At 40.4% G+C, this 71,428-nt stretch overlaps 4 protein-coding genes across 4 annotated transcripts; 1 reads left to right on the top strand and 3 right to left on the bottom strand.

The window, feature by feature from the left end:
• Positions 1-19,194: 19,194 nt before the first annotated feature.
• On the bottom strand, positions 19,195-21,410 carry LOC128526469 (chymotrypsin-like protease CTRL-1). Its single transcript, XM_053498341.1, has 7 exons — positions 21,330-21,410; positions 21,128-21,148; positions 20,834-21,002; positions 20,480-20,748; positions 19,803-19,951; positions 19,535-19,710; positions 19,195-19,415 (listed from the first exon to the last, which is right to left on the bottom strand). Exons 1-7 carry the CDS (start codon positions 21,376-21,378, stop codon positions 19,409-19,411), a joined length of 840 nt encoding a protein of 279 aa, XP_053354316.1. The 5' UTR covers positions 21,379-21,410; the 3' UTR covers positions 19,195-19,408.
• Positions 21,411-36,446: 15,036 nt separating this feature from the next.
• Positions 36,447-38,415, top strand: LOC128526470 (serine protease 27-like). Its single transcript, XM_053498342.1, has 7 exons — positions 36,447-36,524; positions 36,718-36,738; positions 36,857-37,025; positions 37,128-37,396; positions 37,802-37,947; positions 38,038-38,207; positions 38,329-38,415. The coding sequence occupies exons 1-7, from the start codon at positions 36,476-36,478 to the stop codon at positions 38,333-38,335; spliced, it is 831 nt and encodes a 276-aa protein (XP_053354317.1). The 5' UTR covers positions 36,447-36,475; the 3' UTR covers positions 38,336-38,415.
• A 5,602-nt stretch (positions 38,416-44,017) lies between these two features.
• LOC128526911 (serine protease 27-like) lies at positions 44,018-49,373 on the bottom strand. The gene is made up of 6 exons (XM_053499133.1): positions 49,282-49,373; positions 49,082-49,102; positions 48,799-48,979; positions 48,453-48,721; positions 44,499-44,635; positions 44,018-44,369 (listed from the first exon to the last, which is right to left on the bottom strand). The coding sequence occupies exons 1-6, from the start codon at positions 49,328-49,330 to the stop codon at positions 44,184-44,186; spliced, it is 843 nt and encodes a 280-aa protein (XP_053355108.1). The 5' UTR covers positions 49,331-49,373; the 3' UTR covers positions 44,018-44,183.
• A 16,165-nt stretch (positions 49,374-65,538) lies between these two features.
• On the bottom strand, positions 65,539-67,746 carry LOC128526824 (serine protease 27-like). Its single transcript, XM_053498991.1, has 7 exons — positions 67,666-67,746; positions 67,464-67,484; positions 67,170-67,338; positions 66,816-67,084; positions 66,157-66,305; positions 65,889-66,064; positions 65,539-65,769 (listed from the first exon to the last, which is right to left on the bottom strand). The coding sequence occupies exons 1-7, from the start codon at positions 67,712-67,714 to the stop codon at positions 65,763-65,765; spliced, it is 840 nt and encodes a 279-aa protein (XP_053354966.1). The 5' UTR covers positions 67,715-67,746; the 3' UTR covers positions 65,539-65,762.
• Between the last annotated feature and the right edge of the window lie 3,682 nt (positions 67,747-71,428).

The raw sequence follows: 71,428 nt of genomic DNA, 5'->3' as shown, positions 1-71,428 counted from the left end.
CCACTATCAGCTCGTTTGTCTTGCTGACGTTCAGGAGGAGATTGTTCCTCTGGCACCAGTTCTCCAGATTTCCAATCTCCTCCAGGTAGGCCGTCTCGTCATTGTTTGTGATCAACCCGACGACGACAGTGTCGTCAGCAAACTTGATGTGGCCACGCAGTCATAGGTGTACAAAGAGTACAGCAGGGGGCTCAGAACACAACCCTGGGGGGCTCCAGTGCTGAGAGTAAGTGAGGCCGAGACATGCCTGCCCATCCTTACTGCCTGTGGTCTGGAAATTTGGAAATTTCTGACACATAGACACATAGATGAGCTGAGTCCAAGGTGTTCCAGCTTGGTGGTGAGTGTGGAGGGAATTATAGTATTAAATGCAGAGCTGTAGTCAATGAAGAGCATTTTAACATAATTCCCTTTCCTATTGTCCAGGTGAGTGAGTGATGTGTGTAGGAGATGGAAGATTGCATCGTCTCATTGGTCACTTTATTAATTAAACCTGTTCAACTGCTCATTAACACAATATATCTAATCAGATAATCATGTAGCAGTAACTCAATGCATTAAGACATGTAGACATTGTCAAGATGATCTGCTGAAATTTAAACCAAGCATCTGAGTGAGAAGCAAAAGAGATTTAAGTGACTTCGAACATAACATGGTTCTTAGTGCCTGACAGGCTGGTCTGAGTATTTCCAAAACTGATGATCTACCTGGTATTGTCACAAACAACCATCTATAAAGTTTATAGAGAGTTTATTTTAAAAAAATGCCTTGTTTATGCCAGAGGTTGGGGGAGAATGGCCAGACTTAATAACATTTCATTAAATAACAGATGACTGTTTGCAGATGACATTGTGCTCTGTAGCGAGAGCAGGGAACAGGTAGAGAAAAATTTGGAGAGGTGGAGGTATGCTCTGGAAAGCAGAGGAATGAAGGTTAGCTGCAGCAAGATGGAATACATGTGTGTAAATGAGAGGGACCCAGGAGGATCGGTGAGGCTACAGAGAGCAGAGGTAAAGAAGGTGCAGGATTTTAAGTACTTAAGGTCAACGGTCCAGAGCAACGGAGAGTGTTCAAAGGAGGTGAAGAGGCATGTACAGGCAGGTTGGAATGGGTGGAGAAAAGTGTCAGGTGTGTTGTGCGATAAAAGAGTATCAGCGAGAATGAAAGGAAAGGTGTACAGGACAGTGGTGAGACCAGCAATGCTCTACGGCTTAGAGACAGTGGCGCTGAAGAAAAGACAGGAGGCAGAGTTGGAGGTAGCAGAGCTGAAGATGTTGAGGTTCTCTTTGGGAGTGACAAGGATGGATAGGATCAAGAATAAGTTCATCAGAGGGACGACCCACGTTAGATGTTTTGGAGATAAAGTCAGAGAGGCCAGATTGAGGTGGTTTGAACATGTTCAGAGGAGAGATTGTGAATATATCGGTAGAAGGATGCTAAGAATGGAACTGCCAGGCAGGAGGTCTAGAGGAAGACCAAAGAGGAGATTTATGGATGCAGTGAGAGAGGACATGAAGTTAGTTGGTGTGAGAGAAGAGGATGCAGAGGATAGGGTTAGATGGAGGCAAATGATTCGCTGTGGCGAACCCTGAAAGGGAACAGCCAAAAGACAAAGAAGAAGAACATCTTGTTACAACCAAGGTATGCTGAAGAGCATCTCTGAACACCAACATGTCGCACTTTGAAGCAGATAGGCTACAGCAGCAGAAGACCACACCAGCAGTAATGCCTGTCAGCTACAGTAAGAACATAAAACGGAGCCTACAATTTACATTATGAGTCTCATTTTCTTTGTCAAAATTTGGCATAAACAGCATGAAAGCATAGATACATCCTGCCTTGTATCCACAGTTCAGGGTGGTGGTGGCGTAGTGGTGTGAGGAGATTTTCTTGGCACACATTGGGCCCCAAATATGAACTGAGCGTAGTATAAATGCCAAAGCCTACAAGAATGCTCATGTCAACCTTTTGTCAATTAGAATAAAACTAATCAATCATGCATGTCTTAGAGCAGTTAGCATTTTTCTCCATTGATCAAAGTGAATGTAATAAAAATAGGTTTATAGATTTCCAATAAAACAGGACCATGATAAGAGCCCAAAAATATGCTGATATTATTTGAATATTTTGCACTGAGTGGAGTTGGACAGGTAGTCCTGTTTGTGTAGTCCTGCTGATAAAAATTCTTAAAATTATTACAATCCTTTCCAGATCAACAATAACATCATAGTTATTTACCTGACTAATATGTTTATTCAAATACACCTAAAGGCAGGGGCAGACTGGCCATCGGGAGAACCGGGACATTTCCCGGTGGCCTGACGGTCGTTCTGGCCTGCCGGCTGCCGCTGTGCAGACGAGCAGCCTGGCATGTGATAGGCTGGTGTATAACTACGAATTTAATTGACGGATCTCTCAATCTACGAATCAGGCAATGGAAAGGGAGGGGAAGATTAGAAGATCGGGAGGGAAAATTACACTCCCACATCACATGACCCAACTAATATCTGGCTATATCCAGAGACAGGGTATATCTGACTAAATCGTTCAAAAAATGGAGCGTAAACGCAAAGGAGGAGCAGAGAGTCAGCGTAAAAAAAAAAAAAGCCCTGGCCGCAGACGCAGCAAGCTGCTGCAAAATCCCAGCCATGTTCGCCAGTAAGGGAACAGGTCGGTCAAGATTACATCTACTGTACATTATATTTATAATAATTTGGCAGACGAACACTTTCATCCAAATCACTTAGATCATCACAATCGATAAAACTAAACCAACAAACGAGCAACAATATGTAAGTGCTGCTGTGCTGTGTCAAGTCTCGTTTCGTCTGAAAAGGTGACGAAGGAAGCAGCAGCAGTAGCACTAGTGCTGTAAATGCTCCTGCTGTTGAGCTAGAGGTGGTGGACAGTTCAGCGTTTGAGTCAGAGCAGGGACCTTCAGGTAAAGTTAAAGATAAGCAAAACTGAACATGCAGGCAGCAGGCTATACTTTTTAAACAACATGTGCTTTTTATGATTTATAAGATCAGTAGTAGGACTGTGATTTTGGGGACATACAACTGATGGCTGCACAATTATAAGTACAGATTATTGAACACGCTTATTTCATATTGCAGAGCAACTACATGTGCAGAGTGAGAGAGAGAAGGATTCAGGGAAAGATTAAGGAGACAGTGAAAGCCTTTATATCTCTTTTGATTATTTTGCCTGTCCACAGTCTAAGGATTAAGATTTTTTTTTTTTAAGTATCACCCAATTCAAACGCCTACTGGTGTACTAGTAGTGCTAATTACTTACTGTTTACTCTTACTGGTCTGTTCCACATAATGCCATAATTGAGTAAACATTATCTGTTACTTACCCTGTCACAGGTTTTGTTAAGTTTATTTGTGTTTGTGTTTCTGATGCATTTGATATACTAGAGTTGAGCACTGAAAATACATAAAATGTAAATATTTCAACATGTGAATGTGTCTCTTATTATCTCTTTTAAAAAGCCAATTTTCTATTTGTCATTGGTTTGGTAGTATAAATGGTGTATTCCTAGTGAGTTGTTAACGGCTATTTTTTTATTCATTTATATTGCATCTGGTAGTCTACGTGTTACAATAATAGGGTTAGCCTACAAGTTTATCAGTCCAGTAGATTACATAAATAGGGTGCTGGTGACTGCAGCAGCAGAGGTGGCCTGGGAGTGGAGTCAAATTCCCGGCCTGAATTATTGTCCCAGTCCGCCACTGCCTAAAGGTAAGACAGGATATAATTCCCCCCCTTTGACAGTGTTATGTTTCAAACCTGTTCCTTTATCACTTACATACCATTTGTCATACTGGTTCTGTTAGTACGGGATTTCCAGTCTAAATACAATGTGGGAAATTATCTGCTCGAAATTCAGGTCATCAGCCCTTACACATTAAACACAGGATAGAAAAGAAAAAGGGTTTTAAAAAATCAGAAAAAATTCGGGTCTTTGGTTGTCTGGAATAGTTGCAGAGCTGTAACGCTGCTGTACTGTAGTTCGTGCAAGTGCAGCTTTATAATAGTGAGCGCACAGAAGAAAGTTTAAACACACACAAATTATTGTGAACGTGCAAAAGTGATTTTCAGTGCGCAAAAAACAGGTTTGAGAGCGTGCGCAGGAGAGAGGGAGAGAGATTCAGCTCGCACAAGAGAGTAGTGCACTAAATATAAGCAGAAATAAGGACATATGAATAAGTACATTTAAATTTACTCAAATATATACTAAAACTGCCATATATTAAAATTTGTATTCTAATGTATACTCTCTGTACATTTCTACAGAGATTATTTTTAAATCGAGCATATTTTCTTAAAATATACCAAAAATGAATTAAAAAACAAAGTTTAAATGAGTGTGCTTTGGAAATTAGACCAAATTTTTACCTAAAGTATATTTTCATATAATATATATTTTTGGAAAGTGTACTATAATACAACTATGTTGAAGTAAGTTTAAAGTTTAATTCCGAAATTTGTTAAAAGCATGACGTTAGTTTCCTTTATATATATTAACTGATGGTACAATATTTTGTTAGTATATTTGCAATGTACTATCAAAGATTTCAATAAATTTCTATTAAACTAAAGTGTTTTTTTTCCCACCGGGGTACATATCTTCTAAATGTTGGAAATACCATTTATAGCTCTGACTAGCTTTAACAGCTTTACAATTTGCTAAAGTTATTCCTAGAATAGTTTTTTATAACATTTAACTTTTTTTTCACATTGAAATGCGTGATTGATTGTAGCTAATATTTAACATTTTTCTTTAATTATTTTATACTCTTAATGATGATGAATGAATTTTATGGACTTCGGTTATGTTTGTTTCATTTATGCTCTTGTTTAACAATAGATTACAGCTTTAGCCGTGTTTGTTCCCCCAATAAATAGTTCATATTGACTACAGTCCTGATGGTAATTTGTTGGGGCATTAGTTATGGCTAATTGGTGTATTTTTGTACCATACGCTCTCTAGTGGCTGTTACAGATAATGCCACATTCCCAAAAAGTGGAATAAATTGAGAATATTTATGCCAGTATACTGTATATTACTCATTTCCTAAAAAAATAATCACAACTAAATACAAAATGCAATATTTTACTCCAAAGCGAAGCTACACAGGAATTCTAAACACATGTATAACCAAAGAAACTCACTATTATTATTATTATTATTAATTCTTTTTTTTATTTAGACAAACCAACAGTTTGATAATGATAAAAACAGCAGTCAACTTTGTAAACAGCATCCTGACCTAATAAAGGAAAGGAAGTTTTTCAAACTTCATACTGTCTATAGTCCCTGAGGACTAAGTGATGAGGTACACTACTGTACTCTCCCTGACATTATCCTGATTTTTTCTGAATGAAAGTGGGTGTGGTAGAGTGAGGGGGAAAAAGACTAGAATGTGTCTTGAATGTCAAGAACTAGAGTTGACAACCGCTTCTCTAAACAGACCACACCAATTCTTGTTGACTCGTGCACAAAGCAATGGATGTATGTTTACATTTTACCTGTAGAGTTAATGTTTCCCCAGCCTGTGACCCAGCTGATTGTGTTCCCTTTCAAAGGCTACACTCGATGCTGCGTGAAAATGCTATGGAAAACATCTTGTCATGTTGCCGGTTGTGAAGCATGTGTGTATCAAACATGCCAAATTTTGGCTTATATAACCTCGGTCGGGTGACGTCATCTGATGAGACGCACCTGCAGGTTATGAATAGGAGTGAACCGGAAACATTCCTCAGATCTTTTGTCTTCACTGACCTTGTTGTGTATGCGTGTGTGTTTAAACCAGCAAAATAAGAAAGTGTTTAACTCACCGATATGGCAGAGTTTTAATTGAGATATCCCTCTGTGTCTGATAAATACATATCGGAGGGCGATCTCTACACTTTACTGCTTCGAATAAAGTGCTCGCGCATTCCTTGAGAAGCACCGGGCCGCGGCGCATTTCTGGGGCTTAAAACGCATGTATCCAGCAGAGCTGTGAGAGACGGATTTAAAACTCCTATCTCTCACTTCCTCGTTGGATCGGGAAATCCCTCTGTCCGCTCACAAGCGCGCACTGCGCTTCTTGTGAATGGGCAAGGATAAACATTCTCTCTTGCTCCGCGTAGATTAAAATACCACCCAAGCACTTAAAAAAAAAAAAAAAAAAAAAAACATTAGACGGCAGGTTCTGTCGGGTGGCCAGGGGGCGGAGCCTCAACAACGCTCTCTCCCTTTTTCTTAGTAAGTAAGTTGGAGTAAGTTGTATCTATCCTGTGTTTTCCTGCTATCTATTTATTTGTTTAAATATAGTTGAGGTGGAAGCGCAGGGTTATATGATGACACCCAGATAGAAGAGACGCTTCCAGGCTATCTCTCTTCTGGGACATCATCCTCCCTGAAAAGCTAATACTTCCTTTCAAACTGTGTAGACTTTTATCTTCCCTGGAGGGAAAAGCTTTTCAGGCAGCAGGTCTGGTTGGTGCTCCATTGCACACCATGACGGTTTTGCAGGTCTACCAGGCTGACCTGCTGAGAGACTTGAGTACTGGCGGGGCTCTTCAAGATAGGGCGTTCTGGAATTACACCGGGCCACAGACTTATGGCTGAATCTCAGCGGCATCAAGCATAGGATCGCGCATTCCTCCTTGATGCCCCTATTTCGCCTTCCAGCCTGTTTGGCGATGTCGTTAACTCGTTCGCCACTAGGTTCATGAGGCGAAGTTATATGAACTAGCCTTCGGAAATTCCCTTCCCGCTGTGCTCGAGACTCGGGACTGTCGGCCACCCAGTCTCGACCGGGTCTGACGCTTGCAAGGCGTGAAACACACAAGGAGAGTGTTTTTGAGCCGGACACCCCCTCGTAAAGATTGGGGTGCGTCCCGCCGCGCTTCGCAATCTGCCTCAAAAGAGCTCAGACTGGCATATTGTCTTCTTCACAAAGAAGCCCTGAGATTCATGTGCCCAGGACCATGGGGGGGGCACCCCAGGAGGTGTTTTTGCTCTGCCACCACTGGTGTTTCGGGCAACACCAGTCTCCAATAAAGTGTTAGCGCTTTGGTTTTTCCTGCCATGTTTCAGGATGCCGAACATCTAACATCCCCCCCCTCCCCGTTTAACCAAGCCGCCGAGACTTTTGCCCCTTTCAGAGAAACTGGCAGCGTGGAAACTACTGCCAAGTATATCTCCTTGGGTACTTAGCACTGTAGAGAGAAACTACGGGATGCGGTTCTCACATCACCCTCCGTGTTTCAACGGCGTGGTCTCCACTTCCGTGAAACCGAAAAGTGTGCATCTGCTGACAGAAGTTGCTAGGGAATGGGGCCATGGAACATGTTCCCCTACCAGACAGTGAGTCAGGCTACTACAGTCGGTATTTCTTGGTTCCCAAGAGGAACGGGGGGGCTACGTCCAATTTTTAGATTTCGCGGGCTGTTCCGCTATCTAAAATAAATAAATACAGCTTCAAAATGTTGACTGTCAAAGTGATTGCTTTCAAATCCTACCAAGCGATTGATTTGGGACACTTACTTTATATAGAAATACTTTATATAGAAATATTGCCACAACACAGGAGGTTCCTAAGGTCGCTTTCGGGGGCGAAGCTTACCAGTATCGGGTCCTTCCATTTGGTCTAGCTCTCTTACCCGCACATATATGAAATGCATGGATGTAGTTCTGGCGCTTACGACTCCAGGGCATCCGTATTTGAATTACATAGACAACTGGCTGTCCCAGTCTCAGTAGCTAGCGCTTTCACGTCAGCATGTCATCCTAGCTCATCTTTGTTTCTTAGGATTGAGACCCAATGCCACGAAAAGCGTGCTCTTTCCTGTTCAGAGGACAACATATTGGGTGTCTTATGGGATTCTATCGTAAGCGGGCACAGCTGTCTCCCGCTCGTGTCGAATCCATTCTCAACACCCTCAAAAAAATCAAGCTAGATCAGAAAGTGACCATCACTTTCATAGATCTTAGCTCTTATGGCAGCTGTATCCACGGTGACACCTTTGGGCCTTCTGCACATGAGAGCATTTCAGTTGTGGCTAAGAACCAGGAGATTTCACTCTAGGGCCAATCCCCAATAAAGGTTACGCGCCAGGTGCTTCGTACCCTTCCTATGTGGTTCAGACCCCGGTTTCTGACTTTGGGTCCCACTCTAAGTTCGTCTTGTCATCGCAGATGCTAACGACAGACGCTTCCCTCATGGGCTGGGGTGCGGTCTTAGATGACCGTCCAGCCCAAGGGAGCTGGAGAGGCCATCTTCTCGTGCGGCACATCAATTGCCTCGAAATGATGGCTCTATTTCTGGCCCTAAAGCACTTCCTCCAGCAGTTGAGAGGCTACCATGTCCTAGTGCAGTCTCATATATTAATCGCCAGGGTGGACGGTGCTCGCGCCGCTAAATAGCTAGCGCACCAGGTTCCTGTCTCTCAGGGCGATTTACATTCCAGGGCATATGAATGTGGGAGCAGTTGTTCTGTCCAGTCAATCTCTGACACACGGGGAATGGAAACCCCACCCCAAAATAGTCAGTCAATCTGGGAGAGATTTCAGGTAGAAGAGGTGAACCTCTTTGCCTCGCAAGATCAGCAAATGTCCCCTTTACTACTCTCTGACTCTTCCAGCTACCCCAGGTCTGGACGCTGTGGCTCGTACATGGCCCTGGTTACGCCTTTATGCGCTTTTCCTGATAGCTTTGCTCCCGGGAGTCTTGGCGAGGGTCCATCAACAGTGTTTGGCCTCTTATTGATAGCGCCCTATGGCCGACCAGAATGTGGTTCTCTGATCTAGTATCCCTCTTCAACGGCTTACCATGGGTGATTCCAATGAGGTGGGATCTTCTGTCTCAGGCGCAGGGGACGATATTTCATCCCCGGCCCGAGTTTTGAAACCTTCACGTTTAGTCCCTGAACGGGACCAACTAAGTCAAGCTGGTCTTTTAGCCAGCATAATTAAGACTTTTCTAAGTGCTAGGGCTCCCTCCCCTGGAAGAGCTTATGCCCGCAAATGGAATGTATTTGAAAGTTGGTGCATGATGAAGCAGGTAGACCCAGTCCACTGCCGAAATGTTTCAGTGCTGGAGTCTCTGCAGGAAAAGTTGTCCTCGGGCTTGTGCCCTAGTACCCTCAGGACGTACATAACTGCTATTTCAGCCTGCCACGTCCTGATTGGTGGGGTTACTGTGACACGGTCCCTTTTGTGGGTTTTATCTATCGTGCTCGAAGAGCCAATTGACACCCTTTTTTTGAACCACTAGAGTCAGTGCCTCAGGTTTCTGACCTTTAAGATGTTTTTTCCAAGGGCTGTTACCTCTCTGAGAGGATTGGAGATCTGTCAGTCTCCCCATCCTGCCTAGACTTTGACCCTGGGCTAGTCAGGGCCATTTTGCATCCTCACTGAACTATCTTCCGAAAGTTCCATTCTCAACATGCACCCTATTGTTTTTGAAGCCTTCTGTCCTCCGCCTTTTACAGCTTCGGAGCAGGAGAGACTTACTGTGTCCAGTAGGTGCTCTTCAGATTTACGTCCACCGCATCAGCCAGTGGAATAAGTCAGAGCAGCTTTTACATGTTTTGGGGCCGCAACCAGGGCGGCGGCCGCCACTACACTGGATGAGAGATGCTATTGCCCTCTCCTATGTGGCGCGTGGGCTCACTTCGCCTCTAGGAACCAGGGCTCATTTAACCAGGGGGATCACCTCATCTACTATACTAGCAGGAGGTATTCCCCTGCAGCAAGTGTGTGACGCGGCGGCGCAGTCCTTTCCGCACACATTTGTTAGATTTTATAATTTGGATGTTCATGCCACTCCGGGCTTACAGGTCCTTGAGTCAGCTTCCCAGATATAGTTCTGAGACCTTCTCGGCCTTGTGCGCACATGCTACACAACCTTGGGGTCCAGACACTTGCAGTGCGGCGGCGTTGGTATTCTCGTTCCCATAGCGTTTTTACGCAGCATCGAGTGTAGCCTTTGAAAGGGAACGTCTCGGGTTACTTTGCTGTAACCCTGTTCCCTGAAAAGGCGGGAACGAGATGCTGCGTCCCAATGCTGCACTGCTTACGTGACCGGACGTCCGTTCAGACAAATCAATCTGAGGAATGTTTCCGGTTCACTCCTATTTATAACCTGCAGGTGCGTCTCATCAGATGACGTCACCCGACCGAGGTTATATAAGCCAAAATTTGGCGTGTTTGATACACACATGCTTCACAACCGGCAACATGACAAGATGTTTCCCATAGCGTTTTCACGCAGCATCGAGTGTAGCCTTTGAAAGGGAACTAAGGTATGACTTACCGCCAGTCAGATGGTTTGTAATGTCCTGGAGATGTTGTCTGAAAGGACCGATGCTCCAGCTCTGCTAGGGTGCAGGCCATTTGTGTGGTAGAGCCTAGGACGCTCCCAAAAAACATTCCAGTTATCAACAAAGGGTAATCTCTGTTGTTGACACCAAAATTGTAACCATTCATTAAAGGCAAATAATCTACTGAACCTCTCGATTCCTCGCTGAAATGTGCGAAGTGATCCAGATACGACAATCTTTGTCATGGGTGATGTGCTGCGGACCTTCTCAACCAGGCTCCTGAAGTCCTTCTTTAGGATCTCTGTCTGCCTCAGCCTGGTGTCGTTCGTACCAGCATAAAAAACCACAGCTTGAATGTTCTTCTTCAGGGCCGCAGGCACCTGTGCAGCAACATGCACCAGGTAAACAGCGAGTGTACACCTTACCTTTAGCCGTGGTAGCACGCACGTGCCGGACGATAGAGTCTCCGATGACCAGCGGGTCGTGTGCCGTCTCGCGGAGAGGAGCAAAGCGGTTTCGGGTCGAGATCTCGAAGACGGGTAGTGGTGGAGGAGGAGAGGTCCTTGCCCGGGAGTTGGCGCGCGTCTTCTGCTGCTGCAGTATCCAGGCCTCTTGGTATCCCGGCGCCGCGGTGAAGGAGACCTGGGCGTGCTGCGTCCTCGGTGTGTTGGACCTGGGCAGAGAAACACGCGGGGTAGAAGTTGTAGGAGAATTATCATGCCGAAAATTTACCTGGGACAGGTGAGCGTCAGTCCGCAACGATTCCAGCATGGCTTTCCGCTGCTGTAGCCGGGCCAGCTTCACCTGTAGGTTGCGGATAAGCTTCTCCATGGCCTCCAGCTCCGAGACACAACCGACATGGTGTATAGAAACGGAGATAACCGGTGTGAAAGAGCGTAAACAAACTTTTGGTAGCCGGGCTCTAATAAATAGAAGCAATAATTAATGACCACTGTTACGTATGATCCCACAGATCTGGACCCCTTGACACCCAACCACCTGCTGTTGATGAAAAGACAGCCAAACCTGCCTCCTGGACTTTTCAAAAAATAGGACATTTATGCACGTCACAAGTGGAAGCAAATTCAGTACCTTGCTGACTTATTCTGGAAGCGATGGGTGCGTGAATATTTGCCCTTGCTTCAGGAGCGTCAAAAATGGTTTCAAGTGAGAAAAAACCTTCCAATTGGAGACGTAGTTCTAATAATTGATGAGTTTTCTCCAAGATATTCATGGGTCGTTGGACGAATCACGAAAGTCTTTCCTGATAAAAAAGGACTTGTGAGATGTGTGCTGATCAAAACTAAGACCAATACACTGGAAAGACCCATTGACAAGTTGTGCCTCATATGTGAATCTGACTGTTAATTATATCATAATTATTTATGACTTTTTCTTTGGTACGCAAAGATATGAACACTCTACATTGATTAATGTGAATGGTAAAACTACATGGCTCTATCGTTAAAAAAAAGTAATCGTCAGTCTCCCTGCCTGTCAATTAGGGGCTGGAAATGTAAGAGCCATATTTCATTCTTAGGATTCTGTTGTTGTGTTTATTTAAAGTTTATTACAGTAGTTGATCAATTGGAATGGTTATTACCGTCGCGCTCACCGCCGCGTAAAAACGTCAGCGGCCAAAATAAATCAGTTGCATTTCAAAGTCATTCGTAAAATGGCCGCCAGGTGGCGCAAAGTGACATTTTCGCTCGTTGCCGTAAATACAACAGTGACCGTTATACAGCGTATCTCTGTATCGGTTTATTGTTATTTAAGTTCTGGATTATTTCAGGTACTTTAAACACATTGTTGGGTTGCTCATGTTGGCTCATATGAGATGTAGTTTACAAATGAACACCTGGTTGGGTTATTTTGACCCAACAACTGGTTTATTCATTATTCTTTCCTTTCTCCAAATATCAGCCTGCAGAATGTTTGAAATATTACTGTTTATTGTGTCACAAGTGTAGTTTTAAGAGTTGTTTAGGCAGGAATGCGTGTGTATACAGCTCAAAACCTCCATTAGTTATTAAAGATAGCGGCTATTTAGAAAACATGCCCAGTGATTTCGGAGCTTCAGGAAATCTCCCGGCGCTCTGCGCATAACACCGGGCCAACTCATGTTGGAAAGAATTTATAAACGGTTTCTAAACGTGGGCTATTGTTTTTTACTTATAATATTTGTTATTTTAATTTAAATGAGGTTTGGGCTCAGGACTCGGCATCGTGATTCTCCTCTTTAATTTACTCCATAGTTTTAATCAGCGCTCAGCCACATGCATGAAGTTTTCCAGAGCGCACCGGCAGAAGTAGACTAATGATTATGAACACGTCGGGAAAACAGCAAGCAGACTGACTCTGACCATTTAAAAAAAACGTTTGAGTTCATTTTCTGACGCGCTCAAGTTCACCAAAAACAATACAGAGCAGCGCAGCTTACAACACTTACAAAATCACAACACTTACAAAATCACAACGTTTTTTCGTTATTGTGAGTGCGCTTAAATAAAAGTTGAGTCTTATAAAGGCATGTAGTCTTATATAGTTTTATTATATAGTTTTTGCACATTAATCTGACACAGTTTTTTCAGCCTGTCACGGCGTGCGCCCAAATCAATATCGCTCCTCGCGCACTAGTTAGGCGGCCTCCCCTTCAGACATGCGAAGCAGCGGGACCGCAGAATTACACATGACTGGTGAGCTATCGTTGCTATCGTTGCCCGGGCTTGCACCCCGCGCTATAAAATACTCAGGGTTTGTTGGGCTACAGTGGATTTTACTACGCTCTGTGTATGCAGCGCGCGTGCAACAACGCGGAAGTGCGGCATGCAAGCAGGGCAAATGGAACGCGCCCCAGAGACTTCAAAGGAGCGAGAGGTGGGAGGGGGGCGGTACTGCCATCCGCGGAGAGCAGAGTCAGCGCGAGCAGACGGATGGCCATTGCACTCACACCGCGTAGTAAAATCCACTGTAACCCAACAAACCCCAATCATCACCAGCCGTGCCTTATTCCGTCATGTCATGTGGGCATTATAAGCTTTGTATTGAAAACTTCTAACTAAAAAGTGGCAGCTGGCACGCCTAAAAATAGACGCAGGTTATTTTTTTAATAGTCTAAATAAAAACCCTCCGATTTAATTTCCTATAGTCTAACCAGCGCTCAACCGCACGCATAGTTTTCCCGAGCGCGAGGAATTTTTTTGTGCTAAATAATGTTTATGCAGTATAAGAATTCCTATTAATCCTGGGTTGTTCTTTTAGTGTCACTATAGTGCTTTACAATGCCAGACAACATTCAAATACAAATTAATCACCCTCCCCAGGTGTGAATCGGCTGTTCTCACCTATACATTCAGGGGAACTGAAATGCACTTCTCCCCACTTTAAAAACCTCTTGAATCTGAGGCTCTTCTGGAGACTTTCAGTGATTTAAATTTGTGTAATTTTAATCTCCTGGATTCTAGATTCTAAAGTTGACATTGTTACCTTTTTTAATCATTGGAATGGAAGAACTTATTTTCCTTATGATAGCATAAATTGCATTGTTTTTAATCAGTCTATACAATAATATTCTTTGGTATTTTTTTTTTTTAAACGGGTATGGGGGCTATCTTGGTTCATTAATCTCCGTGCCTGGTTTAGGTTTAGTATTCAGTGCGCATCTGTTATATTACAACTATCATAACACTCAAATACCTTTTATTGGGGGTTAAGTGACTGATGTGCCTAACATTTTTCAGCTGAGCCTTTGTTTCACTGAAAACGACCGCGACACCCCTCTCTCTCTCTCACACACACACACACACAGAGCCGACCAAATCATTAGCACGTCCCTCCCCCAAACAGCACAGCCATTTACTTACACCTGAACTGAGTTGTTTGAGTAACATGGGTCGAACCCGTTACAAATCATAACAGTCTACTGCATTTCATTCTTATAATAACGCAAAAACACAAGCGGGGCTGAAAGACCGACATCTGCTGACACAGTAGAACGTCCTAACACTGTTTTAATTTTATGGTCATTTATTTCAGTTAATAAATCTACTATAAATTTAAAGAACACAAGAAATAAAATGACACAAATCCATACACGCTTTTTTTCTAATTACAAGTGATAAAATCAAAAGGCTCACTGTGTTAACATTTATTGTGCTTAAATTTGATCCTAATAAGATTTGATTTAATTTGAATTTTAGAACAGTGGCAGCTGGAACACCTAAAACAGATGCAGGATTATATTTTTATAATCTAAATAAAAATGCTTTTTTTAAACTTGGGCTATTGTTATTTACATGCAATATTTGTTAATTTAATTTAAATGGGGTTTGGTCTCCGGAATGTTGAGCATCAGGATCCTCTTCTTTACTTTCCTACGTAGAATCAGCGCTTAATCGCACGCATTAAGTTTTGTAAATTCGTTTAATGTTTAATAGTAAATAATGACCCCCGTTGCGCTGTACCACCGCTCGGAAAACCTTATGAAATACAAGTTTAGGACAATCATGATGATCTGCCACGGCGTGCGCGTGTGATGGGTGTACGCCCAAATCTACTATAACTACTCCCTCACTCCGTAGGCTCCCTAAATAGGCGGCAAAAGGAACGGGGCCGCCTATTTGTGCCGGCTGGCGATAATTAACGTTAATATGATCTCGGGCTTGCTCCGCATTATAAAAGCAAGGCGCGGAGGTTTGTCTGAGGTCTGGGAAGTACGTGATGTGATGGAGAATATAAAAAAAAAAAAAAAGCATGTCAGTGGGGAGATGTGACGCGGCCCAGGCGCTTTAAACAAGGACACTAGAATTCCGCCCTTTGATCTCCGCGCTGAGGACAGCGCGAGAAAGAGCTGCGCGAGCTCCCGCGGCACCTTCACTCCCGCACCGTGCCCGCCCTCGCAGCCCCACTGCCGAAGAGGAAAAGTGTTGTTAGGTTTTTGCGTCAGCGAGAACTCGCGCCGGCCATCGACAGCGGGAGAAGCGCCGTCACGAGGGAGCGTGCAGGAGCGCTGCCTCCGCGTGCTCAGTTCTGCCACTCCGTGCACCAACACTTAGCATCAGCTGTGTGCCCGCATGCCAGTGTGGCACAGCCCCCGGAACTGCACATGCACAACCTTTATCCCATTCTTTCCATTCTCCCTCCTTCAACACTTTCCTTCTCCATTTTACCTAAATAAATTACCCTTTTCCTGTAAGACCTCGCCTCTGTCCGTGCTTTATGGTGCCGCCCGTGCAACATGGGTCGAATCCGTTACAGATCATAACAGTCTACTGCATTTCATTCTTATAATAACGCACAAACACAAGCGGGGCTGAATGACCAACATCAGCTGACGCAGTAGAACGTCCTAACAATGTTATAATTTTTATGGTCATTTATTTTAGTTAATAAATCTACTATAAATTTAAAGAACACAAGATATAAGATGACACAAAACCCTACACGCGTCTTTTCTAATTACACGTGATAAAATCCAAAGGCTCACTGTATTAACATTTATTTTGTTTAAATTTGATCCTAATAAGATTTAATTTAAATTCTACATTTGTATCGTCATTTTAGTTCTGTGATTATAAATTTGTTTAACTACAATGTTTTACTTGATTTTATCCGCTACTACGTGCAGTTCTAAAACTCCGTGTCTCATTAATCCAGCAGAAAATGAACTAAGGCATGAGGCGTCAGTCTGTAGTTATATAGCGCCACTTAACGGTAAAAGCCAGCAAACGCACAAAGCCAAACGGTACCGCCGAGCGCGGCGACGGTAGGACCTACATTCCGATTGATTAACCACTGTAGTTAAGCATTCATTAATGTTAATCGTAAGTTGTTCTGTAATGTCATTCCATAATTGCATAGTTGCATGTCTATTACGCATTGGAAGTTGTTAGGATATGGAAATTGTGCAGAACAGAAGCTTTTGACCGTAATTAAGAAAACCGTAATCAAAAATATGTAATAAAATACAGCAAATTAGTTGTTGCAACCATAGTGGATTCATGCAAGAAAACTGTAAGAAGTGTTGAACGTTTGATGTTAAAAAATAAACGAAGAAACAAAGAATTCATGGACGTCTGAATCATGAGTTATTCAGTTCAATAAAAAAGATACATGTCAGAACTTACGGAATAACATGCCCGTACAGTGGTAATTAGTGCAGAGTTCAATGGACATGTCGGGGAAGGGAACAGAGGTGATGAAAATGTGATGGGCAGGTTTGGGCTTAAGACAGGAATGTAGAAGGACAGATGGTGGTGGACTTTGCAAAGAGGATGGAAATGGCAGTAGTAAATACTTTCTTCCAGAAAAGGTAGGAACATAGGGTGACAAACAGATCTGGCCATTAAAAACACACATTTTGAGAAAAGGCTGTGAAAATGCCCTTCATTACCTGTAGGGGGCAGTCGTGTTTCAGTCTGAAGTATTGTGTGTCTACTGAAGCCGAAAATGTGTTCTCTCTTTTAGGCGCATATTGACATCGAGCAACGGAGCTCATAAACGTGTCGACTGATGTACATAAACTGTAAATACTGATGTATTTATTCCTTCTCTCCTTCTATGATGATACTTCGTTAACTTTCTCCATTCAGTATTATTATTATTATTAGTAGTAGTAGTAGTAGTGGTACTAGTAGTGCTCCGAATTTATTATTATTGTTATTATTCTTATTATTATTGTAACGCACCCACACATGTGCAAAAAGCCTAAAACAATATTGTTTTATTGTGTTTATGTGCTTTAAATATACACTAAACAATAAACACTGCCTTTTGCAAAGTGAAAATGAGTTGCACGTGCGGCTTTTTGATCAAAAGGCGGATAAATATGTGCACATATATGAGCAGATTTATCGATGAAGTAGTGGTAGACTAAAAAAATGCTGGGTTTCTGTAAACACATCGTTGGGTTGTTTATGCTGGGTCAAAATTCTGTGTTATTTCGGGTACTTTGATTACACTGTTGGGTTGCTTTTGCTATGAATACTAAAAGTGCTGCATGATTAAACTCAAAAAACTTAAAAGTGCTATATAATTAAAATTGAATTGAATTGAATTGAATACTTGGTTTATCAACAGGTAAGGGAAAAGTGGACAAGGAGACTTGGTGGTGGAACGAGAAAGTCCAGGAGTGTATACAGGGAAAGAGGCTAGCTAAGAAAAAGTGGGACTGAAGAGAGTAGACAGGATTACAGGGAGATACAGCGTAAGGTGAAGGTAGAGGTGGCAAAGGCCAAATAAAAAGCATATGAGGACTTGTATGCTAGATTGGATAGTACGGAGGGAGAGGTGGATCTGTACAGGTTGGCGAGGCGGGAGATAGAGATGGGAGGGATGTGCAGCAGGTTAGAGTGATTAAAGATAGAGATGGAAATGTACTGACAGATGCCAGGAGGGTAACAGGAAGATGGAAGGAGTACTTTGAAAAGTTGATGAATAAGGAAAATGAAAGAGAATAAAGAGTAGAAGACGTGACTGTTGTGGAGCAGGAAGTAGCAAATATTAGTTAGTCCTGATGACATACCTGTGAAGGGATGGAAGTGCTTGGGAGAGGTGGCAGTAGAGTTTCTGACTAGTTTGTTTAACAAGATCTTGGAGAGTGAGAGGATTCCAGAGGAATGGAGGAGAAGTTTATTGGTGTAGATTTTTACGAACAAGGAAGAGGCAATTACAGAGACATAAAGCTAATGAGCCATACGATGAAGCTGTGGGAAAGAGTAGTGGAAGCTTGATTAAGGGCAGAGGTGAGCATTTGTGAGCAGCAATATGGTTCCATGCCTAGAAAGAGTACATCAGATGTAGTATTTGCTTTAAGGATGCTAATTGAGAAGTACAGAGAAGATAATAAATAGTTGTTTTTGTTTGCTTTGGTGATGGACAGGTTTACAGATGAGGGTAGACAGGAGTCTCCATGGACATGTTTGCAGATGACATTGTGCTTTGTAGCAAGAGCAGGGAACAGGCCGAGGAAAAATTGGCGAGGTGGAGGTACTGTATGCTCTGTAAAGCAGTGGAATGAAGGTTAGCTGCAGCAAGACGGAATACATGTGTGTGAATGAGAGAAACCCAAGAGGAACAGTGAGGCTTCAGGGAGCAGAGGTAAAGAAGGTGCAGGACTTAGGGTTAATGGTCCAGAGCAATGGAGAGTGTGGAAAGGAGGGGAAGAGGTAGGTACAGGCAGGTTGTAATGGGTGGAGAAATGTGTCAGGTGTGTTGTGCGATAAAATATTATCAGCGAGAATGAAAGGAAAGGTGTACAGGACAGTGGTGAGACCAGCGATGCTCTGCGGCTTAGAGACAGTGCCACTGAAGAAAAGACAGGAGGCAGAGTTGAAGATAGCAGAGCTGAAGATGTTAAGGTTCTCCTTGGGAGTAACAAGGATGGATAGGATCAAGAATGAGTTCATCACAGGTACAACCCAACGTTACATGTTTTGGAGACAAAGTCAGAGAGGCTAAATTGAGGTGGTTTGGACATGTTCAGAGGAGAGATAGTGAATATATATTGGTAGAAGATGCTGGGGTTGGAACTGCCAGGCAGGAGGTCTAGAGGAAGACCAAAGAGGAGATTTATGGATGCAGTGAGAGAGGACATGAAGTTAGTTAGTGTGAAAGAAGAGGATGCAGAGGATAGGGTTAGATGGAGGCAGATGATTCGCTGTGGCGACCCCTGAAAGGGAGCAGCCGAAAGACAAAAAAGATTTTTTTAGTGACTATGAAAAAGTGACTATATTTTTATATTTACTTCAGCAGAATGTTTATGTTGTGTAAAATGTTTTCTACATATTTAATCCACATGAAATGATGACAAACATGGGGTTTATTTAGGTGCTTGCTGTTCAATTATGTAAGTAGATAATCAATGTGATTACATTAAAATATGTAATTTTCAGTACATACAAGATATTTATCACAATGTGCCATTACTACATCAAAGGTGAATAACAATAACTATGTAAAAAAACTTTGCTAGATTTTTCCCAGTAAAAAAATACAAACTTGTACATTAAAACATATACAGATTGTGTGGCATCAATGCTTTAATTCTCGCTGATCCATAAGTACTGCAACAGGTTAACCCACTTTGTTAGAACCTGGCAAGACACAAGAACACATTTTAACAAAGATTTAGTGACTCACTATCAGTCAATGACTCAGGTCGTGAGAATATTTTGATTATATTTTTATATATCATGAGAAAATAAGGTCTTACATGACAAATCCAGGTGTATTTTGTATGATGATGGTAGAAATCCAGGATTGGTACTGGGACACCAGGGTGTACACACCAGGTTTGTAGGGCAGAGCACAGTCTATACCCCAGCTGGTGATACCGGTCTGAATCCAGGCTACACCTTGCTTAATCACCAAGGGACCTCCAGAATCGCCCTTTACAATTAAAAAAATCATTTGTTTTATCTTTGTTAATAATACAACTAAGTTGTATTATTTAGAAACGTATTCATATTTATCTGTGTTACCTGGCAGGTGTCCGTGCCTCCTTTTTGTAAATATCCAGCACAGACCATGTTTGGGGTAATGGATCCAAATCCCAGTAGCAAATTACAAACATTTGTGTCCACAGTGGGCACCATAGCCTCCTGCAGCACACCAGGAGATGACAGTTGCACTACAAACACAAAACACACATAAATACTAACATATTTTTAAAAGGTATTTATTAAAACACAATTTATACCCTATTTTAGACAGATCTCAAACATGCAGCTGCAAGGATAGTTACATAATAGACCACAGATATGTATTTACAATTATATATACATATATGATAGATATGATTCATAGAATGAAATGAAAATCAATCATACACAGCCATTTACAAGCCTTTATCTCTGCCTAGTGCCTAGCTTTGTGAGTCAGAAGATAAAGGAATGCCTGGCAGTATGTCCCAAAATAGCTGTAATTACTTTACACTAATTGCTGTCTTTTGACAGCATCTTTACTTCTCCTGGAACATGTATATGATGCTGCAAATACAGTAAAACACCTCTGTGGTAAAAATTTGCCTAATAAATATGAGTATATTCAGTTGTGTAATCCACAGACACCCCTGTGTGTGTGTGTGTGTGTGTGTGTGTGTGTGTGTGTGTGTGTGTGTGTGTGTGTGTGCGTGTGTGTGTGTGTGTGTGTATTTTACCTCCACTTGCAGTGTTTCCCCAGCCTGTTATCCAGCAGTTGGTGCCAGCTGAAAATGTGCTGCCTTGCCCGGCCAGACACACTGGAGTGATGTAGCTGTTGAAGGGTACCGAGGAGTTCAGAAGGAGAAGCGCAATGTCGTTGTTAAGGGTTGCACTGTTGTAGTCAGGGTGAATGACCACTTTTGTAACACCTCTTACAATTTGATTGGGATTAGAGCCAGACAGAGTCTGTTTCCCCAAATGCACAGTCAGGCCAGACATGGAAATGCTGAAAGGATAAAGAACGAAAGATACATGTTTATACTGTATATATATTATTTTTACCTCTCTGAAAAGCTTCCAAACAAACTGACCTGTTAACACAATGTGCTGCTGTCAGAATATACTTGTCGTTGATGAGGGATCCACCACAGAAATGACCGCCGTAAGCGGGACTCTGTAAACTAACTTGCCATGGCCAGGCCCCAACTGTGGCATTCTGTCCACCCACAATACGGCTGTTAAAAGGTGCCTGACCACAAACTGAGGAAAAAGAAAGATAAAAATCAAAGATTTAAACGCCATTGTTAACTTTTATCTCAATCTAGCTGAGCGGAACAAAAACAATTTTTTGTCTGGTAATAATTAAGTTTAAGAGAAGTACCTACCATTGAGCTGTGAAAAGGAACCTGAAATGAGAAAAAGAACATGTTTAACAAAATACAATATTCAGACTTTACACCGGAGATATGCAATTATTGATCAGTGTGCAATATTCTAAAATAAAATACAACAATATGTAACAATAAGTAAAAGGACAAACTGGATCAAGTGTTATTTTATATACTGCTGAATACTCAAATACCTTACCTTCCAAGTACAAGACCAGAACCACAATCACACACTGAAATTTCAGCATATTTGCTTTTAGGCCTGTCTTTACCGTATCTGTGAAAGTAAACAGGTGTAGTTGTCCTCTCCCAACGCTCTCTCTCTCTCTCTTATATCTACCCAGCACTGGTGCAACTACCAATGGTATTAGTCAAACCTGTTGCGTGACTGGAATGCTCTCAGGAAATAACCATATTACTTAACCAATTATATAATCCTGTCAAATTACATTCCAGGTCAAAAAGAAAACAAGCATGCAATATATATATATATATATATATATATATATATATATATATATATATATATATATATATATTATTTTATTTATTTATTTTTTTAATAGTAAAGTAGTAATCAAAAGCTTGGTATGGAAAAAAATATTTGGTCCTCAGTGAATAGCCTATCTCTGTGGTCCTAGTGCCAAAAGCAGATAGTCTAGTTCAGGATGTACGTACTTCTGTAGAACTAAACAAAATTAGAACACAAACAAGTTCAGGTTTCGCTCTTCCATCACGGTTGTGTGATCAGCAAACTTGCTGATATGATTGTAACTGTGTGTCGTTACACAATCATAAGTCAGCAGTGTGAACAGCAGGGGACTGAGCACACACCCCTGCGGGCACCAGTGCTCATTGTGGTGGTGCTGGAGGTGCAGTTCCCGATCCACACTGACTGGGGCCTTTTGGTCAGAAAGTCCAGGCGACAGTTACAGAGGGAGGTGTACAGGCCCAACAGGCCATCATGTTCACGTGTGTGTTCCTCTCCCAGTTGGCTCACACACATAAGCAAATCGGAGATGAGTAAATATATCAAGTGATCCTTCCCTCAGATTTCAAACTTAAAATTTACATTAAATGTTTCAAGATTTTAAGGCTTTTGAAATGTAGTTTAAAAATACTAGCAGTGTTGTAGTACTACACCGTACTACACCCAACATTACAGTAAGAGATTTCCTGTTAGAATGCAGGAAGTTAATTATTTTGAATATCGTAGCATTGTTTCCTGAATGATTTCTTTTGTGATGGAAGTGGAATTATAACTATAATGACATATCATATCTAGACTGTACATTCTATAATTGTTTCAATGGAACAAAGGTGAGTCCTGGGTACAGCATTCCATTCTAGTGAAGCTGTCAATTATAATAGTGATGGAAATTCCAGCTCTTTTTAGAGAGTCAGTTCTTTTGGTTCATCTCAATAAAAAGAGCTGTCTCTTTCAGCTCCCAAGTGGCTCTTTACATTTTTTAGTTGCTTAAATTAGTTTATCATTAAAATAATGTAAAATGTAAATGTAAAATTATTTGTAAAATTAATTATGAATATAAAAAAAACATACATTGTATACAATTTTTACAATTTGAATGACTTAGTATACTTAACATGAAGCAGAATGCTCTAAAAAGTAAGTTACAAAGTGCAAAAACAAAGCCATTTTTAGTTGGATCTTTGGTTTTGTACAAAAAGGTCCAAACTCTGATTGTATGTATTTTATTTATAAACTTTATAAACTATTTACAATGAAATGCATTCACATTTTACTGTGTTTCCTGCTATAACTCATTTTTGGATCTTTTCCAGTGTCTTGTCTGTGTCTCGTCTGTACTGTCATCACCCTCCCTCTTGTTCCTCGATCTCTGTGTTTGTAACCCCGCCCCTCCTCTCCCTCTCACTGCATACACACAAACACCACCACCACAAATCATGACATGCCAATCGTGTGTGGCTTGAAGAGAAAAAAAAAGCAGCTCACAGGCAGGAGCTGGCTCTGGTGGTTTTCTTCAAAGAGCCATCTCTGGCATATTTTCTTTTTGATTGACACATCACTAGATTATAAAACTAAATTGTGTGATTTCCCCTCTGCTTTAGGCACCTTGCAGAGTGTTGGCCACATGGGTTTAGAATGCTGATATAAATCATATCAGTGTACTGTATGCAAATACCGATGCAAAAGTGTGCGGCCAGCTGTAAAGTTCTCAGGAACTTGACAAACACTAAAGACGTACATTCAATCTCAGGTATTGCGTTTCTACTAAATAATATGTTAATCTTTCTTATGCGCCTATTGACAGCAAGGGACAGAGCTCATAAGCGCGTCAAGCTCCAACTGTAAATACAATATGTATTTATTCTTAATTTTCCTCTCTCTTCTTCTTTTGTATCCATAATGATTCTTCTTTGAGTTTACTTTCTCCATTTATTATTACTATTGTTTTATTATTATTATTATTATTATTATTATTATTATTATCATCAGTAGTAATAGTATTACCTTTGCTTTTGCTATGGGCTACATGAGTAAACTCACTGTAAGTATGTTAATGTCACTGTAAATACGGACAATGTCAGGGTTAACCCCTAGAGGGCGCCTTGTGCCCTAAGACTCTTTTGTGGTTTTTTTTGTTTTAAACTTTGTTTTCCAGAATGCCTTTCAGTCAGTTGTTGAGGACACTCACCTGAACCGAGGTGACTGACTAAGTCAAGTCAAGTAGGCTTTAATGTCATTTCAACCATATACAGTTAGTACACAGTGAAACGAAACAAAACTAACTAGCTAACTACGAAGCCGAATTACTTGGCTAGCTGAGACAAGACAGATTAAAATGACAACATAAATTAACGACATACATTAACAAAAAACTAATAAGCTACCTTAGAGACCCAATTATCTGGCTATCTTGGGACTGTCTAAGTTTTTATACAGAAGAGACAACATAAAGGGCACGTGCAAATGTGCAAACAAGATCGACAAAGTGACGATGCAACAAACATGATATTACAATAATCTGTGGTAATGAGGTGATAAATTAATGTAGTGGGAGGAAAAACAGTAAACATTTCATTAGTAGAAGCAAGGATTGAAGTAGTTCATGCAAAATTATAAAATAATAAATATTGTGTGAAAGAGCATTTACAGGTTGGTGTGTACAATAGTTTGCTAGTGTAGTCCAAGTTCAAGTTCAAGTTCAAGTTCAAGTAGGCTTTATTGTCATTACAACCATATACAGTTAGTACACAGTGAAACGAAACAACGTTCCTCCAGGACCAAGGTGCTACATGCAACATAAACTTACAACATAAATTAACAGAGACACTAAACTAGCTAACCAAGAGGCCTAGTTAACTGGCTAGCAGAGACAGGACAGAGAGATCTAACATAAATTACAACATAAATTAACAAAAACTAACTAGCTAAGTAACATTTTTACAGACAACATAAAGTGCACGTGCAAATGTGCAAACAAGAGCAACAACAAAGTGACAGTGCGCAACCACGACATAACAGAACATAAAATATGGTGTTGAGGTAGTGGGTAAACGTAAACATTCCTTAAAACAGCAGCAAGATTTGAGGAATTAGTGCAAAAATGTAGTCCAGTAATGATCATTGTGCAAAAAGATTGTTAAAAACAGTGAAGCATTTACAGGTTGGTGTGTACGATAATTTGGTGGTGTAGGTCAGTGTGTCTGCACTTGTGTTGATTAGTCAGTCCAGTCTCAATATTTTGAGGTAGTTGAGTTAAGCTGTGTGATAATGTTTGTGTTTGTGTGTGTGTGAGTGTGTTTGTGTTTATCAGTCCAGTCCCTTTTTGTTGAGGAGACGGATGGCTTGTGGAAAAAAGCTGTTGCACAGCCTGGATGTGTGTGCCCGAATGCTTCGGTACCTTTTTCCAGATGGCAGGAGTGTAAAGTGTGTGTGAGAGGGGTGTGTCCGATCAGCCACAATGCTGGTGGCTTTGCGGATGCAGCGTGTGGTGTAGATGTCTTCAATAGAGGGGAGAGAGGCCCCGATGATCTTCTCCGCTGTCCTCACTATCCGTTGTAGGGTTTTGCGATCCGATATGGCACAATTCCCAAACCAGACAGTGATGCAGCCGCTCAGGATGCTCTCGATAGTTCCTCTATAGAAGGTGGTCAGGATCGGTGGTGGAAGCTGGGCCTTCCTCAGTCTTCTCAGAAAGAAGAGACGCTGTTGGGCTTTCTTCTGTAGGGAGCTGGTGTTGAGGGACCAGCTGAGGTCCTTCTCTAGGTGGACACCCAGGAATTTGGTGCTTTCGACAATTCCCACAGAGGAGCCGTTGATGCTCAGCGGAGAATGGTCGCCTCGTGTCCTCCTAAAGTCAACAACCATCTCCTTTGTCTTGTCAACATTTAGAGACAGGTTGTTGTCTTTACACCAGTCTGTTAGCCTCTGCACTTCCTCTCTGTACGCTGACTCGTCGTTCTTGCTAATGAGACCCACCACGGTCGTGTCATCAGCGAACTTAATGATGTGGTTCGAACTGTGTGTTGCTACACAGTCGTGAGTCAGCAGTGTGAACAGCAGGGGACTAAGCACACAGCCTTGTGGGGCCCCAGTGCTCAGTGTGGTGGTGCTGGAGGTGCAGTTCCCGATCCGTACTGACTGAGGCCTACCGGTCAGAAAGTCCAGGATCCAGTTGCAGAGGGAGGTGTTCAGGCCCAACAGGTTCAGCTTCCCAATCAGTTGTTGGGGGATGATAGTGTTGAATGCTGAGCTGAAATCTATGTACAGCATTCGAACATATGTGTCCTTCTTGTCAAGGTGTGTGAGGGCAAGATGGAGTGTAGTGGAGATTGCGTCGTCCGTTGAGCGGTTAGGACGGTACGCAAATTGCAGTGGGTCCAGTGAGGAGGGCAGCAGGGACTTTATGTGTCTCATGACGAGCCGCTCGAAGCACTTCATGATGGTGGGTGTGAGTGCAACGGGACGGTAGTCATTGAGACAGGACACAGTAGACTTCTTGGGCACGGGGACGATGGTGGTGGCCTTGAAGCACGTGGGAACGACGGCGCTGCTCAGAGAGATGTTAAAGATGTCGGTGAGAACATCTGCCAGCTGTTCAGCACATTCTCTGAGCACTCTGCCTGGGATGTTGTCTGGTCCAGCAGCTTTACGTGGGTTGACTCTGCGTAGAGTTTTCCTCACCTCAGCTGTAGTGAGACACAGCACCTGGTCGTTCGGAGGAGGGGTGGTCTTCCTCGCCGCTACGTTGTTCTGCCTGTCAAACCGAGCATAAAAGTTGTTCAGCGCATCTGGGAGGGAGCCGTCACTGTCACAGGCAGGTGATGTCGCCCTGTAGTTTGTGATGGCTTGTAAGCCCTGCCACATGCGCCGTGTGTCACCGCTGTCCCTGAAGTGATTGTGGATTTTCTGGGCGTGTGCGCGCTTTGCCTCTCTGATGGCCCGAGAAAGTTTGGCCCTTGCTGTTCTGAGGGCCACCTTGTCTCCCGCTTTGAAGGCAGAGTCTCTGGTCCTCAGAAGTGCACGCACTTCCGCAGTAATCCACGGTTTCTGGTTGGGTCGTGAGATGATGCTCTTGGAGACAGTAACGTCATCGGTGCACTTGTTGATGTAGCTGGTCACTGATGACGTGTACTCCTCCAAGTCAGTGAAGTCGCCGTAAGTTGCAGCCTCCCTAAACATGTTCCAGTCAGTGCACTCGAAACAGTCCTGAAGAGCAGAGATGGCTCCTGCCGGCCAGGTTCTCACCTGCTTCAGAACCGGTTTTGAGCGCCTGACGAGTGGTCTGTATGCTGGAATTAGCATAACAGAGATGTGGTCTGAGTAGCCGAGGTGGGGGCGGGGCTCTGCCCGATATGCGCCGGGGATGTTTGTGTAAACAAGATCCAGCGTGTTTTTCCCTCTCGTTGCAAAATCCACATACTGATGGAATCTAGGAAGCACTGACTTGAGATTTGCATGGTTGAAATCTCCAGCAACAATAAACAGTCCATCCGGGTGTGTATTTTGCAGTTCACTGATCTTAGTATACAATTCCCATAGCGCTTCCTTAGCATTAGCGCTAGGTGGAATGTACACTCCGATAATGAAAACAGTGGTGAATTCTCGTGGTAAATAAAAAGGTCTGCATCTAACAATCACAAACTCCACTAGCAATGAGCAATAACTAGAAACTAGCACAGAGTTCTTGCACCATTTCGTGTTGATGTAAACACATAAGCCGCCACCGCGAGTCTTACCGCACAGAGCTGTATTCCTGTCGGCGCGAAACGAGGCTAGCCCGTCTAGCTGAATAGCGGCGTCCGGTACTCTGTCGCTGAGCCATGTCTCCGTGAAAACAAAGACACAGCAGTCTCTAACCTCACGCTGTGTAGCCTGCTGGAGTCGGATGTAGTCCAGTTTATTGTCCAGAGAGCAGACGTTGGATAAGATGATGGACGGGAGAGCCGGCCGGCTAGGGTTTGTTTTTAGCCTAGCACAGACTCCCGCCCGCTTGCCGCGCTTCCGCTTCCTCGCGCACCGCTTCCGATGACCCTTCCTCCGGCCTCCTGCATCAGGCAACGCCGAGGCTTCGAGGCCTGGTTCACGCAGCAAGCCGAGGTCGCGTAGCTTTTCCCGCAGCTCATCGCGGATAACATTAACCGGGTTATTTAGGTTGAAAAGTGTCTGGCTGTTGTATGTACGGACACCAGTTGCGACGATATCCATACACATAGTAAAATAAACGCGCTACACACAAAACGTAAACAAAGTAGCACCATTTTGGCTCCGGAGCGGCCGCTGCGTGCTACTGCCGCGCCGCCATCTTGGATCCAGTGTCTTTGTACAGTACATGTGTTGATGAATCAGTAAAGTCTCAATGTTTTGAGGTAGTTGAGTTAATCTGAGCACGGTGGTGTAGTGGTTAGCACTGTTTCCTTGCACCTTCAGGGTCAAGGTTCGATTCCCGGGCAGGCTTGATTCCCATCCCTACGTGCATGGAGTTTGCATGTTCTCCCCGTGCTTGGTGGGTTTTATCCTGGTACTCTGGTTTCCTCCCGCAGTCCAAAGATATGCAGGTTATGCTAATTGGTGTCCCCAAATTGTTCGTAGTGTGTGATGTGTGTGTGCCCTGCGATGGATTGGCACCTGTCCAAGGTGTACAGTACGTAGTCTAGGGGGATGTCTATAATGAGATGTGCTCTCTGTCATAGCCGAAATAATAATTTGCAATTCAAAGTAATTTGTGCAATTACACCAGGTGGCGCAAAGGGATATTTTAATTCGATGCAGTTTTCAGCTTAAGTCATAAAAAAGTCATATGTTGCATCAAATAAATAATAGTAATGTTAATTTTCACCTTCGAGTATTTTATACAAAAAACATGAAAAATCAGAACCAGAGCTATTGAGATTTACTGACCAATAATGAATTAAAAAAATTGGTTCAATGTTGATTAGACAGACGATCAAGTTCATTAGCTAACAATTTTATTTGTACAAAGTACAAATTGTATCGGTTTATTGTTATTATTTTTATTTTTAAAATGTTACATTTAAAGACATTAAACTTTAAATGTAAAAATAACTGGAAAACAGACTTTCAGAATAGAACATTAGAATAACTCAAAAAATACACTGTAAAAATGCTGGCTTGTTTCTGTAAACACCTGGATGGATTATTTTCACCCAACAACTGGTTTATTCTTCATTCTCTGGTTTCTGGAATTGTTTAGGCATCAATGCATGTGTGTACAACTCAAAACCTCAATAAGTTATTAAAGATAGCGTCTATTTAAAAAAATTTCCCCAACAATTTCAAACATTTGAGCTCCAGGCAATGCCCATGTACATCCCTAATGTCGCCTTGAGTTGACATGAGTCCTCATCTGTTTTTTGAGGACAACAGTTTTTTCAGCCCACATTTAATCAATAATATATAAAAATTTAGATTGTTTTTGTTCTAAAATTTATTTTGAAGTAAATTAAATAATAATAATAATTAAAATAGTAAAATAAATAGTTTAATGGTTTAAATAGTTAAAATAAATAGTTTTACTAACATCCTTTTTTCTGTTGGTATACAATGTACTCACAATTCGACGTTTTTAACTCCGAATCCAAGTTGTTTTAGTTGTGCTTTTAACAATTGACATTCTCACAAAGCAGCTTTACACAATCAAAATAATTATTTAAGTTTGTATGAAATGTAAATTTGTATAAATCAAAAAGGTGAGCAAGCCGAGAATGGCGGTGACAGTGGCAGGGAAAAACTCCCACAGATGGCAGTAGGAAGAAACCTTGAGAGGAACCAGACTCAACAGGGAACCCATCCTCATTTGGGTGATAACAGATAACAGGGATTGATCTGCAGTCATACTGTGTGTTAGGAGGCTGTAAGTGTTTAAGTTAGTATAGAGTCCAGTTCATTATTGGAGACTCAGGTAGACTGTAGGAAACACCAGTCCTGAACTATTGGGTTACATGTCACAAGTCCTTAGAGAACAGCTGTCAGCATCAGGCCTATCTTCATGGTAAAGTGGAACTGCTCCCAGTCACCACACGCATCCCAAGCAGACCACATGGGACATACATGCAACGAGATCTCTAACCAGAAGCGGGACACCAGAATGAGTCAGACAGGTGGTCAGACAAGGGCAGAGGGGGTCACTGGCAGCTCAGGAACAACATGTATAGCTCAAAAGAGAGAGTAGGAGAGATAACAGTTAGTGAATGTATATTTAGTGTAGAGTGCAAGCAGGGACTCCAGCAGGACTATCTATAACAGCATAACTAAAAGAAAGAGCCAGAGGAAAACACAGACATGAGAGCTCCGTGCCAAAATGCTTGGTTAAATAAATAGTTTTTTCACCTAGACTTAAACACTGAGATTGTGTCTGAGTCTGAGTGACAATATATTCCTTATAATAGCAATTTTCCTCTGTTAGTAATAAAGTTCTTTGAATCTTAAATCTTGAAAATTGGCAATATTTCTACAGTGAAAGAATGCTATCCTGGATCTATATCAGAATCTATAATCACAAAGAGACAAAGACAAAGGTCTTTTACTGTTGATCTTGATGGAACATCGAAAGTTACAGTGTAAAAGCTTGCTTCTAGCGGCATGTGGTCCTATGACTAGAACTTCTGTCACACATTGCTTAAGTTTATTAAGCTAGTTTTCTCATCTTGATTTGCAGAGACATATAACTGTGTTTCATCAGCATAACAATGAAAACTAATAACATGTTTACAAATTATGTTGCTCAGGAAGGAAGCATGTGTCACGGTTCGGTTGTTGGCATAAATGCAGGAGGTCAAGTGACGGTTGAAATATATTCCTTTTATTAAGTCACAAAACAAAACTGAAATCAAACATTAGAGTTCGAGCACAACCATACTCAACATAACAGAGACAACGACAATTAATGCTAGACACCTGACTGACTTTCAATCAGGCTATTTATACTCATTAACTTAATTACTCGCCTCAGCTCAGGTGCGCGCTTCTATTCACCTGACCGAGGCGCCTTATGGGAAATGAAGTCTAACTCAAAACAAAACTACAACACAAACGTAGTCTTTGGGCGCTTTGGCGCCCTCTAGGGGTTAACCCTTACAGCCTGTTAAGAGAAAAAAGCAGTGGCTATAAGATTTAACCCTGTGGAACACCAAAATCCACATGAGAACATGCAGAATAGTTACCATTTAAACCTACAAACTGATAATAATTAATCAAGTAGGATCTGAGCCAGTAGAGGGCTGTTCCCTCAATTCCAACTACATTTTCCAATAAGTGAAGGTTGGAGCTGAGGTCGAGTAACACAAGCATAGTGACGCAAACCTGATCAGAGGAGGTCATGTGCTGTCTCTGTGCTCTGATGGGGCCTAAATCCTGACTGATACAGTTAGTTTATGCTATTTCTATGTAGATATAAACAGCTGCTGTGCTACTATCTTCTCCAAAATCTTAGAGATAAGGAGGAGGTTTGATATCAGCCTGTAATTGGACAGTTGACAGAGGTCAAGGTCAGGTTTCTTAATTAGAGGTTTATAAACTGCTAATTTAAAAGATTTTGGAACATACCCACTGCTGAGTGAAGAATTAATTATTTTCAACATGGGTTCTGTTATTGCTGGTACTTTCTGCTTAAGAACATGTGCTGGTAAAGGATCTAATACACAGGTGGCAGAAGAAATGAGTGAAATTAGTTAATTATGTTCAAGGGGAGTAATGTATTCTATGTTTTGATATGATGTGGTTAGCTAATATTTTACGATTTTGTCATTAAAAAAGTTTTATGAAGTTAAATAAAATTGTTAGTTTCTAAGAGCTTTTTTTAAACATAGATTAGGGTGCCCTGCTTCCATGCTGTCTGATTAAGTTCTGTGGGGTCAGATGGTGATTCAATCAAAGTTAATAACTCTGGAAGATTACTGATAAATTCCTGTGTGGTAATTGATGTAAAGATACGTTTAATGCAGTAGAGCAATGCATTAAATTTGTGTCCATGTTTTCATACGATAGTCAGATTATCATTGTAAATAACTGCGACCCCTCCACCTCTACCAGTTAGCCAAGGCTGGTTTATGTAGTCTTTCAAAATTTTTGTTTGCTTGGGAAACAGACAGTCTCAATATGGTGAACCCTAAGTGATGTCTCAGGACAGAGGATGTGCAGCTAGCAGACGGTTGAATTAGCTTGTTTGTCTGCTCTCTGGCCTGGGCTCTGGGTAGTCACTTATTATCTAGGCCTGTTCTAAGACTATGAGCTATACTATAAGAAATGAGAGCAGCACCCTTCTGAGTGGAATAATTATCCCACCCTAACTGGCCATCTTTGCCTTCAAAGCTACTCCAGTTGTCTATGAAGCCCACATTAGTCGGTTTAGCGACCATAACCTAGGGTTCAGCGACCATAATTTGCTGTAGGCTATGTCATCATGTCGCATTGGGCTGGGTCCAAAGCATACTACTTTATCGGACATCACCTTTGACAATTAAAACACCTCTGTAAAGTTTTTGCTAACCTGTAAAGGCGTATATCATTAGCATGTATCATTAACTTAGAGAACCTATACTGTCCTAAAGCCCTAAAATTACCCACTATGTCTTGTGCCCTGGCTCCCAGAATACACCTGAAGTCTGTCGCTGATGGCCATAAAGTCCTGGCTAATTTGACGTGACTCAGTATAGAGTCTTATATATCCAGAGCTCTTTCAGGTTCTCAGAGGGTGCATCACTTAGGAGAGCAAACTTGCTGGGCATGTGAAGTGCAGAGAAGGTGTACTCCAATGGCTTAGTCTTAGCCTTAGCTTTGGCTGAACAAGTATGCCGCCTAGTTGTCACCCACTCCCCCACTGTGAAGGCTCTAACGCTAGAGTTGGGGGCTGGCTATCTCTGCCTGCGGAGCAATTTTCCGCTTTGCTAATAATCCTACTCACGCTTTTGACCATCTCTAAAGTCTGGATGTGCTCGTCTAACGCTAATATATTTTCCTTCAGAGAGCCTACTAATACACACCTATCACAAATACACACCTGCTCTCCACACACTGAATGAGCTAAATATTCGCCATGATAACGTACCTGAGTCAGAGTTCTGTTGTTTAGAGATGGATTCCGCTTGTTGTCCTTAGACAAAGCACAAAAATTAGAAAAAAGGCCAATAGTATTAAAACATAAAAATCAGTTTCTATTATTATTATTATTATTATTATTATTATTATTATGAACGGAATTTAGTATAATTAAACGCTGATACAGTGTGTTTAAAAATATTCATCACAGTGCAGTGTTGTGACCAGAATTTTTGCTTAGTTACAAATGATAAACGTTTTACGTCTTGATCAATAAAATAACCATCACCATGATCTATTTTACTAACATTTAATTAAGCCACATAAATTGTTTCAACGTGCCTATTACAAATAAAGGATTGTAAAAGGATCGCCGTCTGACTCCACACCTTTACGGAAAGAAAATATATTTCTTTATATATTATTAACTGTCAATATATTGAATGATTTAGTGTTCTGATCTAATTATATTTACAATATACGGAATAATATATTGTATTAATTTATTACAATATATAGAAAAAATACATAAGGCATTGCCACTTTTAATATATTGAGGAATATGTTTAAATATATATCTTAATGTATGTAATTTTATATTTAACAATATACTTTATAATATATTAAATTTGATTAAATATATCTACTTCTTTATAATATCATTATGCAATATGCTTATGGCTCATTTGCTTATGCACAAATTTCTTCAGAGAGACATGAGAATCATTATAGTTTTATTGAACATATAAAAAATTCTCAATTAACAGCATACAGTGATGAGCCACAACAAACACCACCTGAAACTAGTCAATGTCCATACTGACCTCTGTCCACGACAACATGCAGGTTAACAATATTAAAAATGTTACAGTTTACTATTACCAGTCATTTGTAAATCGAGCCCATGCATAAAAATAAATACAGAAATGCAATAAACCTTAAACGATTACTATTTAATGTGTTTCGATAATTTATGATAGTAACTATGTTTTAATAATAATAAAAGTGACTTTTAAATGTAATTATATTTTTAAATATAAACATAAAAAATCTACAAATCATATAATTTGACCAGATTTATAATGTTTTTAATATTCCAAACCTACAGTATGAGACCAATTATCTGCATGGTGCCTAAAGCAAAGGGAAATGCACATAATTTACTATATTCCATAACATCACTGAAATGGAATGCCCAACCCAGGACTCACCTTCGTGTTACTGAAACAATTATAGCACTTACGGTCAACATATTGATATGTAATTATAGTCATAACTCCACTCACATGACAAAAAAACACAACCAGGAATCAATGCTAAGATTTTAAAATACTTCCTGAGTTATAAAAAAAAACTTTTGCACATAATGTTGTGTTTGGTATAGTTTAGTACTCCAACCTGCTGGTTTTTAGAAATGTAATTTTAAAAACAAACCTTGAAACATCTGCTCAGTGTTACATTTAAAATAGGGGAGGATCACTTGATGTGTCCATCCAGCTTCAACCTTGATGTGTCCACTTCAATCTCACCTTCTCTGTATTGATTTTGTTTGATTATACACCAGAACCAAACAAATGGGGTTTTTGTTCTGTAATGTTCTAATACACTGTAAAAGAAGTTTTAAATGGAAGAATTTTAAGAGTTAAAACTTTTTATGAAAATGAGACCTTTGTTTTTATCTGTGTGTAAGCTCCCACCAATACCCCAGAGAAAATGGTTTTCTTGAATAACCCCACAAATTAATCCAGAACCGGACCATCTGCTTTTGGGCACCAGGATAACAGAGCTGGGCCATTCACTGAGGGAGAATAAATAAAGGGGGTGAAAAATAAAGGCATTTTCCTTAGTTGCATCTTACAACAAAAGTCATTGTCCATAGAGACCTTCTAAGATATCACAGAAATCTCATTGTTAAAAGGTATCAGTCAAAAGAAGGCTACAAAAAAATTTACAGAATTTAATTTAATGATCAGGGAGGCTGCCAAGAGGCCTACAGCAACAATAAATGAACTGCGGGAATTTCTGGTAAGTACTGGCTTTATATGACCTTATGGTCTTATGGTCTGGCCACTTTTTGGCCAGAATTCCAAAAGGTATATTTGGCACTAAACCGACACTGCACATCATTAGAAGATCACCATACCCACAGTGAGGTATTGTAGTTGCAGCATGATACTTTCAGGTCTGTTTTTCTTTAACTGAAACTTGAGCCTTGGTCAAAATAGAGAGAATTATGAATAGTTACAAATAACAGCCAATGTTGGTACAAAACCTTCAGGCTTCTGCTAGAAAGCTAAAGATGAGGAGGAACCTCATCTTCTAGTATGACAATGACCCAAAGCCTGCATCCAAATAAACATAAAAACTTGGCCTAAGCAGAAAAAGATTTAAGTTTTGGAATGGCCCAGCCAGAGCCCAGACCTGATTCTGATTGAAATCTGAATCTGTGGAGTGATCTGAAGAGGGTGGTGCACAGGAGATGCCATTGCAAACTGACTGATTTGGAGAGTTTTTGCAAAAAAGAGTTGGCATTGCCATGCTTTTAGACTACCCTACCAAATAAAGACTGATTACTATAATAATTATTTAACAAAATATTAGTTTAAGTGTTTGCATTTTTTAAAATGATTATAAAGCAAAGTGAGGTAATATATATATATATATATATATATATATATATATATATATATATATATATATATATATAACCTCACTAATATATATATATATATATACTGTATATTAACCCTAACCTAACCCTGCATCCACAGATGTTATTTTCTCTGAGAAATAGGGGATAAGCTAAAATGAAAAATGTATCCCATTTTCTAGAAGCGTTGTATACAAAGCATTCCTTATCTTTCTCATTTAAATGATGCAATGATATAAGACCATTAGTTGTGAATGGCTTCAAATAAGCTGATGTTGACATGTAAATGTTTCATGAATAATTTGCATGTTTGGAATTTGGGAATTTAGCTAATGAACATAGTCAAAAACAATTTGTTATAAGTTTATAACATCTAATAGATAATAAACAGATATGGTTAGGTTACACACTGTATGGTGTTGTCACTTTTTTTCTTGGAAAGTTCAGTAAGAGGTCTATCTCTTGCCACTGTCCCTAGAATTGGACCTGCAATAGTTCTGAAACATGACATCATCATACTAAGACCAGCAGTTCATAGTATGTTCAGACTATGAATGGACATAGATGCACACTAGAAGTGAATGTTTTCTCCAATAGTCTGTGCAGCTTGGTGTCAATTCTGTAATGATGTTTTCTTTTTCACAACAATAGTTTGGCAAAAAGTCCATATAAATCCATCCAATGCAGTGCAGCTCACTTAGAGATATTCACCATTCAGATGTTTCACACTCCTGTCATTCTCAGCATGACAGGTACTGCCAGCCTCTACAAAAGGTTTACTTTATCCATGATTTAAATATGATATTCCCAGAGGAAACCCATACAGGTATATTGGGACAAATCACACCTTGACCGTGATAGAGAATTACACTGTGAATCTGCAAGACCTGGCACAGGACACATATGACCTGGTTACTGCCTTAGTGATTTTCCAGCAATTCATGATCTTTTGAACCTGGAATGTCATTTGACAGGATATATAATTGGTTCAGTAATAAGGTTATTTCCTAAAAGCATTCAAGTCACATAACAGGTTAGACCAACACCATTGGTATTGTAGTTGCAGCAGTACTGGGTAGATATAAGGGAGACAAAGCTGAGAGGGGACAAACACCTGTTGACTACTACAGACAAAGACTGACTGAAAGCAAAAATGCTGAGATTTCAGTGTGTGTTTTTTGTTCTTGTCTTGTACTTGAAAGGTAAGGAAATTGCATTGAACAGTATAAGTGTATTTTTTTAGTATGTTATATTTAAAATAACACCTGGTGTAGTAGATTCTATGTTACATCTTGTATTTTATTTTAATATATTGCACTCTGCTCGATAAGAGCATATCTCTTGTGTCTGCATATTGTATTTTGTGACCTATGTTTTTTTTTCCTCTAATTTCAGGTTCCTTTTCTCAACTCAATGGTAGGTACTTCTCTCACACTTAATCACTACAAGGCATTGAACTTCCCTTATTTCTACTCAGTAAGATTAAGATGATGGTTAACAATAAAATATTAAATTTTTATCTCTCTTCTCTCAGTTTGTGGTCAGGCACCTTTTAACAGCCGTATTGTGGGTGGACAGAATGCCACAGTTGGGGCCTGGCCATGGCAGGTTAGTTTACAGAGCCCCGCTTACGGCGGTCATTTCTGTGGTGGATCCCTCATCAACGACAAGTATATTCTGACAGCAGCACATTGTGTTAACAGGTCAGTTAAATTTTATACCTACTTCTGGGCAACTTCACAACTTATACAAAATATACATATTAAAACATATATAAATATAAAATATTTTTTCCACCCCTTTAGCATTTCCATGTCTGGCCTGACTGTGTATTTGGGGAAACAGACACTGTCCGGCTCTAATCCCAATCAAATTGTAAGAGGTGTGACAAAGGTGGTCATTCACCCTCAATTCAACAGTGCAACCCTTAACAACGACATTGCGCTTCTCCTTCTGAACTCCTCAGTACCCTTCAACAGCTACATCACTCCAGTGTGTCTGGCCGGGCAAGGCAGCACATTTTCAGCTGGCATCAACTGCTGGATCACAGGCTGGGGAAACACAGCTAGTGGAGGTAAAATACACACACGAACCCACTGACACACACACACACACACACACACACACACATAGATCTCTGTGTATTATGGAATTAACTATACCAACCATAATATATTTAGACAAAAATATTAGGCAAATTTCAACCAAAGAGGTGTTTTATTTGCAACATCATATACATGTTTCAGGATAAGTGGAGGTGCTCAAGGTTTGGTTTCTAATCACAGAAACAAAAGACAGCAATTAGTGTGAGGTAACTACAGCTATTTTAAAACAGCTGCCAGGCATCACTTTATCTGTTCACACACAAAGCTCCTCACTAGGCAAGGCTGAAAGTTTATGTATGATTGCTCTTCAGGAATTTTTACTAGTTCTAATTTATGGTTATTTTAAAAGATGCTTGTATTTCTTTGTGTTGTAGTGCAACTGCCAGCTCCGGGTGTGCTTCAGGAGGCCATGGTGCCCATTGTCGACAAAAGTCTGTGTGATTTTCAACTGGGACCTGGATCTATTACCCCATACATGATCTGTGCTGGTAATCTACAAGGAGGCAAGGATACCTGCCAGGTACACACAGATAAAATATGAATAAATGTCTAAATAATACAATCTAGATGCATTATAAACAACTATAATGATATTTGTTTCATTGTAAAGGGCGATTCTGGAGGTCCCTTGGTGGCTAAGCTGGGTGCAGCCTGGATTCAGGCTGGTATCACCAGTTGGGGTGAGGGCTGTGCCAGCAAACCTGGTGTGTACACCCTGGTGTCCCAGTACCAGTCTTGGATATCTAGCATCATCACACAAAATCGACCTGGCTTTGTCAAGTAAGACATTATTTTCTCATCATTCATAAATAAAAATACAATCAAAATATTCTGAAGACACAAAGCATTGATTTACAGTGAAACACTAAATCTTGGTTACAATTCTTTTGCATCTTTCCAGGTACTAAAACAGGGGTGTGACGTGTGGCAGCATTGATGAATCAAGAAGAATTACATTCTTTTATTTAATCAATATTATTGATGTTACATGATCTGTATATGTTTTAATATACATGTCTGTATTTATGTTTCTTACTGAGACGAATCTAATTATTTTTACATAGCCATTGTAATTTATCTCACTCACTCATCTTCTATTCCGCTTTATCCTGTATTCAGGGTTGCGGCGACCTGAAGCCTACCTGGGGTCCAGGAGGCTTAGGGCACAAGGCAGGGTACCCTGAACAGGGTGCCAGTCCTTTACAGGGCATTATAATTTATGTTTGATATAATAATGGCTTTTTGTGATAAATAACTTGTATGTACCAAAGGTCACATATTTTAATGTAATTAATTTAATTAACTGCTTACATTTAAGCAGCAATAGCAAAATACAGCTCTTGTTTGGCAAGTCATCATTTTATGTGGATTAAATGTAGAAAACATTTTCAGATTACCTAATTTCATTAAAACAGTTTTTTTATTATTCTGTCTTATAAATTTTACTTATTGTTAAGTTTAAAATAAGAAGATTTATTGTTTGCTGTGTCTGCCACACCTCGATACACTTACAGTGGTGTTCAAAATAATAGCAGTGTGTTGAAAAAAGTGAGTAAAGCTCCATATCCATATAATAACTTTTAATTTAAATTACATAAATGCATTGAACACCCTGCACATTCTATTCTGAATCACAACATGAAGAAAAATCTGCTAAATGGATTATTAGTTTAATGTAAGTGAAGAAAAACAAATATTAGTCTGTTAAAATAAATAGCAGTGTGGAGTTCGTACTTTGATTCAAAAGTTGATTAGAGATGGGAAAACATACAAAGAAACTGCAGAAAATGATAGGCTGCTCTGCTAAAATAATACCAAATCATTTTAAGCTTTAAAATGGAGACCAAAACCAGAAAGACGTGGAGGAAAATGGAAAACTACCATTTAAATGGATTGAAGAATAACAAAATTGACTCAGAGAACATCTAAAGTTAACTGTTAGTACTTTAAGAACAGCTATGTGAAGCCAAGCTATCAGCAAGAAGCCCCTGCAAAGTCCCATTGTTGAGAAAAAGACGTGTGCTGAAGAGGTTACAGTTTGCCAAAGAACACATTGACTGGCCTAAAGAGAAATGGTGCAATATTTTGTGGACTGATGTAAGCAAGATTGTTCTTTTTGGGTCTAGGGACCACAGACAGTTTATCAGGCCCCCACACGCTGAATTCAACTGTGAAGACAATGAAGCATAGAGTCACAAGCATCATGATATGGGGATGCTTCCCGTACTATGGTGTTAAGCCTATTTGTCATATTTCAGGGATCATGGATCAATTTGAGTTCATGTTGCCTTATGCCAAAGAGGAAATGCCCTTGAAATGGGTATTTCAACAAGACAACAACCCCAGACACACAGAGGTTGTTGTTGCAGTAGAGTTACTAAAGAACAGCCACTACACTTGGACACAAAATAAAAAAAAATGGTTTATGCGGACACACACACAATGTTATAGTAAACAGTGCACAAGCACATGGACGTTGACTATACGAATTATACTAAAGAATACTTTAGTGATAGAGAGATACTAAGACCTAGCATGGGAGGTGAGTACCCACAATACCACAGCGCGCGAGAGAGAAGAACCATTAGCTCAGTTGTGATCATGTGACGCTTGGCTGACAAAAAGTATACAGTCTAATGCAAAAAGTTTAGGCACCCCTTAATAAATAACAGATTTTGGTGATTTTTAAATTGAAAAGACGTTAACACAGTCTCTCTTGGAAAGGGAAAAAATGCACAGTATTGTCAGCAAATATTGATACACAGTTACTTTTTATGTCATAAATTGAAAAAATATATAAAATAAAAACATTATTGTGGCACTGTGCATTATTGTGGCAAAGTTTGGGGACTCGACATACAGATGGGGCATTTAAAAACGAGCACTTTTTTCCGCGGCATGACGCAATTCTCCTCACTGACTGCTGCGCTATTCTGTGAGTGCGCGCCTTGCAATTGCAAGCGAAACTTTACTCAAAACGGAAACCCGATTGCCCCCTCATGATGACTGTATTTATAGTGAAGAACTGAACAGATGTAAATCTATCAATTTATCCATAAACACACACCTTGATCTCAGTTTTTCACTCTGTGCTGCTGCTGTCTGCTGAGCTGATTATATTGAATGGATTCTGAATATATTGAATGAACTCTATATATATTGAATGGATTGTAAATATATTAAATGAAAAGTCTAAACATATTGATTAAAACATGACGTCATCGAAACACAGAGCCATCATTAGGAAGAATTAGTGAGTCCGCGAGAAACTTGGTTGCTGCGATTCTGAGAAATTAAGAGATGGTCAACACATTAGTGAGTGCGTGTACGGCCCAAAGTCCATTTCAAGTGATGTTTGGTAGCGAGAGTGAAGAAAGTTACACTCACTAATTCGTATTCAAACCAAAAACAAAGGCAATCAAGCCGAAGAAGTTAAGAGTCCAGTTGATGTGCAAACAACAGAATTAGGCATAAGGCAAAGTCGTAGCCAAGAACATTCAGGGCAAAATTAATTAGAGCAAGCCACAAAGAAACTGATCGTAACAGCCTACTTTCACGACGAAACGCTAGGCTTAAATACAACGCAAATCAACTGGGAAAACCAAACGCAGCTGTGACACATTAAGGAGGAAAAAGTAATAACAGCTCGTGGTGGGTTTAAACGTATTCGAATGTGGAAATCTGATATTGAGTGAGGCTTACTGCACCACTTTGGGCCGTACACGCACTCACTAACGTGTTGACCATCTCTTCATTTTTCAGAATCGCAGAAACCAAGTTTCTCGCTGACTCTTCTTCTTCTCCTCTTTAGGTTTAATGGCGGGTGGCAAACCAACTTATGGTGCATTTCCGCCACCTACTGAGTTGGAGTGTGAAACCTCAGCGAGCGGAAGGAAAATTGCTTACATATTATATATATATATAAATTATATCCTGTTAATTAAACCTGTATCCCTCAAAAACTTTAACAAAAAATCATACACCTTTGATTGTTTCTCTGCATTCTGAAATATATCTTTGACTGAGATGACATTAATTTCCAGATTTCTTACTGTAGTTTATTAACAAGCTGATTTCTTTACATTCTATAAGCTTCACAGTGTAATAATACATGCTCAACCGTTTCTGTTCTTCCACAATGACTGCAGCACTCTGATTCATTTTTCTCTCGCTGACTCACTCGACGTTTCTAAAGACGGCACTGTTTCGATGACGTTATGGTTCAATCAATATATTCAGACTTTTCATTCAATATATATCAAGTTTTCAATCAATATATTCAGAATCCATTCAATATATTTAAAATCCATTCAATATATATAGAGTTTCATTTAATATATTCAGACTTTTCATTCAATATATATAGATTTTTTATTCAATTCTCTCATGAATATTTTCCTAAACAGCTTGCCATTATATATATTGTAACGTTTCTAACCACTAAAAAGGAACTTGGAGGAACGAGTGAGCTTGCTTGCTACGCAATGCAAATGGCTGGGAGTACTTTATTAAGCACCGCACTGTATAGCATGAACAACATTCAATGTAGCCTCAGCATAAATCAACATTCAATAGAACACACACACCTAACACACACACGCACAACATGGCCGAAGCCACTAACTCAAACACCTTTCCCCAACAGGGTGAACACACAGCAACCCCTCCCGCAAAGCATGATGGTTGCCAGTCGAAACCCCGCCCACGCCCCACTGCCCCCACCCGAGCTGTGACCGGCACGGTTACCATGACGAACTCTGGGTGCGCTGTCTGTCGCTTTGGTCTGCATGAACTGCAGGGAGAAACACGTCATTAAAAATGAACTGAAACTCAGCAAATACTCCACAGAGAGACACAAAATACATATCTATAGAAAGCTTGAATTCCATTTGAACCTTTTTTCCTTTAAGGTTTGTCATAGCAATCATGACTTTCTTTAGTGACAATGGCATAAACAGATCAAAACATGTCCTGATGTCACTTACTTTTGTCACAGCAAACCTTGTGATTTCAGGGGTCATTTTGATGACATTTGCAGCAGCTGCCCTGCCATGTAAGTCAGGAGGTACTGAGCTCCAACAGATGTTACCACTTTTGGATTTGAAGGTTTCAGCAGGAGTGAGTGCAGCTTCAGCATCGGTGACCTCCTCATCAGACGTGTCTGTGCCTTCTGATAGATACTCTACAATGTTGTCCTCCTCGGAGACCTGCTCATCTCTATTACTATGCTGTTCTGTGTCCTCTGCCTCATTTTCAGAAAAGATATGATCCAGAGCTTGGCTTACTGTAAATCTTCTTCTCATTTTTGACTGCTGCAAACAGGAGATGTGACTCTGCAAGTCACCAACGCTAAACTAAATTTGTCTTATGCAAGCCTGTCTAAACATGTCTTTGTTTGTTTGTTTTGTTTGTTCAGGTAAGGAAACACACAGGCAAAGAAAGAAGCCCCTCAAAGTGTCTTCATGATTTTTGTTTTGACCCTGACTATTGTTTTATAACCTTAAATTATAACTGACCCTACCAACACGAAGGTAATAATTTTCACCAGAGCATTTTATAATTTGGTAAAAGAATTGTTTGTTTTATTTTAAATAAATACAGATTCCTGACAAAGTCAAAAAGCCTTGATGCAATAAATAAAATTAGGTAGGAGTTTTATGCATTTAAAAAGTTAAACGGGTCGGTGCTGACCCTAATACAAGAGCAAGGTTAAATTATGTTGTTTTTTTTTATGTTATTTATGTGAAACATTCTTTCGTTTCAATGTGTACTAAACTCTTAAAAAATCTGTAAAGTAATGGCTGCCAGTCATTTGATCTTTTTTATGATTTTTTTTTTTATGTGTACATTCATAAATCACCCTAGTTAGCAACACAATGCACAAATATTACTATTTTTATTGGAATCTGAAAGCTTCTGAAGTGTTGCTGACATTTTCACGTTTAGGAAATCTGAATCTGTCTGTGTGTCCAGACATTTAAACAAGATTCTAATTAGTGTAATAAATACACTAATTCAACTCCAATAGAGTCAAGGTCACAGCAAATTCAAATATTCAAAATTAAAAGGCTTCTTTTTTAGTTTAAAGAATAATTTAAGGGTTTTTACTAATTTTACTAAGAGGCACACAAACTTTACTGCAATGAAGACTACCTAGATCAGAACTGGGAACATCCACATCAAAGATAATTAGAAAGAAAGAAAGATTATTGAATACAGGTGTCATCTTGAGGAGTAATAATGTGCATTATGCACAGTGACATAGCCCTGTGATGCTCAGTCCACTAAGAAAGTCTTACGTTTATTGCAATTGAAAGCTTTAGTAATGCATAATACAAATAGTTTACAAACAGTTCACAACTGAAATAAAGACTCAACAACTGGAATACTCATGTATGTTTGTATTTTATTGATGTTAAACCAACTTATATAATTATTACAACACTGACCAAGAATATCAGATCAATATACTGTAGGTATATCCTCATTACATACAGTTTATATATGTCAGACAAAAAATGGTATGATGTATCTTTGATATATTTCAATATATTCATCTTTCTCCCCCCCCCCCCCCCCACCCCGTGATGATAAAATATGCTGCTGTTAAACTGAAATGCTTTAATTCCCTAAATCATAACTACTGCTATCAGTTCCAGTCCCTCTGTATTAATACCTGGAAAATACAGAAGAACACATTTTGACCAAGATTTGGTGGATTACTGTGGAAGCCAGATAGTGAATCATGATCCAAAATTAAATATACGTCACAAATCCAGGAAGACTGTTTTTGATTTTTTTAGATATCCAGTTCTGGTACTGGGACACCAGCGTGTACACACCAGGTGAGTTGTTTTGAGCACAGTCCTTACGCCAGCTAGAGATTCCAGCCTGAATCCAGGCGGCACCCAGCTTAGTCACCAACGGACCACCAGAATCACCCTTTACCACAGATAGAAAAATGGTCCTTTTAGTGCTTTACAGATAATAGGAAAAATGATCACACAATATTAATGTAGTTTGTATTATTTAGACATTTGTTGATGCTTCATTATGCTGAGGGCACTGTACCTGGCAGATCCTTGGGCCTCCATTTAGATAACCAGCACAGATCATGTTTGTGGTAAGAGTTTCAGGACTCAACAGATAACCACAAATTGCTTTATTTAGAGTGGGAACCATTGCCTCCTGCAGGTCAGATGAAGGCCCTACACAAAAACAATCAAATAAACATCAACTATTTTGAAAAGGTACCTGCATTTGTGTTACAGTTAATGCTAATGTGACCCACTTTTGATTCTAAAGAGACCAATTGTATCAGTTTGATTGTGAGTTTGGAATGAAATACTATCCTTGAAAGGGGAGAGTTTACTAAAGCAGTGTAGAATACTGGTATCATTTCACTACATCCACATCTGAGACTGGCAGATGTGGATGTAACAGAAAAGTGGTAATGTTCAGCTTCATCCAGAATCGTCCAGAATTATTAGATCATTCATCTTCAGTAACACTTTATTTTGGTCAGAGTTACTGTATGTAACCCAATGTCCCATCTCAAGTGTATGGTTAGAGAATGCGCCCGTTACTTACATCCAGGGGCAGTTTGGAGTAGCCAGACTATTTACAGATGGTACTCAAACAGAATAACAGGTTTACAGACAATTGGCACTATAACTATAGACTATAGACTTGGTTCATTCTCTCAAGTGTTAATGAGCCGCAGCTCAGCGATAGCTGTATGTAGTAGCAGTTGAATTCAAGTGAAACATTGTGATTAGACAAATTCATAATCACAGTACTAAAATTAAGTATAGGCGTTTTTTATTTGTATCAAATTTAAGCAAACAAAATGTTGGATGGATTTTATCATGTGTAACACTCGTGTAGTCAGAACACAGACTGGAAAAGTGGGTGTGACACTTATTGTCAGATTAATTTGCAAAAACTATATGATAAAACTATATAAGCTACATAAGTCTTTATAAGACTCTACATTTATTTAAGTGCACTTACAATGATGACAAAACGTTATGATTTTGTAAAATAATGAAAGCAAGCACGGGAGCTATTCTGTATTGGTTTCTGTGAACTTGGGTGTGTAAAAAATTTGCAGAAACTCTATACTGTATACTTGCCTCACAGACGTAAAAAAAAATATACTTATAGAAAGCAAAATGTCTGACTTTACATACAAAGTTAAGTAACAGAAAGCAAAAATTTAGATTATGTAATTTGTATAAAACGTAAATATAGGCGCATCCACTGCTGTGGAGATGATGGGATTGACATCATTACAATGAATTAAAATGGCCAGAGTCAGTCTCTTTTAGTTTTCCCAAAGCATTCATAATCATTAGTCTACTTCTGCCGGTGCGCTCTGGAAAACTTTAGAAAAGCATTTTTATTTAGATTCTGCATAAATTTTTAGGCGTGCCAGCTGCCACTGTTTGTTTTACGGCTTTTTATCAGGGTAAATCGTTCAGTGACAAACCTGTAAAATTCCATCTAAAACAGGTACATCTGTATGAATAAATTGTTTAAATGTACGTATGTACAACCCTAGGTTGGAGATCTCGTCACATGGATGCCCCGTGTGTCTCTTTGGGATGCGTCTCGTGTCTGTGGATGGTTCTCTCTACCTAGAAGATGGTTCTGGCCCCGACTGGTGTTGGCAGCTGTTTCTCTAAGACCTTGACTGTTCAATAGTTCAGGACTGGAACTTTATACAAGTCTACCTGGGTCTTCAATAACTACCTGGACTCCATATTAACATCAATTAACATCAACTGTTATGCTGAACTGCCTGCCAACTAACACACAGTATGAATGCAGATCAATTCCTGCTCTCTGTTTCACCCAGATGAGGATGGGTTCCCTGTTGAGTCTGGTTCCTCTCAAGGTTTCTTCCTATTACCATCTCAGGGAGTTTTTCCTGGCCACTGTCGCCCTCGGCTTGCTCACCAGGGACTATCTGACCATTTTGATTCATACACATTCCATACAAACTTAAATAATTCTTTTGATTGTGTAAAGCTGCTTTGCGGCAATGAAAATTGCTAAAAGCGCTATAGAAATAAAATTGAATTGAATGTATCATTAACTATTGATCATGGATTTATGTAAACAACTCTATTCAAATGTAAGTAAATGTTAATTGAGGCACTGTTTGGGGGGAGTGACAAAAAATCTATTATGTTGTTTGTCTGAAGTACTGTTGTTAATTTTGCATTTGGTCTGCTTTGTGGGAGTTGTCTTCATGATCTGTGTGTGTGATTGAGACGGGGCTGATCGCGCCGGCATGATGTGCGCACCTTTGTTGTTTTAGTCCACCACCAAGTGAGACCACCTCTAGCCTCTAGTCCAAATAAAAGGTCTTTCCTGAGTGTTATAATTTTATTGTAACATAATGGGCGCGCAGATTAATAAAACTGAGCATGAGGATTAATAAACTGAGATCTTAGCTCCACCCCTGTGAAAACGGTGTACTCAGAGAATGGCACACACGAGAGGTTGTATGTGAACCACTGGATTCTAAAATTGACATTGTTACTGTTTTTTAATCCCTGGAATGGAAGAGACTAAGATTTTTCTTATCATGACATGCGTTGTATTGTTTTTAATCACTCTATACACAACCCATGATTTTTTATGCTATTTTATAGCATTTAATTTTTATATTTCATAAAAATGTTTTTTTAATATAAAATTTTAATATTTTATTAAAAATACCATAGAAATAGATTGTGTATAAAGTGATTAAAAAAACAATACAACGCATGTAAGGATAAGGACAATCTCCGTTTCTTAAAAACAGTAACAATGTCAATTTTAGAATCTAGAATCCAGAAGATTTAAAAAAATATATATATTAAAAAGAGGCCGGAAGCACTGCAGTACAGTACAACGAAATTCCAGAAGAAATTCCTATGAAACAGTTACACAAATGTAAGACAATTTTAAGTTTTTGATTTATTCTAATGTTCTATTCTGCAAGTATATTTTTCCAGTTATGTCTATATTTAAAATTTGATGTCTTTAAAAGTAAAGTTTTTTTAAAAATAAAAACAATAAACAGATACAGAGATATACAGTATAACAGTCCATTCTTTGTACAAATAAAATTGTCAGCTGGTGAACTTCCATCTATCAAAACAGCATTTAACCAATGTTAAATTTTTTCATGTTTGTTGTATGAAATACTCAGCTGTGGAAATTACCATCACTGTAGTATGTCTTCGATACAACATATTTTTAAGACTATTTTAATGACTGTGGCAACTGAAAATGTCACTTTGCGCCACCTGGCGGTCATTTCACCAATGAAAATTTGACAGATTTTTTTTCGGCCACTGACGTTTTGCTGTGGACAGAAGCACGGCGGTAATACCCATTCTGGTTGACTACCTACTGTAATAACATTATGTTGGACTGTGCCAGCGAAATAAAGGACCAAGAAAAAACCTATATGAGAACCAGGAGAACTGGACAAACTCTGCACCTACAACACTTAATCACACACACTAAACCTGTTAGTTAACTTACCCTGCAAGACTGGATTTAAATACCTCTGTTGTAGATCATTATGAAGAGGATACTAAACCGACAGATCCTGTTCTAATGTAGAGGTATTCCTGCACTAGACATGTTAGATTTAGGATTTAATGGTCAGCTCAGAGGGATCCGGGGGTGGGGTTTAAATTAGTGGGATCTCAGTGGGATAGGGGTTGGAATTAATTATTTTTAATTTAAACCCCTAAATAATACAAATAATAATACAAATACAGCATTCAGAAAATGCTGGAAATCAGTGGTTCTTAACAGTATCCTGTACTCCCAGCTCACCCAGTTTAAGTGGTTAATTTCCAGCATTTTCTGAATGGAATTGGGTGCGGTAGAGTGAGGGGAAAAAACACTAGAATGTGTCTTGAACCTCAAGAACTAGAGTTGACAATCGCTTCTCTAAACAGACCACACCAATTCTTGTTGACTCGTGCACAAAGCAATGGATGTATGTTTACATTTTACCTGTAGAGTTAATGTTTCCCCAGCCTGTGACCCAGCTGACTGTGTTTTCAGGAAGCATGCTGCCTCGTCCAGCCAGACACACTGGTGTGATGTAATTTGAAAAAGTTACAGAAGCGTGCAGACGCAGGAGAGCAATGTCATTGTCTTTGGTTGTGCTGTTGTACTTGGGGTGCAGGATCACCTGTTCTACACGCCTAATAACCTGGTGGGAATTGATGCCAGTAAAAGTCACTTTCCCCAAATATGCAGTCACATTAGGATTTATTCTCCTGAAAGAAAGTAAGAAATGTTTTTGAGTTAGCTATCTTGCTAAGTACCATTACAGTACTGTGTGTGTGACGTTTACCTTTTTAACCTGTCGAAACAGTGTGCTGCTGTTAGAACCCACTTTTTGTTGATGAGTGATCCTCCACAAAAATGGCCACCGTGTTTACCAGACCTCTGTAAAGTAACCTGCCATGGCCAGTCACCTTCTGAAACGTTCTGCCCACCCAGAATAAAACTGTTTGAAGGCGCACGACCACATACTGAAGACAAAAGAGAAGGTCTGTTACATTTTTTTTCCTTTTCAATGACTGAGTAGAACGGAACAAAATTAATTGTGATTTATGATTAAGATCATCACCTACCATTGAGTTGGCAAAGAGAACCTGTAAAAATATCATATAGAATATACATAAAGAAATGCTGATTTAAATAAAAAGCATACATACATCATATAAGGTGCTGTCAGTCAGATACCTATTACAAATGCTCATTTTTATTAGCAGGACACAAACAAAAATAAATATAACATTTATTAACAAAGAGTAAAATGGATATGTCTTACCTTTTAAATATAAGACCAGGGCGAATACCACACACTGAAATCGAATCATATTTGCTTTCAGCCCTCTTTCTTTGTCAGTACAAGTCAGCAAGTGCTCTGATTCTTTTCTGACACACTGGTAAATCAACCCAGCCTGCTTATGGTGCTATTACTCACACCTACTCAATCATCCTACTGGAACGCCCTGTTTAATCATGGAAATAACCTACTTCCAGTTTAAGTGCATACCATGCAATTATCTTCATCACAAGAATTCTCTTTGCTGAGCAAAACAAAACAAGCAGGAAACATATACAGTATGTAATAAGGAATGAAAAAAAATCTTCCAGAAAACTGTAGTACATTACTGTACATTATGTCACTAGAGCTTTTATATCCTTAATTCGTGTGATGCATGAAAAAAAATTTCCATAAGAAGAAATATTGAGAGGAACTTAAAATACACATGAAGGAGAAGCCTAAGCTTGCTGGTGGAAAAATTACTTACAGCTGTATGGACATTCACTTAAATTTTATTTGTCACATACACAGTCATACACAGTACGATATGCAGTGAAATGCTTATACGACCGCCAGTGACCTTAAAAAAAGAATTTGAACTTATAATAAGAAATAAATATCAATAAAAGAAATAAAAGAAATACTATAGAAAATTTAATTTAACTAGGACAAAAATAGAAATTAAAATAGAAATATACTGTACATAAAAATAGAAATAGAAATATACTGTACGTAGAACTTTTTTTATTGAAATTTGGTGAAGAAAGATGGTGTGCAAATGTGCATAAAAAGTGATATATGAAGGTGCCTTGTTAAAGTGTCTTTGTGCAGTGGTCCAGAATGTAAACATAAACATGTAAGTATAGATGTGAGTGTACAGTAGGTGTGTGTGAATGTGTCCATAGTGTCCATGAATGTTAAAAAATTGTACCAGATCTGCATGGTGATGTGGTTGATGTGGTTGAGAGACCTTATCGCCTGGCACCTCAACAGAGAGAACAGTCCATTGTTGGGATGGCTGAGGTCCTTCACGATCTTCCTGGCCTTGGTCCAGCACCACTTGGTGTAGATTAAGTGCAGGTCAGGGAGCTCGGTGCGGATGATGCGCTTAGCTGATTGCACCACCCTCTGTAGAGCTTCTCTGTCCTGCATGGTACTGTTCCCGAACCAGGTCGTGATGTTTCCCATCAGGATGCTCTCTATGGTGCAGGAGTAGAAATTCCTGAGCACCTTGGAGGGCAGTCTAAAGGTCTGGTAGTTTCTCTCCTGCTTTGTACTGAAGTCCACTATCAGCTCGTTTGTCTTGCTGACGTTCAGGAGGAGATTGTTCCTCTGGCACCAGTTCTCCAGATTTCCAATCTCCTCCAGGTAGGCCGTCTCGTCATTGTTTGTGATCAACCCGACGACGACAGTGTCGTCAGCAAACTTGATGTGGCCACGCAGTCATAGGTGTACAAAGAGTACAGCAGGGGGCTCAGAACACAACCCTGGGGGGCTCCAGTGCTGAGAGTAAGTGAGGCCGAGACATGCCTGCCCATCCTTACTGCCTGTGGTCTGGAAATTTGGAAATTTCTGACACATAGACACATAGATGAGCTGAGTCCAAGGTGTTCCAGCTTGGTGGTGAGTGTGGAGGGAATTATAGTATTAAATGCAGAGCTGTAGTCAATGAAGAGCATTTTAACATAATTCCCTTTCCTATTGTCCAGGTGAGTGAGTGATGTGTGTAGGAGATGGAAGATTGCATCGTCTCATTGGTCACTTTATTAATTAAACCTGTTCAACTGCTCATTAACACAATATATCTAATCAGATAATCATGTAGCAGTAACTCAATGCATTAAGACATGTAGACATTGTCAAGATGATCTGCTGAAATTTAAACCAAGCATCTGAGTGAGAAGCAAAAGAGATTTAAGTGACTTCGAACATAACATGGTTCTTAGTGCCTGACAGGCTGGTCTGAGTATTTCCAAAACTGATGATCTACCTGGTATTGTCACAAACAACCATCTATAAAGTTTATAGAGAGTTTATTTTAAAAAAATGCCTTGTTTATGCCAGAGGTTGGGGGAGAATGGCCAGACTTAATAACATTTCATTAAATAACAGATGACTGTTTGCAGATGACATTGTGCTCTGTAGCGAGAGCAGGGAACAGGTAGAGAAAAATTTGAAGAGGTGGAGGTATGCTCTGGAAAGCAGAGGAATGAAGGTTAGCTGCAGCAAGATGGAATACATGTGTGTAAATGAGAGGGACCCAGGAGGATCGGTGAGGCTACAGAGAGCAGAGGTAAAGAAGGTGCAGGATTTTAAGTACTTAAGATCAACGGTCCAGAGCAACGGAGAGTGTTCAAAGGAGGTGAAGAGGCATGTACAGGCAGGTTGGAATGGGTGGAGAAAAGTGTCAGGTGTGTTGTGCGATAAAAGAGTATCAGCGAGAATGAAAGGAAAGGTGTACAGGACAGTGGTGAGACCAGCAATGCTCTACGGCTTAGAGACAGTGGCGCTGAAGAAAAGACAGGAGGCAGAGTTGGAGGTAGCAGAGCTGAAGATGTTGAGGTTCTCTTTGGGAGTGACAAGGATGGATAGGATCAAGAATAAGTTAATCAGAGGGACGACCCACGTTAGATGTTTTGGAGATAAAGTCAGAGAGGCCAGATTGAGGTGGTTTGAACATGTTCAGAGGAGAGATTGTGAATATATCGGTAGAAGGATGCTAAGAATGGAACTGCCAGGCAGGAGGTCTAGAGGAAGACCAAAGAGGAGATTTATGGATGCAGTGAGAGAGGACATGAAGTTAGTTGGTGTGAGAGAAGAGGATGCAGAGGATAGGGTTAGATGGAGGCAAATGATTCGCTGTGGCGAACCCTGAAAGGGAACAGCCAAAAGACAAAGAAGAAGAACATCTTGTTACAACCAAGGTATGCTGAAGAGCATCTCTGAACACCAACATGTCGCACTTTGAAGCAGATAGGCTACAGCAGCAGAAGACCACACCAGCAGTAATGCCTGTCAGCTACAGTAAGAACATAAAACGGAGCCTACAATTTACATTATGAGTCTCATTTTCTTTGTCAAAATTTGGCATAAACAGCATGAAAGCATAGATACATCCTGCCTTGTATCCACAGTTCAGGGTGGTGGTGGCGTAGTGGTGTGAGGAGATTTTCTTGGCACACATTGGGCCCCAAATATGAACTGAGCGTAGTATAAATGCCAAAGCCTACAAGAATGCTCATGTCAACCTTTTGTCAATTAGAATAAAACTAATCAATCATGCATGTCTTAGAGCAGTTAGCATTTTTCTCCATTGATCAAAGTGAATGTAATAAAAATAGGTTTATAGATTTCCAATAAAACAGGACCATGATAAGAATCACAGCCCAAAAATATGCTGATATTATTTGAATATTTTGCACTGAGTGGAGTTGGACAGGTAGTCCTGTTTGTGTAGTCCTGCTGATAAAAATTCTTAAAATTATTACAATCCTTTCCAGATCAACAATAACATCATAGTTATTTACCTGACTAATATGTTTATTCAAATACACCTAAAGGCAGGGGCAGACTGGCCATCGGGAGAACCGGGACATTTCCCGGTGGCCTGACGGTCGTTCTGGCCTGCCGGCTGCCGCTGTGCAGACGAGCAGCCTGGCATGTGATAGGCTGGTGTATAACTACGAATTTAATTGACGGATCTCTCAATCTACGAATCAGGCAATGGAAAGGGAGGGGAAGATTAGAAGATCGGGAGGGAAAATTACACTCCCACATCACATGACCCAACTAATATCTGGCTATATCCAGAGACAGGGTATATCTGACTAAATCGTTCAAAAAATGGAGCGTAAACGCAAAGGAGGAGCAGAGAGTCAGCGTAAAAAAAAAAAAAGCCCTGGCCGCAGACGCAGCAAGCTGCTGCAAAATCCCAGCCATGTTCGCCAGTAAGGGAACAGGTCGGTCAAGATTACATCTACATTATATTTATAATAATTTGGCAGACGAACACTTTCATCCAAATCACTTAGATCATCACAATCGATAAAACTAAACCAACAAACGAGCAACAATATGTAAGTGCTGCTGTGCTGTGTCAAGTCTCGTTTCGTCTGAAAAGGTGACGAAGGAAGCAGCAGCAGTAGCACTAGAGCTGCAAATGCTCCTGCTGTTGAGCTAGAGGTGGTGGACAGTTCAGCGTTTGAGTCAGAGCAGGGACCTTCAGGTAAAGTTAAAGATAAGCAAAACTGAACATGCAGGCAGCAGGCTATACTTTTTAAACAACATGTGCTTTTTATGATTTATAAGATCAGTAGTAGGACTGTGATTTTGGGAACATACAACTGATGGCTGCACAATTATAAGTACAGATTATTGAACACGCTTATTTCATATTGCAGAGCAACTACATGTGCAGAGTGAGAGAGAGAGAAAAGGATTCAGGGAAAGATTAAGGAGACAGTGAAAGCCTTTATATCTCTTTTGATTATTTTGCCTGTCCACAGTCTAAGGATTAAGATTTTTTTTTTTTAAGTATCACCCAATTCAAACGCCTACTGGTGTACTAGTAGTGCTAATTACTTACTGTTTACTCTTACTGGTCTGTTCCACATAATGCCATAATTGAGTAAACATTATCTGTTACTTACCCTGTCACAGGTTTTGTTAAGTTTATTTGTGTTTGTGTTTCTGATGCATTTGATATACTAGAGTTGAGCACTGAAAATACATAAAATGTAAATATTTCAACATGTGAATGTGTCTCTTATTATCTCTTTTAAAAAGCCAATTTTCTATTTGTCATTGGTTTGGTAGTATAAATGGTGTATTCCTAGTGAGTTGTTAAGGGCTATTTTTTTATTCATTTATATTGCATCTGGTAGTCTACGTGTTACAATAATAGGGTTAGCCTACAAGTTTATCAGTCCAGTAGATTACATAAATAGGGTGCTGGTGACTGCAGCAGCAGAGGTGGCCTGGGAGTGGAGTCAAATTCCCGGCCTGAATTATTGTCCCAGTCCGCCACTGCCTAAAGGTAAGACAGGATATAATTCTCCTCCTTTGACAGTGTTATGTTTCAAACCTGTTCCTTTATCACTTACATACCATTTGTCATACTGGTTCTGTTAGTACGGGATTTCCAGTCTAAATACAATGTGGGAAATTATCTGCTCGAAATTCAGGTCATCAGCCCTTACACATTAAACACAGGATAGAAAAGAAAAAGGGTTTTAAAAAATCAGAAAAAATTCGGGTCTTTGGTTGTCTGGAATAGTTGCAGAGCTGTAACGCTGCTGTACTGTAGTTCGTGCAAGTGCAGCTTTATAATAGTGAGCGCACAGAAGAAAGTTTAAACACACACAAATTATTGTGAACGTGCAAAAGTGATTTTCAGTGCGCAAAAAACAGGTTTGAGAGCGTGCGCAGGAGAGAGGGAGAGAGATTCAGCTCGCACAAGAGAGTAGTGCACTAAATATAAGCAGAAATAAGGACATATGAATAAGTACATTTAAATTTACTCAAATATATACTAAAACTGCCATATATAAAAATTTGTATTCTAATGTATACTCTCTGTACATTTCTACAGAGATTATTTTTAAATCAAGCATATTTTTTTTAAAAATATACCAAAAATAAATTAAAAAACAAAGTTTAAATGAGTGTGCTTTGGAAATTAGACCAACTTTTTACCTAAAGTATATTTTCATATAATATATATTTTTGGAAAGTGTACTATAATACAACTATGTTGAAGTAAGTTTAAAGTTTAATTCCGAAATTTGTTAAAAGCATGACGTTAGTTTCCTTTATATATATTAACTGATGGTACAATATTTTGTTAGTATATTTGCAATGTACTATCAAAGATTTCAATAAATTTCTATTAAACTAAAGTGTTTTTTTTCCCACCGGGGTACATATCTTCTAAATGTTGGAAATACCATTTATAGCTCTGACTAGCTTTAACAGCTTTACAATTTGCTAAAGTTATTCCTAGAATAGTTTTTTATAACATTTAACTTTTTTTTCACATTGAAATGCGTGATTGATTGTAGCTAATATTTAACATTTTTCTTTAATTATTTTATACTCTTAATGATGATGAATGAACTTTATGGACTTCGGTTATGTTTGTTTCATTTATGCTCTTGTTTAACAATAGATTACAGCTTTAGCCGTGTTTGTTCCCCCAATAAATAGTTCATATTGACTACAGTCCTGATGGTAATTTGTTGGGGCATTAGTTATGGCTAATTGGTGTATTTTTGTACCATACGCTCTCTAGTGGCTGTTACAGATAATGCCACATTCCCAAAAAGTGGAATAAATTGAGAATATTTATGCCAGTATACTGTATATTACTCATTTCCTAAAAAAATAATCACAACTAAATACAAAATGCAATATTTTACTCCAAAGCGAAGCTACACAGGAATTCTAAACACATGTATAACCAAAGAAACTCACTATTATTATTATTATTATTAATTCTTTTTTTTATTTAGACAAACCAACAGTTTGATAATGATAAAAACAGCAGTCAACTTTGTAAACAGCATCCTGACCTAATAAAGGAAAGGAAGTTTTTCAAACTTCATACTGTCTATAGTCCCTGAGGACTAAGTGATGAGGTACACTACTGTACTCTCCCTGACATTATCCTGATTTTTTCTGAATGAAAGTGGGTGTGGTAGAGTGAGGGGGAAAAAGACTAGAATGTGTCTTGAATGTCAAGAACTAGAGTTGACAACCGCTTCTCTAAACAGACCACACCAATTCTTGTTGACTCGTGCACAAAGCAATGGATGTATGTTTACATTTTACCTGTAGAGTTAATGTTTCCCCAGCCTGTGACCCAGCTGATTGTGTTCCCTTTCAAAGGCTACACTCGATGCTGCGTGAAAATGCTATGGAAAACATCTTGTCATGTTGCCGGTTGTGAAGCATGTGTGTATCAAACATGCCAAATTTTGGCTTATATAACCTCGGTCGGGTGACGTCATCTGATGAGACGCACCTGCAGGTTATGAATAGGAGTGAACCGGAAACATTCCTCAGATCTTTTGTCTTCACTGACCTTGTTGTGTATGCGTGTGTGTTTAAACCAGCAAAATAAGAAAGTGTTTAACTCACCGATATGGCAGAGTTTTAATTGAGATATCCCTCTGTGTCTGATAAATACATATCGGAGGGCGATCTCTACACTTTACTGCTTCGAATAAAGTGCTCGCGCATTCCTTGAGAAGCACCGGGCCGCGGCGCATTTCTGGGGCTTAAAACGCATGTATCCAGCAGAGCTGTGAGAGACGGATTTAAAACTCCTATCTCTCACTTCCTCGTTGGATCGGGAAATCCCTCTGTCCGCTCACAAGCGCGCACTGCGCTTCTTGTGAATGGGCAAGGATAAACATTCTCTCTTGCTCCGCGTAGATGAAAATACCACCCAAGCACTTAAAAAAAAAAAAAAAAAAAAAACATTAGACGGCAGGTTCTGTCGGGTGGCCAGGGGGCGGAGCCTCAACAACGCTCTCTCCCTTTTTCTTAGTAAGTAAGTTGGAGTAAGTTGTATCTATCCTGTGTTTTCCTGCTATCTACTTTATTTATTTGTTTAAATATAGTTGAGGTGGAAGCGCAGGGTTATATGATGACACCCAGATAGAAGAGACGCTTCCAGGCTATCTCTCTTCTGGGACATCATCCTCCCTGAAAAGCTAATACTTCCTTTCAAACTGTGTAGACTTTTATCTTCCCTGGAGGGAAAAGCTTTTCAGGCAGCAGGTCTGGTTGGTGCTCCATTGCACACCATGACGGTTTTGCAGGTCTACCAGGCTGACCTGCTGAGAGACTTGAGTACTGGCGGGGCTCTTCAAGATAGGGCGTTCTGGAATTACACCGGGCCACAGACTTATGGCTGAATCTCAGCGGCATCAAGCATAGGATCGCGCATTCCTCCTTGATGCCCCTATTTCGCCTTCCAGCCTGTTTGGCGATGTCGTTAACTCGTTCGCCACTAGGTTCATGAGGCGAAGTTATATGAACTAGCCTTCGGAAATTCCCTTCCCGCTGTGCTCGAGACTCGGGACTGTCGGCCACCCAGTCTCGACCGGGTCTGACGCTTGCAAGGCGTGAAACACACAAGGAGAGTGTTTTTGAGCCGGACACCCCCTCGTAAAGATTGGGGTGCGTCCCGCCGCGCTTCGCAATCTGCCTCAAAAGAGCTCAGACTGGCATATTGTCTTCTTCACAAAGAAGCCCTGAGATTCATGTGCCCAGGACCATGGGGGGGGCACCCCAGGAGGTGTTTTTGCTCTGCCACCACTGGTGTTTCGGGCAACACCAGTCTCCAATAAAGTGTTAGCGCTTTGGTTTTTCCTGCCATGTTTCAGGATGCCGAACATCTAACATCCCCCCCCTCCCCGTTTAACCAAGCCGCCGAGACTTTTGCCCCTTTCAGAGAAACTGGCAGCGTGGAAACTACTGCCAAGTATATCTCCTTGGGTACTTAGCACTGTAGAGAGAAACTACGGGATGCGGTTCTCACATCACCCTCCGTGTTTCAACGGCGTGGTCTCCACTTCCGTGAAACCGAAAAGTGTGCATCTGCTGACAGAAGTTGCTAGGGAATGGGGCCATGGAACATGTTCCCCTACCAGACAGTGAGTCAGGCTACTACAGTCGGTATTTCTTGGTTCCCAAGAGGAACGGGGGGGCTACGTCCAATTTTTAGATTTCGCGGGCTGTTCCGCTATCTAAAATAAATAAATACAGCTTCAAAATGTTGACTGTCAAAGTGATTGCTTTCAAATCCTACCAAGCGATTGATTTGGGACACTTACTTTATATAGAAATACTTTATATAGAAATATTGCCACAACACAGGAGGTTCCTAAGGTCGCTTTCGGGGGCGAAGCTTACCAGTATCGGGTCCTTCCATTTGGTCTAGCTCTCTTACCCGCACATATATGAAATGCATGGATGTAGTTCTGGCGCTTACGACTCCAGGGCATCCGTATTTGAATTACATAGACAACTGGCTGTCCCAGTCTCAGTAGCTAGCGCTTTCACGTCAGCATGTCATCCTAGCTCATCTTTGTTTCTTAGGATTGAGACCCAATGCTACGAAAAGCGTGCTCTTTCCTGTTCAGAGGACAACATATTGGGTGTCTTATGGGATTCTATCGTAAGCGGGCACAGCTGTCTCCCGCTCGTGTCGAATCCATTCTCAACACCCTCAAAAAAATCAAGCTAGATCAGAAAGTGACCATCACTTTCATAGATCTTAGCTCTTATGGCAGCTGTATCCACGGTGACACCTTTGGGCCTTCTGCACATGAGAGCATTTCAGTTGTGGCTAAGAACCAGGAGATTTCACTCTAGGGCCAATCCCCAATAAAGGTTACGCGCCAGGTGCTTCGTACCCTTCCTATGTGGTTCAGACCCCGGTTTCTGACTTTGGGTCCCACTCTAAGTTCGTCTTGTCATCGCAGATGCTAACGACAGACGCTTCCCTCATGGGCTGGGGTGCGGTCTTAGATGACCGTCCAGCCCAAGGGAGCTGGAGAGGCCATCTTCTCGTGCGGCACATCAATTGCCTCGAAATGATGGCTCTATTTCTGGCCCTAAAGCACTTCCTCCAGCAGTTGAGAGGCTACCATGTCCTAGTGCAGTCTCATATATTAATCGCCAGGGTGGACGGTGCTCGCGCCGCTAAATAGCTAGCGCACCAGGTTCCTGTCTCTCAGGGCGATTTACATTCCAGGGCATATGAATGTGGGAGCAGTTGTTCTGTCCAGTCAATCTCTGACACACGGGGAATGGAAACCCCACCCCAAAATAGTCAGTCAATCTGGGAGAGATTTCAGGTAGAAGAGGTGAACCTCTTTGCCTCGCAAGATCAGCAAATGTCCCCTTTACTACTCTCTGACTCTTCCAGCTACCCCAGGTCTGGACGCTGTGGCTCGTACATGGCCCTGGTTACGCCTTTATGCGCTTTTCCTGATAGCTCTGCTCCCGGGAGTCTTGGCGAGGGTCCATCAACAGTGTTTGGCCTCTTATTGATAGCGCCCTATGGCCGACCAGAATGTGGTTCTCTGATCTAGTATCCCTCTTCAACGGCTTACCATGGGTGATTCCAATGAGGTGGGATCTTCTGTCTCAGGCGCAGGGGACAATATTTCATCCCCGGCCCGAGTTTTGAAACCTTCACGTTTAGTCCCTGAACGGGACCAACTAAGTCAAGCTGGTCTTTTAGCCAGCATAATTAAGACTTTTCTAAGTGCTAGGGCTCCCTCCCCTGGAAGAGCTTATGCCCTCAAATGGAATGTATTTGAAAGTTGGTGCATGATGAAGCAGGTAGACCCAGTCCACTGCCGAAATGTTTCAGTGCTGGAGTCTCTGCAGGAAAAGTTGTCCTCGGGCTTGTGCCCTAGTACCCTCAGGACGTACATAACTGCTATTTCAGCCTGCCACGTCCTGATTGGTGGGGTTACTGTGACACGGTCCCTTTTGTGGGTTTTATCTATCGTGCTCGAAGAGCCAATTGACACCCTTTTTTTGAACCACTAGAGTCAGTGCCTCAGGTTTCTGACCTTTAAGATGTTTTTTCCAAGGGCTGTTACCTCTCTGAGAGGATTGGAGATCTGTCAGTCTCCCCATCCTGCCTAGACTTTGACCCTGGGCTAGTCAGGGCCATTTTGCATCCTCACTGAACTATCTTCCGAAAGTTCCATTCTCAACATGCACCCTATTGTTTTTGAAGCCTTCTGTCCTCCGCCTTTTACAGCTTCGGAGCAGGAGAGACTTACTGTGTCCAGTAGGTGCTCTTCAGATTTACGTCCACCGCATCAGCCAGTGGAATAAGTCAGAGCAGCTTTTACATGTTTTGGGGCCGCAACCAGGGCGGCGGCCGCCACTACACTGGATGAGAGATGCTATTGCCCTCTCCTATGTGGCGCGTGGGCTCACTTCGCCTCTAGGAACCAGGGCTCATTTAACCAGGGGGATCACCTCATCTACTATACTAGCAGGAGGTATTCCCCTGCAGCAAGTGTGTGACGCGGCGGCGCAGTCCTTTCCGCACACATTTGTTAGATTTTATAATTTGGATGTTCATGCCACTCCGGGCTTACAGGTCCTTGAGTCAGCTTCCCAGATATAGTTCTGAGACCTTCTCGGCCTTGTGCGCACATGCTACACAACCTTGGGGTCCAGACACTTGCAGTGCGGCGGCGTTGGTATTCTCGTTCCCATAGCGTTTTTACGCAGCATCGAGTGTAGCCTTTGAAAGGGAACGTCTCGGGTTACTTTGCTGTAACCCTGTTCCCTGAAAAGGCGGGAACGAGGTGCTGCGTCCCAATGCTGCACTGCTTACGTGACCGGACGTCCGTTCAGACAAATCAATCTGAGGAATGTTTCCGGTTCACTCCTATTTATAACCTGCAGGTGCGTCTCATCAGATGACGTCACCCGACCGAGGTTATATAAGCCAAAATTTGGCGTGTTTGATACACACATGCTTCACAACCGGCAACATGACAAGATGTTTCCCATAGCGTTTTCACGCAGCATCGAGTGTAGCCTTTGAAAGGGAACTAAGGTATGACTTACCGCCAGTCAGATGGTTTGTAATGTCCTGGAGATGTTGTCTGAAAGGACCGATGCTCCAGCTCTGCTAGGGTGCAGGCCATTTGTGTGGTAGAGCCTAGGACGCTCCCAAAAAACATTCCAGTTATCAACAAAGGGTAATCTCTGTTGTTGACACCAAAATTGTAACCATTCATTAAAGGCAAATAATCTACTGAACCTCTCGATTCCTCGCTGAAATGTGCGAAGTGATCCAGATACGACAATCTTTGTCATGGGTGATGTGCTGCGGACCTTCTCAACCAGGCTCCTGAAGTCCTTCTTTAGGATCTCTGTCTGCCTCAGCCTGGTGTCGTTCGTACCAGCATAAAAAACCACAGCTTGAATGTTCTTCTTCAGGGCCGCAGGCACCTGTGCAGCAACATGCACCAGGTAAACAGCGAGTGTACACCTTACCTTTAGCCGTGGTAGCACGCACGTGCCGGACGATAGAGTCTCCGATGACCAGCGGGTCGTGTGCCGTCTCGCGGAGAGGAGCAAAGCGGTTTCGGGTCGAGATCTCGAAGACGGGTAGTGGTGGAGGAGGAGAGGTCCTTGCCCGGGAGTTGGCGCGCGTCTTCTGCTGCTGCAGTATCCAGGCCTCTTGGTATCCCGGCGCCGCGGTGAAGGAGACCTGGGCGTGCTGCGTCCTCGGTGTGTTGGACCTGGGCAGAGAAACACGCGGGGTAGAAGTTGTAGGAGAATTATCATGCCGAAAATTTACCTGGGACAGGTGAGCGTCAGTCCGCAACGATTCCAGCATGGCTTTCCGCTGCTGTAGCCGGGCCAGCTTCACCTGTAGGTTGCGGATAAGCTTCTCCATGGCCTCCAGCTCCGAGACACAACCGACATGGTGTATAGAAACGGAGATAACCGGTGTGAAAGAGCGTAAACAAACTTTTGGTAGCCGGGCTCTAATAAATAGAAGCAATAATTAATGACCACTGTTACGTATGATCCCACAGATCTGGACCCCTTGACACCCAACCACCTGCTGTTGATGAAAAGACAGCCAAACCTGCCTCCTGGACTTTTCAAAAAATAGGACATTTATGCACGTCACAAGTGGAAGCAAATTCAGTACCTTGCTGACTTATTCTGGAAGCGATGGGTGCGTGAATATTTGCCCTTGCTTCAGGAGCGTCAAAAATGGTTTCAAGTGAGAAAAAACCTTCCAATTGGAGACGTAGTTCTAATAATTGATGAGTTTTCTCCAAGATATTCATGGGTCGTTGGACGAATCACGAAAGTCTTTCCTGATAAAAAAGGACTTGTGAGATGTGTGCTGGTCAAAACTAAGACCAATACACTGGAAAGACCCATTGACAAGTTGTGCCTCATATGTGAATCTGACTGTTAATTATATCATAATTATTTATGACTTTTTCTTTGGTACGCAAAGATATGAACACTCTACATTGATTAATGTGAATGGTAAAACTACATGGCTCTATCGGTAAAAAAAAGTAATCGTCAGTCTCCCTGCCTGTCAATTAGGGGCTGGAAATGTAAGAGCCATATTTCATTCTTAGGATTCTGTTGTTGTGTTTATTTAAAGTTTATTACGGTAGTTAAGCATTCATTAATGTTAATCGTAAGTTGTTCTGTAATGTCATTCCATAATTGCATAGTTGCATGTCTATTACGCATTGGAAGTTGTTAGGATATGGAAATTGTGCAGAACAGAAGCTTTTGACCGTAATTAAGAAAACCGTAATCAAAAATATGTAATAAAATACAGCAAATTAGTTGTTGCAACCATAGTGGATTCATGCAAGAAAACTGTAAGAAGTGTTGAACGTTTGATGTTAAAAAATAAACGAAGAAACAAAGAATTCATGGACGTCTGAATCATGAGTTATTCAGTTCAATAAAAAAGATACATGTCAGAACTTACGGAATAACATGCCCGTACAGTGGTAATTAGTGCAGAGTTCAATGGACATGTCGGGGAAGGGAACAGAGGTGATGAAAATGTGATGGGCAGGTTTGGGCTTAAGACAGGAATGTAGAAGGACAGATGGTGGTGGACTTTGCAAAGAGGATGGAAATGGCAGTAGTAAATACTTTCTTCCAGAAAAGGTAGGAACATAGGGTGACAAACAGATCTGGCCATTAAAAACACACATTTTGAGAAAAGGCTGTGAAAATGCCCTTCATTACCTGTAGGGGGCAGTCGTGTTTCAGTCTGAAGTATTGTGTGTCTACTGAAGCCGAAAATGTGTTCTCTCTTTTAGGCGCATATTGACATCGAGCAACGGAGCTCATAAACGTGTCGACTGATGTACATAAACTGTAAATACTGATGTATTTATTCCTTCTCTCCTTCTATGATGATACTTCGTTAACTTTCTCCATTCAGTATTATTATTATTAGTAGTAGTAGTAGTAGTAGTGGTACTAGTAGTGCTCCGAATTTATTATTATTGTTATTATTCTTATTATTATTGTAACGCACCCACACATGTGCAAAAAGCCTAAAACAATATTGTTTTATTGTGTTTATGTGCTTTAAATATACACTAAACAATAAACACTGCCTTTTGCAAAGTGAAAATGAGTTGCACGTGCGGCTTTTTGATCAAAAGGCGGATAAATATGTGCACATATATGAGCAGATTTATCGATGAAGTAGTGGTAGACTAAAAAAATGCTGGGTTTCTGTAAACACATCGTTGGGTTGTTTATGCTGGGTCAAAATTCTGTGTTATTTCGGGTACTTTGATTACACTGTTGGGTTGCTTTTGCTATGAATACTAAAAGTGCTGCATGATTAAACTCAAAAAACTTAAAAGTGCTATATAATTAAAATTGAATTGAATTGAATTGAATACTTGGTTTATCAACAGGTAAGGGAAAAGTGGACAAGGAGACTTGGTGGTGGAACGAGAAAGTCCAGGAGTGTATACAGGGAAAGAGGTAGCTAAGAAGAAGTGGGACTAAAGAGAGTAGACAGGATTACAGGGAGATACAGCGTAAGGTGAAGGTAGAGGTGGCAAAGGCCAAATAAAAAGCATATGAGGACTTGTATGCTAGATTGGATAGTACGGAGGGAGAGGTGGATCTGTACAGGTTGGCGAGGCGGGAGATAGAGATGGGAGGGATGTGCAGCAGGTTAGAGTGATTAAAGATAGAGATGGAAATGTACTGACAGATGCCAGGAGGGTAACAGGAAGATGGAAGGAGTACTTTGAAAAGTTGATGAATAAGGAAAATGAAAGAGAATAAAGAGTAGAAGACGTGACTGTTGTGGAGCAGGAAGTAGCAAATATTAGTTAGTCCTGATGACATACCTGTGAAGGTATGGAAGTGCTTGGGAGAGGTGGCAGTAGAGTTTCTGACTAGTTTGTTTAACAAGATCTTGGAGAGTGAGAGGATTCCAGAGGAATGGAGGAGAAGTTTATTGGTGTAGATTTTTACGAACAAGGAAGAGGCAATTACAGAGACATAAAGCTAATGAGCCATACGATGAAGCTGTGGGAAAGAGTAGTGGAAGCTTGATTAAGGGCAGAGGTGAGCATTTGTGAGCAGCAATATGGTTCCATGCCTAGAAAGAGTACATCAGATGTAGTATTTGCTTTAAGGATGCTAATTGAGAAGTACAGAGAAGATAATAAATAGTTGTTTTTGTTTGCTTTGGTGATGGACAGGTTTACAGATGAGGGTAGACAGGAGTCTCCATGGACATGTTTGCAGATGACATTGTGCTTTGTAGCAAGAGCAGGGAACAGGCCGAGGAAAAATTGGCGAGGTGGAGGTACTGTATGCTCTGTAAAGCAGTGGAATGAAGGTTAGCTGCAGCAAGACGGAATACATGTGTGTGAATGAGAGAAACCCAAGAGGAACAGTGAGGCTTCAGGGAGCAGAGGTAAAGAAGGTGCAGGACTTAGGGTTAATGGTCCAGAGCAATGGAGAGTGTGGAAAGGAGGGGAAGAGGTAGGTACAGGCAGGTTGTAATGGGTGGAGAAATGTGTCAGGTGTGTTGTGCGATAAAATATTATCAGCGAGAATGAAAGGAAAGGTGTACAGGACAGTGGTGAGACCAGCGATGCTCTGCGGCTTAGAGACAGTGCCACTGAAGAAAAGACAGGAGGCAGAGTTGAAGATAGCAGAGCTGAAGATGTTAAGGTTCTCCTTGGGAGTAACAAGGATGGATAGGATCAAGAATGAGTTCATCACAGGTACAACCCAACGTTACATGTTTTGGAGACAAAGTCAGAGAGGCTAAATTGAGGTGGTTTGGACATGTTCAGAGGAGAGATAGTGAATATATATTGGTAGAAGATGCTGGGGTTGGAACTGCCAGGCAGGAGGTCTAGAGGAAGACCAAAGAGGAGATTTATGGATGCAGTGAGAGAGGACATGAAGTTAGTTAGTGTGAAAGAAGAGGATGCAGAGGATAGGGTTAGATGGAGGCAGATGATTCGCTGTGGCGACCCCTGAAAGGGAGCAGCCGAAAGACAAAAAAGATTTTTTTAGTGACTATGAAAAAGTGACTATATTTTTATATTTACTTCAGCAGAATGTTTATGTTGTGTAAAATGTTTTCTACATATTTAATCCACATGAAATGATGACAAACATGGGGTTTATTTAGGTGCTTGCTGTTCAATTATGTAAGTAGATAATCAATGTGATTACATTAAAATATGTAATTTTCAGTACATACAAGATATTTATCACAATGTGCCATTACTACATCAAAGGTGAATAACAATAACTATGTAAAAAAACTTTGCTAGATTTTTCCCAGTAAAAAAATACAAACTTGTACATTAAAACATATACAGATTGTGTGGCATCAATGCTTTAATTCTCGCTGATCCATAAGTACTGCAACAGGTTAACCCACTTTGTTAGAACCTGGCAAGACACAAGAACACATTTTAACAAAGATTTAGTGACTCACTATCAGTCAATGACTCAGGTCGTGAGAATATTTTGATTATATTTTTATATATCATGAGAAAATAAGGTCTTACATGACAAATCCAGGTGTATTTTGTATGATGATGGTAGAAATCCAGGATTGGTACTGGGACACCAGGGTGTACACACCAGGTTTGTAGGGCAGAGCACAGTCTATACCCCAGCTGGTGATACCGGTCTGAATCCAGGCTACACCTTGCTTAATCACCAAGGGACCTCCAGAATCGCCCTTTACAATTAAAAAAATCATTTGTTTTATCTTTGTTAATAATACAACTAAGTTGTATTATTTAGAAACGTATTCATATTTATCTGTGTTACCTGGCAGGTGTCCGTGCCTCCTTTTTGTAAATATCCAGCACAGACCATGTTTGGGGTAATGGATCCAAATCCCAGTAGCAAATTACAAACATTTGTGTCCACAGTGGGCACCATAGCCTCCTGCAGCACACCAGGAGATGACAGTTGCACTACACACACAAAAGACACATAAATACTAACATATTTTTAAAAGGTATTTATTAAAACACAATTTATACCCTATTTTAGACAGATCTCAAACATGCAGCTGCAAGGATAGTTACATAATAGACCACAGATATGTATTTACAATTATATATACATATATGATAGATATGATTCATAGAATGAAATGAAAATCAATCATACACAGCCATTTACAAGCCTTTATCTCTGCCTAGTGCCTAGCTTTGTGAGTCAGAAGATAAAGGAATGCCTGGCAGTATGTCCCAAAATAGCTGTAATTACTTTACACTAATTGCTGTCTTTTGACAGCATCTTTACTTCTCCTGGAACATGTATATGATGCTGCAAATACAGTAAAACACCTCTGTGGTAAAAATTTGCCTAATAAATATGAGTATATTCAGTTGTGTAATCCACAGACACCCCTGTGTGTGTGTGTGTGTGTGTGTGTGTGTGTGTGTGTGTGTGTGTGTGTGTGTGTGTGTGTATTTTACCTCCACTTGCAGTGTTTCCCCAGCCTGTTATCCAGCAGTTGGTGCCAGCTGAAAATGTGCTGCCTTGCCCGGCCAGACACACTGGAGTGATGTAGCTGTTGAAGGGTACCGAGGAGTTCAGAAGGAGAAGGGCAATGTCGTTGTTAAGGGTTGCACTGTTGTAGTCAGGGTGAATGACCACTTTTGTAACACCTCTTACAATTTGATTGGGATTAGAGCCAGACAGAGTCTGTTTCCCCAAATGCACAGTCAGGCCAGACATGGAAATGCTGAAAGGATAAAGAACGAAAGACACATGTTTATACTGTATATATATTATTTTTACCTCTCTGAAAAGCTTCCAAACAAACTGACCTGTTAACACAATGTGCTGCTGTCAGAATATACTTGTCGTTGATGAGGGATCCACCACAGAAATGACCGCCGTAAGCGGGACTCTGTAAACTAACTTGCCATGGCCAGGCCCCAACTGTGGCATTCTGTCCACCCACAATACGGCTGTTTAAAGGTGCCTGACCACAAACTGAGGAAAAAGAAAGATAAAAATCAAAGATTTAAACGCCATTGTTAACTTTTATCTCAATCTAGCTGAGCGGAACAAAAACAATTTTTTGTCTGGTAATAATTAAGTTTGAGAGAAGTACCTACCATTGAGCTGTGAAAAGGAACCTGAAATGAGAAAAAGAACATGTTTAACAAAATACAATATTCAGACTTTACACCGGAGATATGCAATTATTGATCAGTGTGCAATATTCTAAAATAAAATACAACAATATGTAACAATAAGTAAAAGGACAAACTAGATCAAGTGTTATTTTATATACTGCTGAATACTCAAATACCTTACCTTCCAAGTACAAGACCAGAACCACAATCACACACTGAAATTTCAGCATATTTGCTTTTAGGCCTGTCTTTACCGTATCTGTGAAAGTAAACAGGTGTAGTTGTCCTCTCCCAACGCTCTCTCTCTCTCTCTCTTATATCTACCCAGCACTGGTGCAACTACCAATGGTATTAGTCAAACCTGTTGCGTGACTGGAATGCTCTCAGGAAATAACCATATTACTTAACCAATTATATAATCCTGCCAAATTACATTCCAGGTCAAAAAGAAAACAAGCATGCAATATATATATATATATATATATATATATATATATATATATATATATATATATATATATATATATTATTTTATTTATTTATTTTTTTAATAGTAAAGTAGTAATCAAAAGCTTGGTATGGAAAAAAATATTTGGTCCTCAGTGAATAGCCTATCTCTGTGGTCCTAGTGCCAAAAGCAGATAGTCTAGTTCAGGATGTACGTACTTCTGTAGAACTAAACAAAATTAGAACACAAACAAGTTCAGGTTTCGCTCTTCCATCACGGTTGTGTGATCAGCAAACTTGCTGATATGATTGTAACTGTGTGTCGTTACACAATCATGAGTCAGCAGTGTGAACAGCAGGGGACTGAGCACACACCCCTGCGGGCACCAGTGCTCATTGTGGTGGTGCTGGAGGTGCAGTTCCCGATCCACACTGACTGGGGCCTTTTGGTCAGAAAGTCCAGGCGACAGTTACAGAGGGAGGTGTACAGGCCCAACAGGCCATCATGTTCACGTGTGTGTTCCTCTCCCAGTTGGCTCACACACATAAGCAAATCGGAGATGAGTAAATATATCAAGTGATCCTTCCCTCAGATTTCAAACTTAAAATTTACATTAAATGTTTCAAGATTTTAAGGCTTTTGAAATGTAGTTTAAAAATACTAGCAGTGTTGTAGTACTACACCGTACTACACCCAACATTACAGTAAGAGATTTCCTGTTAGAATGCAGGAAGTTAATTATTTTGAATATCGTAGCATTGTTTCCTGAATGATTTCTTTTGTGATGGAAGTGGAATTATAACTATAATGACATATCATATCTAGACTGTACATTCTATAATTGTTTCAATGGAACAAAGGTGAGTCCTGGGTACAGCATTCCATTCTAGTGAAGCTGTCAATTATAATAGTGATGGAAATTCCAGCTCTTTTTAGAGAGTCAGTTCTTTTGGTTCATCTCAATAAAAAGAGCTGTCTCTTTCAGCTCCCAAGTGGCTCTTTACATTTTTTAGTTGCTTAAATTAGTTTATCATTAAAATAATGTAAAATGTAAATGTAAAATTATTTGTAAAATTAATTATGAATATAAAAAAAACATACATTGTATACAATTTTTACAATTTGAATGACTTAGTATACTTAACATGAAGCAGAATGCTCTAAAAAGTAAGTTACAAAGTGCAAAAACAAAGCCATTTTTAGTTGGATCTTTGGTTTTGTACAAAAAGGTCCAAACTCTGATTGTATGTATTTTATTTATAAACTTTATAAACTATTTACAATGAAATGCATTCACATTTTACTGTGTTTCCTGCTATAACTCATTTTTGGATCTTTACCAGTGTCTTGTCTGTGTCTCGTCTGTACTGTCATCACCCTCCCTCTTGTTCCTCGATCTCTGTGTTTGTAACCCCGCCCCTCCTCTCCCTCTCACTGCATACACACAAACACCACCACCACAAATCATGACATGCCAATCGTGTGTGGCTTGAAGAGAAAAAAAAAAGCAGCTCACAGGCAGGAGCTGGCTCTGGTGGTTTTCTTCAAAGAGCCATCTCTGGCATATTTTCTTTTTGATTGACACATCACTAGATTATAAAACTAAATTGTGTGATTTCCCCTCTGCTTTAGGCACCTTGCAGAGTGTTGGCCACATGGGTTTAGAATGCTGATATAAATCATATCAGTGTACTGTATGCAAATACCGATGCAAAAGTGTGCGGCCAGCTGTAAAGTTCTCAGGAACTTGACAAACACTAAAGACGTACATTCAATCTCAGGTATTGCGTTTCTACTAAATAATATGTTAATCTTTCTTATGCGCCTATTGACAGCAAGGGACAGAGCTCATAAGCGCGTCAAGCTCCAACTGTAAATACAATATGTATTTATTCTTAATTTTCCTCTCTCTTCTTCTTTTGTATCCATAATGATTCTTCTTTGAGTTTACTTTCTCCATTTATTATTACTATTGTTTTATTATTATTATTATTATTATTATTATTATTATTATTATTATCATCAGTAGTAATAGTATTACCTTTGCTTTTGCTATGGGCTACATGAGTAAACTCACTGTAAGTATGTTAATGTCACTGTAAATACGGACAATGTCAGGGTTAACCCCTAGAGGGCGCCTTGTGCCCTAAGACTCTTTTGTGGTTTTTTTTGTTTTAAACTTTGTTTTCCAGAATGCCTTTCAGTCAGTTGTTGAGGACACTCACCTGAACCGAGGTGACTGACTAAGTCAAGTCAAGTAGGCTTTAATGTCATTTCAACCATATACAGTTAGTACACAGTGAAACGAAACAAAACTAACTAGCTAACTACGAAGCCGAATTACTTGGCTAGCTGAGACAAGACAGATTAAAATGACAACATAAATTAACGACATACATTAACAAAAAACTAATAAGCTACCTTAGAGACCCAATTATCTGGCTATCTTGGGACTGTCTAAGTTTTTATACAGAAGAGACAACATAAAGGGCACGTGCAAATGTGCAAACAAGATCGACAAAGTGACGATGCAACAAACATGATATTACAATAATCTGCGGTAATGAGGTGATAAATTAATGTAGTGGGAGGAAAAACAGTAAACATTTCATTAGTAGAAGCAAGGATTGAAGTAGTTCATGCAAAATTATAAAATAATAAATATTGTGTGAAAGAGCATTTACAGGCTGGTGTGTACAATAGTTAGGTAGTGTAGTCAGTGTCTTTGTACAGTACATGTGTTGATGAATCAGTGAAGTCTCAATGTTTTGAGGTAGTTGAGTTAATCTGAGCACGGTGGTGTAGTGGTTAGCACTGTTTCCTTGCACCTTCAGGGTCAAGGTTCGATTCCCGGGCAGGCTTGATTCCCATCCCTACGTGCATGGAGTTTGCATGTTCTCCCCGTGCTTGGTGGGTTTTATCCTGGTACTCTGGTTTCCTCCCGCAGTCCAAAGATATGCAGGTTATGCTAATTGGTGTCCCCAAATTGTTCGTAGTGTGTGATGTGTGTGTGCCCTGCGATGGATTGGCACCTGTCCAAGGTGTACAGTACGTAGTCTAGGGGGATGTCTATAATGAGATGTGCTCTCTGTCATAGCCGAAATAATAATTTGCAATTCAAAGTAATTTGTGCAATTACACCAGGTGGCGCAAAGGGATATTTTAATTCGATGCAGTTTTCAGCTTAAGTCATAAAAAAGTCATATGTTGCATCAAATAAATAATAGTAATGTTAATTTTCACCTTCGAGTATTTTATACAAAAAACATGAAAAATCAGAACCAGAGCTATTGAGATTTACTGACCAATAATGAATTAAAAAAATTGGTTCAATGTTGATTAGACAGACGATCAAGTTCATTAGCTAACAATTTTATTTGTACAAAGTACAAATTGTATCGGTTTATTGTTATTATTTTTATTTTTAAAATGTTACATTTAAAGACATTAAACTTTAAATGTAAAAATAACTGGAAAACAGACTTTCAGGATAGAA

Source organism: Clarias gariepinus, chromosome 6 (assembly GCF_024256425.1).
Source record: "Clarias gariepinus isolate MV-2021 ecotype Netherlands chromosome 6, CGAR_prim_01v2, whole genome shotgun sequence".
NCBI classification, from domain to species: Eukaryota; Metazoa; Chordata; class Actinopteri; order Siluriformes; family Clariidae; genus Clarias; species Clarias gariepinus.
This window is presented reverse-complemented; position numbering and strand designations above follow the sequence as displayed.

What these genes read in the sequence shown, in the direction of transcription:
- LOC128526911 (XM_053499133.1), bottom strand. Translation starts at nt 49,330, where the DNA reads ATGATTCGATTTCAGTGTGTGGTATTCGCCCTGGTCTTATATTTAAAA. An exon ending in TGTTTCGACAGGTTAAAAAG is followed by an intron (nt 48,722 to 48,798) that starts GTAAACGTCACA and finishes ACTTTCTTTCAG; the next exon opens with GAGAATAAATCCTAATGTGA. An exon ending in GGGAAACATTAACTCTACAG is followed by an intron (nt 44,636 to 48,452) that starts GTAAAATGTAAA and finishes GTTTTTGTGTAG; the next exon opens with GGCCTTCATCTGACCTGCAG.
- LOC128526470 (XM_053498342.1), top strand. Translation starts at nt 36,476, where the DNA reads ATGCTGAGATTTCAGTGTGTGTTTTTTGTTCTTGTCTTGTACTTGAAA. An exon ending in TTCCTTTTCTCAACTCAATG is followed by an intron (nt 36,739 to 36,856) that starts GTAGGTACTTCT and finishes CTCTTCTCTCAG; the next exon opens with TTTGTGGTCAGGCACCTTTT. An exon ending in GAGGCAAGGATACCTGCCAG is followed by an intron (nt 37,948 to 38,037) that starts GTACACACAGAT and finishes TTCATTGTAAAG; the next exon opens with GGCGATTCTGGAGGTCCCTT.
- LOC128526824 (XM_053498991.1), bottom strand. Translation starts at nt 67,714, where the DNA reads ATGCTGAAATTTCAGTGTGTGATTGTGGTTCTGGTCTTGTACTTGGAA. An exon ending in TCTGGTCTTGTACTTGGAAG is followed by an intron (nt 67,485 to 67,665) that starts GTAAGGTATTTG and finishes TTCTCATTTCAG; the next exon opens with GTTCCTTTTCACAGCTCAAT. An exon ending in TTCCTTTTCACAGCTCAATG is followed by an intron (nt 67,339 to 67,463) that starts GTAGGTACTTCT and finishes CTTTTTCCTCAG; the next exon opens with TTTGTGGTCAGGCACCTTTA.
- LOC128526469 (XM_053498341.1), bottom strand. Translation starts at nt 21,378, where the DNA reads ATGCTGAAATTTCAGTGTGTGATTGTGGTTCTGGTCTTGTACTTGGAA. An exon ending in TCTGGTCTTGTACTTGGAAG is followed by an intron (nt 21,149 to 21,329) that starts GTAAGGTATTTG and finishes TTCTCATTTCAG; the next exon opens with GTTCCTTTTCACAGCTCAAT. An exon ending in TTCCTTTTCACAGCTCAATG is followed by an intron (nt 21,003 to 21,127) that starts GTAGGTACTTCT and finishes CTTTTTCCTCAG; the next exon opens with TTTGTGGTCAGGCACCTTTT.